At 36.8% G+C, this 72,089-nt stretch overlaps 1 non-coding gene across 1 annotated transcript; it reads right to left on the bottom strand.

The window, feature by feature from the left end:
* Positions 1-15,819: 15,819 nt before the first annotated feature.
* On the bottom strand, positions 15,820-15,981 carry LOC142461825 (U1 spliceosomal RNA). The gene has a single exon (XR_012787015.1). It is a non-coding gene; the product is annotated as a U1 spliceosomal RNA (small nuclear RNA).
* Between the last annotated feature and the right edge of the window lie 56,108 nt (positions 15,982-72,089).

The raw sequence follows: 72,089 nt of genomic DNA on the forward strand, positions 1-72,089 counted from the left end.
ATAAATTATTATTATTTTGTTGAACTCATTTAGCTTTTATTGGTATTTTGTCTCTGAAAGAAATATTCTAAAGAATATTTGAAAATATCGATGCATATATATGTAATACATTATATATAACATATAACTAGATGGATACACACATGTATTTGTCTATATCTTTATATCCTACTTAATGAACCACAAAACTCTTTACTATTATATTTAATGTCCCAATAATCACAGAATTTCCTTGTCATTATTTTAATTCATAGTCATATCTTTCATATTTAAAACTATTTTTAAACTGCATATATATCTCCAAATGTAGTCTTTTTTATTTTCATTATAGCAACTTTTTTTTTCTTGAAATAAGGACACTAACAAAATATAAGTACATCACAAAATTCTATTAGGTTTCTGAATTTGGTGTTGTAAATCACCTATTACAATGGGGTCTCTCTATAAATAAACAAAGGCAAAATAGTATATTTATAAATATTTTCCTATGATTTGGAACCAGAATAATGAAATGTGCTTTGAGGAGGGGAGCAGAGATAAACATTTTGGTAAATTTAAAATGGTGATAAAACATTAAATATTCCTGTGCTTCTTAGTACCTTTGTTGAGTTTACAAATAAAACTGGTTAAATAATTATGACTTTAAAGTTGTTTCAGTTTTTAGTATTTTCTACATTCATTTTCATTGAGGCCTTTCTCTAATTTGTTTTGACATCACTGTTGCCTTTTCCCCCTTGTTTTTGTGTCTGTATGACCTTCTGTACAGGTGACCCAGTAGACACAGCAGCTCCGCAGAAGTAAGCCTGGAGAGGTATGGAAATTGAGGTGCTAATTGCACAACCCTAATGTGATTGAGCTATTCAATTTATGATGTGTGAATTATATGACAATACACTATTAAAATTGTGATAACTTCAATGGAAAGTTAAAAAAAAGGTGGAAGAAAAATAAATAAATAAAGGGGGAAAAGGGGGAATAAAAAACCTAGAAGTAAATTGTTGAATGATTGAAATAGCATATCTAAAATAAATTTGAACTGATAAAAAGCAGATTATGAAATCAATTGGAAAGTCACACTCAAAGTCGACCACACATAAACAACAGCACTTAGAGAACACGTTCAGCCCTCGGCTATCTGACATCACGTGAATGCAAACACTGAAAATAAGAATTGGGGAATTAGACTTGGGAGTTGGGCCAAAATACATATGCAACGTGATCTTATCTTATCGTACTATTTTGTCTATTAAATTATCCTATGGAATATGTTGCTGTTAGGTGCCAGCAGGTTGGTTTTGACTCATGGTGACCAGGGGTCCAGCAGAACTGGACATGGCCCATTCCCGCCGTCCTCACAGTTGTTCTTTCGGTGCAGCCCTTCCAGCTCCCGTGTGGCTCCCTTGTGAGGACGCGCTTCTTTCTCACTGCCCCATCGGTTCCCCTGCATGCCATCATTTTTCACGGATTCGTCTCGTCTCTCCTTATAACATGTCAACAGACATAAGATGAAATCTCAATACATTTGCTTCTAAAGAGCATTCCTCTTTTGTTGCTGTAGACACTCTGTTTTGCTAAGTACGCCGCCTTTGTAGAGGTTGGTCTCTTCTGACCTCATGGTAACACTGAAGGGCAAAGTAAATCTGCTCTTCAGAGTTTCTGAGATGAACTTTTTACAGGAGTAGAAAGCTTTTAATACAGCAGTTCTCAACCTGTGAATCATGACCTCCTTGTGGGTAGAACTATCCTTTCATAGGGGTTACCCAATTCACAACAATAGCAAACTGACAGTTACGAAGTAGCAATGAAAATAATTTGATGGTTGTGGGGGGGGGTCACCACAACATAAGGAACTGTTAAAGGGTCACGGCATGAAGAAGGTGGAGAACCACAGCTTTAAGAAGCGCATCAGAAGACAGGCTTAACAGAAATGGTCATTGTTGTTGTTGTTGTTGGGTTCCATTGAGTCAGTTATGACCCATAGGGCGCCTCTGCACAGGAGAATGAAACACTGCCCGTTCCGGCACCATCCTTCCTGTGGTTCCTGTGCCTGAGCCTGGTGATGTAGTCACTGTGTCAGTCTATCTCACCGAGGGCCTGTCTCTTTTTTACTGCCCTTCCACTTTACTAAACAGGACGTCCTTCCCCAGGGACTGGTCTCTCCTGACAATATGTTAAAGCACATATGACAAGTCTTACCATCCTTGCCACTCAGGAGCCTCTGGGCATACTTCTTACAAGGCATATTGGTTGTACTTTCAGCAGTCCATGGGACTTTCAATATAATTCTCCAAGAACACAGTCCAAAGGCAGTGTTTCTTCTTCAGTCTCACTTCTTCTATATACAAGTTTTACATGCATATGAGGCCATGTAATATACCATGGCTTGGCTCATGTGCACCTGGATCCTCAAAGTAACATCCTTGTGTTTCTTTTCTTTTACTTTCTTTCTTTCTTTGACTTAAAAACATGAATTATTTTATTGGAGGATCTTACAGTTTTTTTATAATTTTATTGGAGGCTTGTACAACTCTTATCACAATCCATACATACATCCATTGTGTCAAGCACATTTATACATTTGTTGCCACCATATTCTCAAAACATTTGCTTTCAATTTGAGCCCTTGGTATCAGTTCCTCATTTTTCCCTTCCCTGTCTGGTCCCCACTACCTTATGAACCCATGATAATTTAAAAATTATTATTATTTTTTCAAATCTTACACTGTCCAACATCTCCCTTCACCCACTTTTCTGTTGTCCATCCCCCAGGGAGGAGGTTATATGTAGATCCTTGTAATCGGTTCCCCCTTTTTAAACCACCCTCCCTCCAACCTCCCACTATCGCTACTCTCAGCACTGGTCCTGAAGGGATCATCTGTCCGTGATTCCCTGTGTTTCCAGTTCCTATCTGTACCAGTGTACATCCTCTGGTCTAACCAGATTTGTGAGGTCGAATTGGGATCATGATAGTGGGAGTGGGGGTTAGAGAGGAAGCATTTAGAGACTAGGGGAAAGTTGTATGTTTCATCATTGCTACACTGCACCCTGACTGGCTCCTCTCCTCTTTGTGATCCTTCTGTAAGAGGATGTCCCATTGCCAACAGATTGGCTTTGGATCCTCAATCTGCACTTCCCCCCTATTCACAATGATCTGATTTTTTGTTCTTTTGTGCCTGATACTTGATCCCTTTGGCACCTGGTGATCACACAGGCTGTTGTGTTTCTTCCCTCTGGGCTTTGTTGCTTCTGAGCTAGATGGCTGCTTATTTACCTTTCTTCACCACATTTGCTTATGCATCTGCTTTGTCTTCAGGGATCCTGTCAGGAAGGTGAGCATGATGGAATGTCAGTTTAATAGAACAAAGTATGTTTGTATTGAGGGAGTACTTGAGTGGAGACTCAATGTCTATCTGCTACCTTAATACTAAACCTATGAATATATGCACATGAATCTCTAAAACAGTGGTTCTCAACCTTCCTAGTGCCACAACCCTTTAATACAATTCCTCAATTTGCAGTGACCCCCCCAAGCATAAAATTATTCTCCTTGTTACTTCATAATTATAATTTTACTACTGTTATGAACCAGGCGACCCCTGTGAAAGGGTCATTCAACCCCCAAAGGAGTTGCGACCCACATATTGAGAACCACTACTCTAAAATGTATTGAAGCATTTTTACCAAATGCAAATATTATAGAAGCATAAGTGGCGATGTTAGCTGTAAGCTAGCAGTCCTATTTGGTGTAATGGGCTTTTAAAAATGAATTATACCATTCTTATTTTGTAAATAGGTTCACAGTTCAAAAGCTTTACCATGATGTTAGTATAACACACTGAACAATGGACTCTAGCCTAAGATCACAAATGTATTTCTTCCAAGGCTATAAAATTATGGTTTACATACAAAGATGTATTTCTTCTATTAGCATTGGGCCTCCTAAAATTAGGGATCTATAAACTAACTCACAGAACCAGTGCTGTTGATTCTGACGCCTAAGGACTATGTAGGACAGGGTAAAAGTTTCCTCTAGGTTCCCACAGCTGTCAGACTGCCACATCTTTCTCTAGTTCTCTGGTGGATTTGAACTGCTGCTCATTTGGTTAATAGCCAAGCACTACAAACACTGAACCACAGGTGGATGTTAATTATGCCATACTGAAGGTAAGAACTTGAATAGTCTATTCAAGGAAATGATAGAAAATGTTGAGTGGAAGAAAGTGTCCATGTGAAGGAGAGAAATGAGAGAGGAACTTCATGAGACTTCAGTTGATGGGTCTCTAGGCTATAGTTAAAACAATAAGCAAAACCAAGGCCACTGCATACAGCAGATCTCGATTTGTAGGAATGCTTTCAGGATTTTCAAGACTGTGAATCTTTCTGGAGATGACAGCTTCATATCTCTCTCTCTCTCTCTCTCTTTCTCTCTCTCTCTCTCTTTCTCTCTCTCTCTCTGAACAACTAGAGTGTTTGAACTGAACACCTGAAGGTTACTGGCCCAATACTTAACCCACAGCACCACCAAGGCTCCTTCAGTACACAGATACTGCAATTAAGCACGTTCATAGCTGTAACACAACTGTACGCCATTTATTTATTTAGATAAAGTTCAAGAATCACTTGATCCTTTCAAACAACCCAACAATCCTAAACACCTAATCAAAAGAATGGTATCTGATAGTCAGTGAGGTTGTTAAGTAAAATGGTCCTTTCACAGTAAATCTACTTCACATTGATTAAAGCATATTAGGGATGTACAGAGATATTTATTGTTTTGTTTTTACATTTCCTTACATGATTCTTAATTAGAGAACAGATTAGTTTCATGAAATTTATTTAATAAATTTATGTCTATATAATATTTGTCCTTTTGCCATTGGCTAATTTCACCCAGCATAAAATTCTCCAGGTCCATCCAAGTCAGGAAGTGTGTCTAAGTGTCATCAGTGTTTTGTTAGTGATACATAGTATTTCTTTGGGTGTGTACCAGTTTCCTTATGAGTCTTCTGCTGATGGGCATTGAGGTCGGCTCCCTCTGCTTGCTACTGTGAACGGTGCTGCAGCAGATACCGGTGTGTCAGGCCTGTTTAGGTTTTCTCTCTTACCCCCTTTTGTATCCAGCAGAGGAATTGCTGGATCGTATAAAATGTCTATCCCAGTTATTTGAGGTAAAACCATATGGCATTCTACAGCGGCCATGCCTATTTGCAGCCGCTCTCTGGCATCTCTCTAGTAGTTATTATTTTGTTTGTTTTATACTTGGCTGTCATGGTTTGTCAGAGGTGGAATCTCATTATTTTGATTTCCATTTCCCAGGCTATTGATAAAGGGGGAAAAAGGAAAAAGATAAATGAGATAAAGAATTTCATAACAGGGAATAAAACTTAGAGATTACCAAGGATGTTAGGGCAGGGGGGAAAGAGAAATCAATAGCCTATTGAGTGAAATGAAACATAGTAGTCCCTAAAATCCATACAATCAAGACAAGGGGAATTACAGAACACTTCCTTGTGCTCATGAAAGACTTGTATGTGGAACAAGGGGCAGTTGTGTGAACAGAATGAGACTACTACATGGCTTAAAATCAGAAAAGGTGTTTGTCAGGGTTGTATCCACTCACCATATTCATTCAAGCTGTATGCATCAGTGAAGCTGAGTTATATAGAGAAGACTGTGACATCAGGATTGGAGGAAGGCTGATTAACAAGCTGCAGGATGCAGATAACAGAGCCTTATTTGCTGAAAGTGAGGAAGACTCAAAGCACTTGCTGAGGAAGATCAAGGAATGCAGCCTTCAGTATGGATTACAACTCAATGTAAAGAAGATTAAATCTGCACAATTGGACCAATGGGTTACATCATGATTTGTGGAGAAAAGTATGAAATTGTCAAGTATATTTCTTACTTGGATCCACTATCAATGCTCATGGAAGTAGCACTGAAAAGATATTGCAGTATGCAGATGTGCTGCTCAAGACCTCTTTTGGAGTGTTGAAAGCAAGGAGTTTTCTCTGAAGGCTGTGGTGCACCTGACCCAACCAGGGCAGTTTCAACTGCCTCAGAAACCCGTGAATGGTGGAGATTGACTAAGGAAGACCAAAGTATTGATGTTTTACAATTGCAGTGCTGAAAAAAAATATTGAAAGTACTGTGGACTCTCACATTGATAAATCTTTCTTTCTAGGAAGAAATCTGTTCAAGGTCTTTAGTGCCTCAGATGGCAAGATTTTGTCTTCGTTGTTGGTTAAATTATCAGGAGAGACCAGTATCTGGAGAGGAACATGATGCTTGGTAGTCAAGATTGGAACTAAAGAGCTACAGAGAAGAGGGTGCTTGAGCAGATGGATTTTCACAGATGCTGCAACCCTGGTCTCAAGCATAGGGACGATTGTCCACATGGAGCAGGAGCGGGCAGTGTTTTCCGCTGTACAGCAATGCACCATGGGAAGAAGAGAAATCAGGGAAAAGGTAGCCCTTGGGCTACAAACCTGAGGTCAGCAATTTGAAAACACTAAGGTGTCTGCTGGAGACAGATGGAGCTTTCTACTCCCATAAAGAGTGGTAGTCTCAGAAACTCCCACGACAGATCCATTCCTTCCTGGAGGTTCTATCGGAGTCAACAGCGACTTGATGTCAGTGATTCCCACCCCCCTCACCCTGTTGGGGGCTGGATTAGTAGTTTAACGTATGGAATACAAAACACTACTATGAAATAGTAACCCCGCCACCACCTAACTGACAATGACATTTTTTTCAAAAGTTAATGATAAATAACAAAAACATCACCAGTCTTGTGTACCTGGAGGAGAGCAGGACACGGAGCAATTTAGTAAAGTTCATTGAAAAGGTGAGTCCTCATAGCTGGAGGTGGAGAGGCTAGATAGGCTGTCCAACCAGGGTGTCAGATTACATTTGGTGCGTTTCCCATTAAGTGATATTGAGAAAATGGCTTAACCCTGCCTCAGTTTAGTTTTATCACCTGTGATATACGAGTAAAAGAGAACTGGATTTATGTGGTTTTTTGAGGGTTAAATAGAAAATAAACAGAGGCAAATTTTAAAAATATACTTTAACTGCCTAAGCAAGAAAACTGAGTATACAAACAGGCTGGAAGGCAAACTTAGAGGAAGCCCCCTTGTTTTTGTCCAATGGTGGGGGATGCAAAGATAATGACGATAGAGATAGAGACAGTAGAGGAAATGCCTAAGAATGCTCCCCCCACCAGATTTCATAAATAGCAATGCACTAATTAGCTCACAGAGACATCTTGAGGTAATTGTGGAAAAGCAAAAAGCTGCATGCACAGAGAATAACTATTACAGCTATGTCTGATATTCCCCCACCATGACTCTTTGTCTCCAGTGCACAGTTAGAATGAGTCAGCGGTTCAGGCAATAAAAGTTAAAGTGAAAAAGCAGGCATTAAAGGATAAATGGACTACGGGGAAACAAATATTATGGAATTGTTCTTTCCCACAAAACAACCAGTCTGTTGCAAATCAAGTCAGGTCAAGCTTCAAAATCAGTCCAGGTTTCAACTTTGTCTCACCTTTACCTCCTAGACGTTCCCATCTCCTTCAGATGGTTTAATAAAAGGGCCTCCAATCCAGTCTCTCTGCTGCTACTTTTACCCATTGCTCATTTATTTATTTTTCCTGGATCAGCACAATTTTCTTTTAATACCTATTAATTTCATTCAACCCAATCAAATCCAGTCTTTCCAAAGGTTTCCTCTCTTAGCTAAAAGTTTCCATAATGTGTGTTGAAAAGTTAGCAGGCTTGATCAGCTAGCTGCTTCCCTCCTCTGTGGTAGTTACATAATCTGGTGTCAATTTGAGAGGATTACAAGTGAAGGGGTGAGGTCTGGCCTGTCAGTCACTATATAACCAATAAGGCCTCTGTGTGTGCATGACCTTTCCTGAGAATTCTGGGAACTCCTGTGTTTTGTTCCTTGGAGGCTGGAGAAGTTTCTCTCTCTCAGCTGGCTCCCTATGAGACAACCCTGAGGAGAAGCCACAAGGACCTACCCTGATGCAGCCGTGGGAGTTGGAGGAGCCATGTGGAAACCCCTGCCAGCACTGAGATGCTTACAACACGAGTAGATCCAAAGACTTTCTACCCACTGACCTGTGGTCATCCTGCATTCGGCATCATTGCATGTGTTTCATGAATCTGAAGAGGACTTTATAGATTGGTATCAGACATATGGGCTAATATCAAAGTTATGGGCTAGGATTGGACTGGGCTGGGATGCTTTCTTAACTCACAATTACCATTTATATAAAACTCTGTCTTATACACATATGCATGTTTATGAATTTGTTTCTCTAGTCTACCTGGACTAACATACTCACCATTTGCAAGTTCTTACTCTTAGACCGCTTTTTCATGGATCATTAAATCTAATGTTTTATCAAAAATATGTTGTCTAGCCTTCAGAAAATTAATGAACCTTTGGACTTATAGGAATATATGTTTATAATCAGCATCCACTGAAAGTGTAGTACAGGCCTACTTATAATGAAAAAAATAGTTGAGCATGTCTGGTAGTTACATAATCTCCCATAAACTTGAAAAGGCCTGAAGTTTAGCCAGTCAATCAAGTTAGAGCCAATGAGGCTTTTGTGTGGTCATGACCTTCTCCTGAGGATCCTGAAACCTCCTGTCTTCTTCCCTGGAGGCAGGACACATGCGCTTGCTGTGAGACATTCTGGATGACAAGCCAAATGGAGTCACCCTGAGGGAGCCAGAGGCCTGGAGCAGGAGGAGCCATGTGGAGACCCATGCTAGCTCTGAGATGCTTCCACTGCCACTAGATCAATAAGACTTTATACCCAATGGCCTGTGGTCTTCCAGCATTTGACGTTACTGCATATGTAGTGTGGGTCTGAAGAGGAATTTATAGATTGTCAGTCATTTTGCCCAATATTGGACTTATGGACTTGATCTGGACTGGGCTGGGATGTTTTCATAATATACAATCACTCTTTGATATAAAGTTCTCTATTAAACACATATGAGTGTCTCTGGATTTGCTTGGATTCAGAATGGATTGAGAGTTTAATATCTCACTCACTTCTGGGCATTAAAACATTTATTTTGGGGTGGGTTGGGAAAAGTTTATTCATCTCTTGATCCAAAACAATGATCTTATGTACCATTGGGTAAATTTTTACTACCTGCTATAAAACAGCTAATTGTGTATTTTCTAATCAAATACACAAAGCTAGAATATTTAAAACGTGGCAAAGATATCTCACTAGATTTGGTACAGAATTCAAATATCCTGAAACACAAAACAGGGTGATTTTATTTATACTTACTTCTCAACTTTTATCATGTGCTGAGCAATACTGAGTCATTGGTCATTTTTCTAAGCAAGAAAGGTCTGCAGTTAAAGTTTACCAGTTAGCTGCATTGCAGGAGAAAAATTACCTCTCAGAAAGCCCAATAAACAGTTAAACTCTCTTCCATGGGGTCATTTTGAATTGAAATGGACTCAATGACTTTGATTGGGTATGAGCTCTCAAATAAGGCCCCACTTACAGGACCCGTTACTTCACACCTGTGCTTCCTTCCTTTCTGCTTTGTTTACCTCTTGGCTTGAGGAAATAAAATTTACCATTCAAAAGGTGTTAGGATATCTCTCGGTGAAATTTTCTTAATGGATTGATCCCCACTATCTTGAGTAACTGTTGAGACCAAGTTACCACTGTTCTGTACAATGCTTATGTGTAATATTTGATCCCATTATGTTAGGATTCACTCACTGAAACATCACTCTTCCATATAAGATTACAACTATCTGTTGACCAGGAATTGATTCTCATATCTGAGCTAGTTAATTCTGTGCTGGAATATAATAAGCAAGGAAATTACATCAGCTAGCTAAATCATTGATGAGTAAGACAACAACAAATAGCATAAAAATAAGCAATTTACTCATCAATCACAAAGAAACAATTGCTGGACTTCTTAGGAACTGCTTTAGAGTTTGGTGAAAGGTTTTCCTTGAAGTAAAATTAATATCAATATACGAAAAATGCATTTAGGAAGTTCTCATTCATGTCCACTGGCTTTTCTATGTGACTTTCTATGCATCGTATTATTTTGAAATTGTTGTATGACATTTTAATATTCACTTTACAAGCAAAGAAATGCGTCTTAAAATCCGTAAGTAATGTTTAAGTTTTAAATTCTCTGCATATAAAGAAACAGACAATAGGAAAATAATAATGAAACATGCCCACATGTTTGACTTTAAAATGCAGTCTTCTGAAAGTATTTGAAAATATTTATTAGGTACCACAGTAGTAGTTTCAAAAGGAGAAGCAAAGAGGCCAAAGGAGGATTTCCCACTTTGAAAATTTTAAAGCATTTATCATGCATTTTACTAGATCTCAGGTTTTATTTCATTCCACTCAATGAAATATTATCAGCAATATTAAAAAATGAGCAATTAAAGTATTTACATAATCTTTATATACTATAAGCTTTTAATTGTTTCAGTTTATGAAAGAAATATTTTAACCTTTTTATTAGCTGCTTTTTAATTTTAAAGGATGTATGCTCGATATGGATTTTTATATCACAAGTTAAAGCTTTCCTAGTAAAATATATCCGTTTTGACCTCTGTTTAAGCTTCCCATGAAGCTACCATTGTACCAGTCTGAACTATATTGATTTTTCAATTGAAGAGAACATCCATTCATAAGAAAGTTCATTTGTTAAAACTCTCCATTTGTAAGCCCATGTGTCTTGATTTAATATTATTTTCTTTCAAAAATGAAGTTTATAGTGCAGGTTTGAAGAATGAGTATAACCACAAATATAGCAGATGCTTCATAAAATTATCTTCTACTGCTTCTCTGTGACCTCTGTCAAGGCAATAACAGTCAAGTCCTCGTCAGCCTGAACAGCTGTGGACACTGCTGTTACAAAGCCATGACCTTTCCTCCCAAGGACAGTGCCCAGCCGAGAGGGAATGGTGATTTTCGCAAAGTCAATGTTATTAATGCCAACATAAATCAGAAAATACTGCCTCAAATCTCACAATTAGATGCTACAGTTCATAAAAAGTAAACTTCTCTTATAATAAATCAGATTGAGTTCTTTGTAGAGGTTTATGGAAATGATGATAATTGCATAAGGATTTTTACCTTCCTTAAAAATTCATTTACAATGAATGTGTAAATGGACATATGAGTTGCGTATCTCTTTCTAAATAAGTACACTAAAAAGACGTTTCCTTTGTCAGCTGAAATAGCTTTTCAGTTGCACTGCGCAGTGCGGTAGGACTAGACACTGCAGTTCTCTACTGTGTCCCAGTCCTGTCTGCAACGTATCCTGGCGGGTTCATTCACAAGGAGTGAGGAAAATGGAAATTTATTCCACAGAGCCAAGTGATTTTCACTAAAATAGAGTTTTCTCTATTGCCATTTTCTCACATTACCTACCGCTCTTCCCGTCCTCATTTCCTCCTCTATGATTGTGCAATTTCTCCTTTTTATTTTTGTTCACTGTCTGTCTATATGAAAACCGTGAAGGGTGCACTCCGAAGCTGAGATGCACAGGTACCACCCTGTAACCTGGGCGGTCAGAAGTCAACAGACAACATGGTTTGAGGGTTCCACCAGTTTTCTGCTGTTGATTCTGCTTCGTGTAAGTATTTCCTTCACAGCAGAAGATGTTATATTTCTTAACTGTAGAGGGGCAATAAGCTCTATTGTAAAATCCATTCACGCTTTAGAGGGACTGTGCTGGTGGAGTGCTTACCCGCTTTGGGCTGATACCTGCAAGGTCCCCAGTTGGAAGCCAGCAGCCCTGGCGCTGCAGGAGAAACAGGAGCCTTTCTGCTCCTGAACGAATGCAGGGTCACTCACTCCGTGGGGCAATTCCACCCTGTCCTAGGTTACTATGCGTGGTACCGACTCAATGGCAGTGACTTTATTATTTATTTTTTTGAGTGATTCTAAAGAAAAAAAATTTTTTCTATAAGCTTATAGAAGTTAGAAAATAAAGAAGCCAATATAGTCTTTAATATAATAATGGCATAGAGACTTATTTTTTCATTATCAGCAGATGGTAATATTTTTGCCTGTTAATTGAAATCAAGTTACATGCAGGCGGTCTTCATTGATTCAAGTAGGGAGTCCAATGGCGAGTGAAAAGTAAACTGCATGTGTATACCTATTTTTTAGCTAAGCTTTAAATTATAAGCTGATATTCTAAAATGTCATCTTAATAAAATGTAGCTATTTTATTTTAAAGCCTTCTGACATGATGCTTTAATTCCCAGTATTAACTATGATTATGAATTGGAATGCATGCCCCGAATTACCAGAACATCATCAGTTTGAACCCACCAGCTACTCTGTGCAGAACAGGAGGCTCCACTCCAGTAACTCTCACAGCCTCGACAGCTCCCAGGGCTGTTCCATTCTGTTCTACACGGACTCTATGGATGGGACTTACCCCATGGCACTGAGTTTGGTTTTGGTTTGGTTTGGCGCATTGTTATTAAGAAATTACCTGATTTGGGGTCCATATTTTTTCTGTATTTGGTGTTAGTATTGCTTTGTTTGTTTTTGGTTCTTTCAGAGTAGAGTGTATCTCAGAGTTGTGTCAATAGAGATTAACGGAGGTCACCCTCTTGAAGCTGTTATCGGCTTTTCCATTTCTCAGTAGATGAAACCCAGGATTGGTGAACCTACAGGTGCACCTAGTAGAAGAAAGAGTTCAGAGAGAGGGGATACAGTGGTGGCTGTAGCAAATGTACAATTCTGCTTGATGTGATTGAAATATTGAAAGATATGCTACCTATTAAATATCAATTAATAATAAAACAGAAAGAAATTACTTCAATGGCATATTTATGAAAGTTTTTTCATTTAAAATTTATTTCACATTTTGTATTTAATTAGGATTAAAGAGAGAAATAAAATTCATTTAAAATAATAAGCAATAATCTTAAAATCTTAAATGGAAAAATGGGAGACAATAGGAATACTTCATTTAAAGATACAAAATAATTAACCCTATTATTTGATTTGGAAGAAAATAAGAGATGACAGTCGTATTTTTTGTTATACAAAATAAAATATGACATTCTTGAGCGCTGTTAAATAACACATGACAAAATGTTCCAAATTATAAACAATTATTGTATATTACTATCCATGGCCTTTAAAAGCTTCCAAAATTTTCTCAGAAGGCAAATATTTAGAATAAATGTGTGGTGTATTGAACAATGTTGAAGTGAGTGAAGTTTGTAGCCATAAATTAAGTATGGTACAAGAGCAAGAGTTTAACTTCATCCTGAGATGAATTGGTGAGACTGTGGAGGACTTGGAGAAACCTGAGCTACACAGGACAAAGGAAATAGAAAATAAGATTCAGGGTTTAATCAAGTTGGTAATAAAGTAATGTATATATTTTCATACAAAGCTGGAACTTCCGATGGAAATGCCATAGCTGTAGAAGTGAACAACAAATAACCTCTATAACCCCACAAAGTGCCAGAATATTAAATGCAATTTAAGAAAGTAAGAGAACAACATTGCTGGGAATTGGGGGCATCATTTCAGACCATTGATGGGTTTGTGCTGATCAGTATTACCTAGGTAGTTGTTAAACACATAATATTACAATAGGATTTAGAGAAATACTGAACTATTAGCACTGCCAATTTTCTGGCAAAACCAAAGGGTCACTCTGAAAGAACCCAATTGCATTCAATACATGAAATAATTCCACATGAAATCTTGCTTGGAATGTTTGCAGCTAAGAGTATAAAAGAATAAATTTAAGAGTGTGAAAATTCATTGAGTGAGAGAGAAAATAAGGCTCAATCATTTATGTGACTGTATGAATCTCTATATCCTATCTACATGCTTAAGTAGAGACTAATCCCCATTTATAAAAAGAAGGCAAATTGTCATTCATATTGAAAAAGAGTATAACTTAGAAAGTATAACCTCTTGATGTAATGGTCATAAAAACTGCACCACACAACCTACTTCCAAATATCACAGTATATTTTAATCAGGACGGCAAATACGTTCTATTTGGAACTTAATGTTTGAAATGCTAAGTGATGAAGATTTATTTGTCATTTTTGTAATAAATGCCTAAAAGCAGTGGATCAAATATTTCCAAGGGGTCTACAGAAGTATAGCTGAGATGGTTAGAAAATAGTGAATACCAACAGGGATAAAAATGAGACATAACCAGTGGCCGACTGAAAGGTCCCCTCATAGAGGGGTTTAGGAGAGGAGATGGGTGAGTCAGGGTGCGAGGTAATACCGATGAAGAACACAGCTTTCCCCCAGATCCTGGATGCTTCCTCCCCTCAACTACCATGATCCAAATTCTACCTTGCAAGGCTGGATAGGGTAGAGGTTGTACGCTGGTACATATGAGGGCTGGGGGCACAGGGAATCCAGGGTGGATGATACCTTCAGGACCAAGGGTGTGAGGGGCGATGCTGGGAGAGTGGAGGGCGAGTGGGTTGGAAAGGGGGAACTGATTACAAGGATCCACATGTGACCTCCTTCCTGGGAGAGGGACGGCAGGGAAGGGGGGGAAGGGAGACTCCGGATAGGGCAAGATATGACAAAATAACAATGTATAAATTACCAAGGGCACATGAGGGAGGGGGGAGTGGGGAGGGAAGGAAAAAAAAGAGGACCTGATGCAAAGGGCTTAAGTGGAGAGCAAATGCTTTGAGAATGATTGGGGCAGGGAATGTGCGGATGTGCTTTATACAATTGAGGTATGTATATGTATGGATTGTGATAAAAGTTGTATGAGCCCCTAATAAAATGTAAAAGAAGAAAAAAAAGAAAATGATTAGAGCAAAGAATGTACAGATGTGCTTTATACAATTGATGTATGTATATGCATGGATTGTGATAAGAGTTGTATGAGTCCCTAATAAAATGTTTTTAAAAAAAGAGACATAACCAACGGAGGTAGCTGTGTTAGCCGGAGAGGACAGACAGCCACACGCACATTTGGCAAGTGGAGAAATGAGAAAATAATTTCTATCAAAAGAGAAAATGCTTTGAAAATGATGAGGGCAAAGAATGTACAGATGTGCTTTATACAACTGATGTATATAGGGATTGTGATAAGAGGTGTATGAGCCCCTAATAAAATGTAAAAAAAGAGAAGAAAGCTTCTTTACGTGGGACCTTGTTTTATAAACAAATACACTTTGAGGTTTCCAGGAAATTGCCTTTACAGTAGTTTCAACCCCTAATTTAAAATTCCACATAATGTGAGAAGCTACAATTTTCAAATTGCCAATAAACCTGGGCCAAAGTAAATCTCATGTGGCCACTGGACGAAGCAAATGCAGATTATCTGAAAATAAGTCCAGTCCTCATTCTGATTATAAAAACATCAAGAGATGGAAAACTCCATATTCCATATTTGGAATACATAATCCATAATTGATTATATATTTATGTATACAAAAGAGTAGGTACATGATTAAAATAAATAATTTGGGGGAAAATTTTGTCAAATGGATAAATATGATACAATCCCAAAATATGAGCAGGATTAAATAGGAAAAAGAGACATATACTATCAGAGAATGAAAGTACATGAAAATTCATAGGATTTTTAATATAAAATCGATACTAATTATTATCTCAATGAAACATAAGTAGCAAGTGATATGTTGGGAAAAGTTTAAAAACACTGAGATCTCTGCAAATAATGAATTGTTTTTAATATTCCCTGTTGAATAGCTATGTATTTATCACATTTGTGTATTATTTTGTCTATGTAAATATTTCTTTTTCTTTCAGATCAGGGGAGAGCATGACGCAGTCCCCCATTACCACCAATTATGCAGTGGAGTTTCCCACATTTGGGGATATCGCAGGGGCCAGCACATCTGGAGTGTAATGGAGGAGCCTTGCCCTGGGAAACCAGCTTTGTGATCATGGTATCTCCACTGCCAGGTAAGTATTCATGTTAATATTGCAAATATTTTTTCATTTATTCATCGCTTTAGAAATTGATTTACTTGTATAACTCTACCTAATTGATCATAAAAGTGTTCATTGTATATTGTGTGACTACAATGGTAGAGGACAGCTGATACCAAAACATATAAACTAAATCATTTTATATATATATATTCATTTGAAAACACACTCTAATATAGAAACTTATAGTATTTGCTTATATAATTTTGTCAATAATTTAATGGTAATTCATGGATTATTTTCAACTCAATTTAAATCATTTCACTGATATTGCTAAAACATATACCTTAGCCTATTTCTCTTTAAATGCTCTCTTCTCAATTTATGTTATCATAACTATTTTTATTTTTAAAGTAATGTTTTTTATTTATAACAGCCATCAGAAATGTTGTCTTTTCTCCCTTCTCTTCTTTCTCTTCACATCGTTTCCTAAAAATTGATATATTTCATTTGATTAACATTAATGATATAATTGACCAAACCAGATTATTTGGTTTCTGGTTATAAATATAAATTTAACTACTGGAAACTGAAAACAAGGCAATAAGAAATAATAACCACCAAATTGGTTACCCTTGAGCATTCTCAATATTCAGTAAAGATTACCCTTCATAAATCCATTGCTAATCTTTTCATTTAAAATTCTTATCCAGATAAAAAATACCATGTTGTTTTCACTGTTTCTCAAACTCTGTGTTCCATCTCACTTTTTAGTTTTTTGACTCAACATATTTAGGACCATGTGACAATACATTGATTTGCAGATCATGTAATTCTTTAAAGTTCAAGGTTCTTTGCTTTGTTGTTTGGTGCCAACGCTGTTGAGTCATTTTGGTGCATAGCAGCCTAAAGTGTCAGAATAGACTTGCCCCCTAAGGTTATTCTAGAGTGTAGACTGTGATCCTTATAGGATGACATTGCCAGGTCTCCCTTTAGTGGAGCTGCTATGAGTTCAAACCACTGATCTTTCAGTTATGAGCCCATGATTAAAACTAGAGCCACCAGCTTTCCACACATGCGGACATGAGAATTACTGAGCACTAAGCATTCCATTCTACTTTACTGTAATGAAGAATGTGACTGAGCAGTAAACATTACACAGCTATCTGTAACCACACTTACCCATCTTTGCCAAAAGTACCTGCCTTTTGTTCAGCGTGAGTGCTCAGACAAAGAATGGGAGTGAAGATTCAAAGTTCCTAGGTTCCGATCCACATTTTTAAAATTTATGGTCTAAATGATTTTTCCATACAAGTTGAAAATGCACAAAACTGAATTTATCTTGGATTTTCTCTACACTGATGGATTCTCTGTGTGACACAGTATGTTCCTAATTGTTAACCAATATACTCAGAGTTTTATTTAGTATTTTCACAGAATGTTTTATCTACCAAGGCAGTATATAAATAAGAACAAAACAAAACCAAAAAAACACCAACCTATTTCTGTTTAGTCAGTCCTAACTTATGGTGACTCCATATGCTACATCATACTACTGCTCTGGAGGGTTTACGTGGCTGTCATTTCTTTGAAAGCAGATCGCCAGATTTTTCTTTGTGGTACCAAAAGCTTAGGTCATAATGTCAAGGAATACAAAGGCTATCTTCATTTGCTCCCACCCTCTGTAGTAGTATTGGAATATTTATAATTATTGTGCCTATGTATTTAGGAAGATAAATACACACTAGAAACATAAATGCAATAATTCAATGTATGTTTAATTAGGCTTAATTGCTGCTTGATTAGGAACCCTGCTGGAGCATGGGGTAAATATTGGGTTGCTTTCCTGCACGGTGCTATTCAAACCCACCAGGATTTCTGCCAGAGGAAACACCGGTGATACGTGAGAAAGTTTTAAGAACGTAGTCCTGTTCTTTCATATGGGGTTTCTATGAGTTGAAATTGACTTGAAGGTACCATACAACCTAAACAATGGTCTGGTGAAAGCTGATGGTCTACTTTCTCTGTAGACTCATGTAGACATGAGATCAAACAACCTAATGGTAATATCTATTAAGAGATGATTTGTTTTTTAGCTAAATTGTGTTATGTTTTCTGACCTTTTATGCCCAAATATAGAGTGTAATTGATGCACCTTCTTCTTCTTATGGGTACTAAATAATCACTAAAATTGTGTACAAATATCTAATAAGCTATCAAAGTCCTGGTATAATGTTAGAGGGATTCAAGGTCCCGTCACCTTAGGGAATGACTAGCATGGTCCTTCTCTACTACAAGTGCAAGGATACACATCATTGTAATCATGGTTGTCTGCATTCAAAGCACTATTCCATATAGCAAAAAAAACCCAAAACCCCCAAAAAACAAACTACTATGACGTGTGTATCTATTAACCTGTAGAGAGGTTGTTTAAATTACTTTCTTTTGAAATTCTGTTTCTTCAAGGACTGTATTGTATCTTAATTGATAAAAATTTATCTTCTTCATTATTTGTTTTAGGGACATGTTTAAAAATTGAATCTAGAATTGCAGTACCTTGGAGACATAATGAATTTTCTATCACTCTTGAATCAATAGTAGATATCCAATATTATTTATTTCTCAAAGCAGTAAAGACCATTGTTCCCTTTGGCAAAAAAAATTGTAACAGTTAAACGTACTATATGCAATAAGTTTATTATGTTCATGATTTGAAAACATATGTGATAGGCAAAATACATAATGCAAATGTCATTAATATACTACATGTATGTCAATGATGATTAATGTCTACAGTTTAATGTTCACACGTTTTATCTTGTACATTCATTTTATTGTAAGCATGCTTTAATGTCTTTGTACTGTATAAAACAATTCAATATTTATGATATTTATCAAGTATATTTTATCCTGTTTGCACATTAAACTAATCACATTTAAGCATATGCCTAATACAATATATGAATTAGATAAAATGAACACAAGTGTGCTTGCATCAACGTCACACAATAATGTCAGTTTTCTCGATGTGATACAATGTGTCCTTATTTCTATTATGTGAGATGCTAAAAGTAGGCACTGTGCATTTAATCACTCTCACCACATTGTCATTTATGAGAAAAATTCATGAATGAGCATTGAGCATGTCAAAATTTAGGTCATTTTTAATGCATTATTTATTTCTCAGTTTAACTACATAATAGCAGTTTATTGATTTCTACCACATTGACTATCATAAGAAATCTAATAGAGTACAGCAAAAGCAAATGTAATAATCAGAAAATCCAATACTAAAGCACTTCTTGAGTTCAGTGTGCTGTGCTCTCAACCAATGTTTGATTTTGTCCTGTTGGGTCTGACATTGTATGAGAGATGCATGAGTATCTCACCAAAAGATGCATCAATATGCAGTAAACACTACAGCATTAATTCCATTGGTTTTTATTCTAAGAAAAGTCAATGTTTCTTTACAGAAAAGTTATTGTAACCAATAGACACATGACTAAATTAACAGAATAAGAATGACTCTCAAAAGAACAAAGACAAAAAGAAGTAAAATTATAGCAATATTCCTCAAGTTTTTTCAGAGGGAATCCAGGGTACTCTCAGAGCATTAACAAGTAATTCTTCTTTCTAATATCCCACTATCATAATAACTCAGCATTTCTGTTGGAAACAAATTGCAGAGAAAAGTCTTTTATTTTGCTTTTTTATAGCCAATTTATTGTCTTATTGGGGGTTAAGGCCATTCTGTTATCCCTGAAACTATTGCTAAATGTCAGCAAAACAACAGCACATGCTGTTTCATTGAGCACTTATGCCAACCAAGGTATCCCCACACGACAGGCTCCTTGTTGCTCTAATGTTAACAGCTGGGCTAGCATCTCACTTTTTCATTTATGCTACCCAAAATATTTGGGGGGTGGTTTTCTCTGTGAGCTATGCTATTATAAAACAGAAGGTTTGGAGAGAAGGGTAAGAGTTATGGAAACTAAATAGAGTTCGAGAATATGAAAATACACCCAGCATAGTAAAAAAAAAAAACAAGAACAAAAGAAAGAAAGAAAGACAAGAACAACAAGGAACAAGGCAATGGATTGATTCAATTTGAAGTATGTGACTAACCCAAAACTAATCCATCAAACCAATCCCAACTCATATCAACCAAAAAGGACTGGGAGATTCTGTCTGGTTTGTTCAGATAGAACTGCCCCCACCCCCCACCCCCGGGTTTCAAAGACTGTAACTCTCTCAGGGAGAAGAAAGCATGGTCTTTCTCTTATAGAGTGACAGCTGAGTTTGAACCTCCAGCTTTGTGATTACCAGCCCAACTGGTAACAATGATGATACCAGCACACCACCTAGAGTGGTGTCATGATATGGTTGAATCCAAGGCAAGAGAAAGAGAATGATTAAAAAGTTATAATTAGTACATATAGTGTATGTCAGGTACTATTTAAATCTCTTAGCACAGTTTTGGTCATGTTTAATGCTTTTAACTACTTCTTAAATAATCTATTTTCATTTTATTGCAGATTTCTGAAATATATATTAATTACTTAACTTTTCTAAATGCACACAGTTTTAGATGGTGAAATTGTGATTCAAAGTTAAATTTATCTAAGTTAAATTTATATGCTTTTTCAATGTCCCATAATATGACCTTTTTAAGTATAATAGCATTAACTAAACTAATACTTTTACTTTTACAAAGACCCATATATAAAGTACAAACCTCAAGGAACTGGATATGGCAATGAGAAAATAAAATAAATAAAAAATAAATAAGGTATTAAAGAAGAAACAATTTAGATATTTTGATCTACATGCACATTCCTATAATCCACTTCAAAGTTCTTAAGTTTTAAACTAATTTATTTGCTATCTTTCAAGAAATAATGTAGCTACAGATTCAGTTTCAGAGAGTTCAATAAACCTAATAATTAATTTGTGTCCAGGGTCCACCTGTTCTATACAACATGACTGCATATTGGACATTTGTAAATATGACATCTGTATTTTACACTTAGAAACCTCATGTTTCATTTGGCTCATTTTTGCCTTTCTGGGTCAGCGAGTTGGCATAAACGTTCACTCAATTCTTGTCTCCTTGTTCCCTTTTCAATTCCTGTTTAGGTAAATTGCACATTTAGCAGCAAACAGAGGAGAAAATATGATACTGAAGTGAAAGCTATTTCTAATGACATGATTTGCTCTCAGCCTCATTATTTTGTGAATGATAATGACAGCTAATTTAAACTTAATGCACAGGCAGTTTCTCTGAATATCCACACCAATAGCTTTAGAAAGTCAATGACGCCGAGTCAGATGATAGAATCTCTAGGACAATTTGGGATATGTTCAGCTCACTGAGCAAAACACCATTGGAAAGAAGCTGTATAATTACAAAGAGAAAAATAATTTAATACTTAAATAATGCACATATGCGTCAATATATTTTTTAATAATTTCAGTACTTGGATGTTTAAATATATATTTAAAAAGTTGTTCAGTGTTTTCTGACTCATGCAGTCCCACATACTTAGAGAATTTACCCTTGCTATGATATTTCATAAGTAGAATAATCTGCCTTTTATTGAAGGTGATACTGGGTATATTTGAACCTCTCTCTTGGAACTGGATGCTTAACATGTAAGCCATGCAGGTAGTCCTGTTTTAAGTATAGTAATATTTATTTCATAATCATTAAAAATACATATTATGTTTCTTTAAAAATAGTTTTCCAATATGGAATTGTCATCGGTATTCAGACAATGTTATGTATATTATTATTTTTGAACTTAATGACATTTTTTCATCCTGAATAGGTAATATATTATACTTGTTACTATTGTTATTCATGTCTTATTGCTCATCAATAACTTTCCACTATGGTTTAAGGTTCATTTGTCATAGCGCTACAATAAATGGCAATCAAGTTGATTTCTCATGGTCTCTCCCCATTCTACCCTTGGCAGGGAGAAGACGAAGTCATGCTATGCATGGAAGATCTTTGGAGATTCTCTTACAAGTAATTATTAAGGGAATTGAATGTTAGCTACCATTGCTGTAATTTATCAAGAAGTTCCACATGGTGGTGGTTGGACTTTGAGCCTATGCTCATGTGATCTCTCAATGAAGAACATTTTGTTCTGACAAACTGGCATTCTGTGATGCTCACCCTCACAGCGTAATTGCTGGAAACAAAATGTGTGCATAAGCTGATATGGTGAAGAAAGCTGAGAGTGGCCGACTATTAAAATATATCACATCTAGGGGCTTATAGGCTTGAAGTGAAACAAGCGGCCATCTAGCAGAGAAGCAATAAGCACACGTGGAAGAAGCATACCAGCTGGTGCCATCAGGAGGTGTTGTCTGGACCAGGAAACAGATACCAGAAAACTCATAACTAACAAACAAACAAACACATTGTTGAAAATGGGGCAGGGGCGAGGCAGAGACCCAAAGCCCATCTATAGACAATAGACATTCCCCCCCAGAGGGGTCATGGGGAAGGGATGCATCAACCAGGATGCAGTAAAGTATTGATGAAACACACTATATTCCTCTGATTCCTTGAGACTTCCTCACCCCCCACTACCATGAGCCCAATTCTGCCTTCCATGGCAGCCAATACCAGAGCATGTACTCAGGTACAGATAAAAGATAAGAGGTCACGACACACAGAACCCAGGAACAGGAATGGGAATAGAGATATCAGAAGGGTAAGGGGATGTTGGGGAGGGGAAGGGACGAAGGGGGGACAGATCACAATGAGCCACACAAAACCACACCCATCCCCCCTTCAGGGGGTGACACACAGCAGAAACCATAGGGAAGGGATACGGTGGTTGGTGTAAGATATGAAAATGATAATTTATAATTTATCAAGGGGTTACGAGGGTAGGGGGAGAGAACAAAAGAGGATGTGATACCAAGCGCTCGATAGAAAGTAAATGTCTAGAAAAGAATGATTGCAACATAAGTACAAATATGCTTGACATAATTAATTTATGGATTGTTATAAGAGATAAGAGCCCCCAATAAAATGATTTTAATTAAGAAAAAGAAAAAAACATAAATAAGGGGTTTATAAATATCCTAAAGAATAGTCACCAGAGGAATGAAGGTCTATAAAAGGAAACAGAGGAAGATGACCAGGAAGCAAAGCTATGGATAGAGTTACAGACAAAGCTGTGTACTTATGTAAATATATTAATTCATAAAAACAGGGGTATTGGCACATGTACATATATTTATACGGCAATATATTGAGGAAGTGGGTGCACTTTGGTCCCCTGTTCAAGCCCTTCCTCAATGCCAGAACACTTAATTCTAACAAATTGGAAAATTCTGTGATGCTCACTCTTCCAGAAGGATCGCTGAAAACAAAGAAGGTGCACAAGCAAATGTGAAGAAAGCTGATGGTGCCAAGCTATCAAAAAATATAGCATCTGAGGTCTTAAAGGCTTGAAGATAAACAAGTGGCCATCTAGCAGAGAAGCAATAAAGCACACATGAAAGAAGCACACCAGCCTATGTGATCATGAGCTGTTTATGGGATCAGGTTACAGGCATCAGAAGACTCAAAAATAAACAAAGAATCACATTGTTGAGAACAAAGGGGGTTGGAGTAGAGACCCAAAACCCATCTGTAGAAAATGGACCATCCCCTCACAGAAGGGTCCTGAGGAAGGCATGGGTCAATCAGGGTGCGGTATAGCACCGGGGAAACACAATATTCCTCTGGATCCTTGAGGCTTCCTCACCCACTGTTGTGGTATGACTTGGGGGTGCCAGCCCCCCACGGATTCAGTAAGCACAAGTGCATGGTTGAGATATAGAAACATTATATTAAAGTCATCAAGAGCATGAGAGATAAAAGAAATATTGCAATAATGGAGTCAGACACATTTCATGGTAGCATTGCTCATCTCAGGCCCGCTTGGTGGTCCAAGTGGAGAGAGGGGGGAGGGAAGGAGGGCAAGGAGAAAAGGGAGTGAGGATGGGAGAGCAGAGGAGGAGCTGAGAGAATGAGTGGGGAGAGACCAGCGAGAGAGAGAGATCTCTATCCCTAATCCAGGCATATATAACTTTTGGGGGCATGCAAGCCTAGTAATTACAGGTAAAGACATATGTCATAGGAAGGGGTGGAACTATAGGTTATACAATGAGAGGGGGTGGTCTAGGGACATACACGCAACAGGAAGAGGAAGGATTGGGGTATATATGTGACAAGATGGGCGGATCCTAGATTTAGGATGGCAGCTTTGACCTGTTCTCTGGATCTCCATAGGAACCATTATCAATAGGGTATAAACCCCACCTACAGGAGCCAGATAGATGACTGCAGGCCTGTCCATTGTCTTTAACAGCTGGGAGTGGGGCCCACTGCAGATTGGCAACTGATTGCCCTCAGGGAGGGTGCCTGTAAGCATCTGACATCCCCCCACACACTGTGGGACCGGCCAGTACATATACACAGGTACAGATAAGAGCTCATGACACACGGAATCCAGATCAGATAAACCCCTCAGGATCAGAAATGAGAGTAGTAATACCAGGAGGGTAGGGGAAGGTTAAGAAAGGAAGGGGGGCAACCTTGGGGGAAGGGACACAGAAGCAGTTTTAAGATATAAAAGTAATAGTAATTTATAATTTACTAAGAGGTCATGAGGGTGGGAAGTATGGGGAGAGGGTAAAAAGAGGAGTTGACACCAAGGGCTCAAATAGAAAGTGGAAGTTAAAAAAATAATGATGACATCATGTGTACAAATATGCTTGATACAATTGATGTTTGGATTGTTTTAGGAGCAGTGAGAGCCCCCAATAAAATAATCTTAAAAGACAAAAAGAATAGCCACCAGAAAGATGTGAATAATACAATGCCTGAAATTGTTCATAAATCAGTTTCAGTGAGGTTTTATTATGGCTGTTCCTCTTAAACTGCTCATTATCACACCTTGTCCATCCCAAGACAAATCTCTCTCAATACTGTACATCAGCCAGTTAGTTCCAATTATTGGTGACCCATGTGATATATACCAGTACACTTCATAAAGGTTTCAATGGATGATTTTTCAGAAGCTGATAAATGGGTATTTCTCTCAACAAGCCCCTCGGGATGTACATCTCTAACCTTTTAGTAAATCCCATATGGTTCCCCACCAGAAGGTCTACCATATAAGCTGCCAAGCACTAATTGAGAGCATAATTAAAGTATTTTGTAATGAAACATGAAGAATAATTGTGATTACTATAGACAGATGGATTCAGTATCTTACTTTTTTTCTGGAAAAAGAGATAACTGAAATGCTGGAAATAATGAACCTGCCTTTAAAGTTGGTAATGAACAAAGTGCTAAAGTAGAAAAATTTTTTTAAATATTTTTTTTTCTTGAAGCATCAGTGGGACGAGCACAGAATTGTAGGGAGTTGTTTTTGTATTAGGTGCAGTTGAGTCTGTCTCAATTCACAGAGACCCGATATACGACAGAATGAAACATCACCTGGTCCTAGCCTCACAATTGTTCTGTGATTGAGTCCACTGTGCAGCCCATGTATCAATCTACCTTGTCTAGGATCTTCTTCTTTGACATTGCCCTGCACTTTAGCAAGCATCATATCTCTCTTGATAACATGTCCAAAGCATGTGAGAGGAAGTCTCACCTCCCAGGCTCCTGGGGAGATTCTAGCTGTAGATTTCTTTTGTTATTTTGACAGTCCATACTCCTTCAAGTGCATCAGTTCTTCTTCCACAGTCTGATTCCAAGTCCAACTTTCCCATATGCACGAAGGGATTGCAAAGATGATGGCTTAAAAATATCAAGGCGATTGAAAATACTAGATAGAGGAAGCAACATATGCAAAGAGTGTAAGGCTACAGCAAACTTAAGGTATGCCAATGTGGATTAAGCACACCCGTGACTCATCGAATGGTATGAGTGGAATTTTCATTTTACCATTGAGAATCATTACAATAAATAACATTTGAAAGGATAAAGATGTAAAGAAGAAAAGTATAAGACAGATTTTAATTAGAAGAATCACATGATCAGTATTAAATTTTGAAGGATTGAATTTACTGCCAGGGATAAACACTGATTGGCTCTCAAAGTATGTTGCAGGGAGCCTGCTGGGTGCAGCAAAACAGCCTCAGTGTCAACTAAGAAAAGCAGAATATTTTAGTTCATCTCAAACCAATTGAATAAGTGCCGTCTTTTAAACATACCCTATGAAGCTAATTGTACATAACAATTTTTGAAGCATGACATTATTTTTCTTTGAATTTACTGATTTCAGGCCACGGTAGTATAAAGGATCCCAGGATCTCCTGCACAGCTCTCGTCCTGGGGTTTCTCTCAGCTTCCAGGCTCATCACACACGAGACATCTCACGTCTTCCTACTTCTTGGTTTCATCTTCACCTTGCTAGAACATGTTTTTAAATATTCACTCTCTCGAGAAGGGGGCAGTGGAACTAAGTCTTCTTTCACACTCTCCAAATGCAATAATCTTTATACTTCTGGATTAAAATATGTGTATGTCTTTCTTTTCCTTTTTATATTTGTATCTAGTTATGGAATTTTATTTTTTACGCAATTCTTTGCTTTTCATTTTCCTGTTTTTGTTTTTTATGAAGAAAAATAGACCTTTATGCCTCATTGTGGCTAAAATTTAACCCGATATCTGTCATTCATAGTGTGTCGTGTTGTTTGATAGTTGGGTATGGATAAAGTCACAGAACACTAAAAACAGACACAATTTCCCTGATATGATACAAAATTAAAACAAAAATAAGGTTCCCTTTAACTGACCATCATGAATCCGTGATGCCTCATAGAGACAACATGGAAGAGGTAGAACAACTCCTGAGTTTCAGAGACAGTAACTCTTTATGTGATTAGAAAATCACGTCTTTTTTCCAAGGTTACCCTAGAGCCCACAAAAATACTAAACATCCCCAAATTTGGCAAGTATCAGTAGTGGTGGTTGTGTTTTATTGTTAGGTTTTTGGTTTTGTTTACTTTTCTTGTCTTACCAAGTAAAGCATTATTCTTGCTAAAAATCTTGCCCACTATACATGAGATTTATTGAAATACTGGACCATAGGATGATCTATGCCTCCAATACTGAATATATAGAGGGACACTGAGTACAGATACTTTCCTAAACAATTCAATCATGGCTCAAATTCAATAATAGGTGCTTTTTTATATTCTCAGATGCCAGATCAGTATGAATTTGTTCTATTTCTCTACAATTACCAATAACCCCAACTTGTCTATCTAAAACAGTGTTAAAAGTTAAATTGGCATCTGCTTTTTGTAGGCATGTCATTTTACTCTACTTTTGGGTATGTGGTAACACCAAAGCCAGAAATATTCACTCTGGGATCACATATCACTTTCAAAGTCATGTTTGACTTATGGGTAGTATTAATGTGAACATTGAATATGTGAAATTCACTTCACAAATTGGACTACAATATTTCAGGGATATTGTCAGGAGAGACTGGTGTTGGACAAGGACATCGGGCTTGGTTAAATGAAGGAGCATCATAAAAGAGGAAGCTCTGAAGAGGTGGACTGACTCAATGGCTGTACCGATGGGCTCAAGCATGGGCACAATAATGAAGCTCAGACTGGACAATGCTTTCTTCTGTTGTGCACTGTGTAGTTATGGGTTGGAATTGTGGAACTGACTCCTTGGCACCTGACAACATCAAACATCAAACAAAATAAACTATTTTATGTCTTTAGCCAAAGTACATAAGAAAAAGTACTGTCGTTCTTGTCCAATTTCTACATGCATAGGAGGCATTTGAAAATGCCATGGTTTTTGGTCAGGTACACCTTAATTCTCAAAGTAAACTCTCTGCTTTTCCAACTTCTAAAGAGATCTTGTGCAACAAATATGTTCAATGACCTCCTGGTTGGCTCTTCCGTGAGCACTGCGTGCGGATTCCAACAAGACAGAATCCTTGACCACATCAATCTTCTTTCCATTTATCCTGATGTTGCTTGTGGTTTAGCCTCAGGATTTTGATCTTCTTTACTTTGAGTCATAAGCCATACTGAAGGCTACAATCTGCGATCTTCAATAATAAATGCTTCGTGTTCTTGTTTTCAGCAAATAAGCTTGGGTCATCTGCATATGTTGTAAATAACACTTCCTGTAATCCTGGTGCTAAGTTTTTCCCATATAATTCAGCTTCCCCTTTTTATGCTCAGCATAAAGATTGAAAACTTATTGTGAGAGGAAGCAACCCTAACACACACCCGATTTTCATGATTTTAAACCATGTACATAAAATCGCCTCTTCATTCATGTACAAATGTGTCAAGAACAATAAAATATTTTGCAATTCCCAGTCTTCTCACTGCTACCCATTGTTATGATCCAAACAATCAACTGTCTCAGGACAGTCAATAAAACACAAGTAAACATCTTTCTGGCATTTTCTGTTTTCAGCCAAGATCCATTTAACATCAGCAATAATAAGCCTTTTTACCAAAACTTCTCCTGAATCCAGTCTGAACCTCTGACATAATCTTGTCGATATCCAACTGCAGCCATTGTTGGGTGATGCAAGGTTTTATTTGCATGTGGTTTTAAGTAATCATATTAATTACATAATTTGAATATTTTGCTGGGTCACATTTCTTTAGAATGGCTAAAAATATGGATCTCTTCCAGACATTTGGCCCAGTATCTGTCTTCCAATTTCCTGCATAGATTTATTATATTGCAGTTGGTATCTAAGATAGTTAAGGTTTATTTGTGCCAACCTGGCCAATAAACACATGTGGGATTAATTGAAGCGCAGAGAGCTAGATGGCTTGGTGAGCCTTGCCTTTCTTGTTCTTGTGTCTCTTGCTTTCTGATGGTCGCATCAGGATGCAGCTGCCTTAGCCAGTTCCCTGCTTCAGCTGGCAAGGCTCACTTCCTGAAAGACATCCCTGAGGAGAAGCTACATGGACCTACCTCGATGCAGCCCTGGGCCTTGGAGCAGCTGTGCGGAGACCCCTGTCAGTGCTGAGATGCTTACACGTTCACTGACTCGGCTTTCCTCCTGCAGTTGGCATCGTTACGTGTATCTTGTGTGATGGAGGACTTTCTAGATTGATGTCAGACATATGGGCTACTGTCAGACTTGTAGGCTTGGGCAGCACTGGGTTGGGATGCTTTCTTAATGTACACTTACCCTTAATATAAAATACTCTCTTATACATATAAATTTCTGTGGATTTGTTTCCCTAGTTTACCCAGATAAACATTGCATTCTGGTCCCTAATCCGCTATGTCACCAGAGTCAGTCACCCTGATTCATAGGCACATGCTTTTCTTCATATTTCAGAAACTATGAAGCATGGGCCCTTTGCATTGTTGCATTAATCACCATCTATCCAGAAGAAACAGATCATTTGAAAAGAAATGTCTACAAAATTTAATCATTTTTTAAAATACTTATTTTCAAATTTCTAAATTACTACTGTAAAGATTAATTTTGGGATAATAAAATATTGCTCAATTTGGCAACTCTACACTTGAGAATACAAAATTGTGTAAACTATAAAAATTGCTTTTATTTTAATGAAAAATGTGTGTGTTTGTGTCTAAAGAAGCCCTATGTGCAGTTGATGAAATTGATTAAGTATTTATCTACTATCCAAGTGGTCTGAAATTTACACTCATCAGCTGCTTTGTAGGAAAAAGAAAAGGCAGCACATTTCCCTAATGAGTTGTTGCCTCTCCATCCAGTGGTTCAAGAATGTGTTGAAGTACAACAATTGTAAGCAAGGCACAGGACCAAGCATGGTTTACTCTGAGTACACAGGCTCACTGTGAGCTGGAATCCACTTGATGTCGCCCGCAAAAATAACAAACCCTGTCAACTGTTCTGCTGTGTCCAATGTCTCTATGAATCCCAATAAACTCCATGGCAGTCAGTTTGGGCACACACGTGCACGTGCACACACGCACACACATCACTCACTGCCGTTAGGTTGATTCCAACTTACGGTGACAATGTAGAGCAGGCTAGGACCGCCCTGTGTGTTTTCAAGACTAACTGTTTACAGAAGTAGAACACACAATCTTTCACCTGCAGAGACACCGGTGGATTCAAACTGCTGATCTTGCAGTGAGCTCAATGGATAATCATTATGCCACTAGGGTACCATACACATATATACATATATATTAGGAAATCTCTATGCATATACACATATATAAGCAGAGATACAGATGTATATACATTATATACATACAGATTTATATATTATCTATCTGTATATATGGAATTCAAATATTTCCTGGGAGAACATTATAGCACTTTGCTTCCATAAAGAAATTACAATCTTGGACTCTCAGTAGGGCAGTTTTACTCTGTACTATAAGTTCACTATGAGTCAGAATATACTTCATGGCAGTTAGTTTTTATATAAGCACACCCACACATATAAATGTTTAATGACTTTAAATTGGTAACACATATTTTATAACAATCTTAACACTAAGTGGGACAGGCAGAAATGAATGAAAATATTACCTTTTCTAACTGAATTAATTAATTACCATGACTTTCAAATGAGCTTTACACAAGGAATTTAGTTTTACATTTTTCTATGTAAGCCTATAGCATTTAAAATATTATTTCATGGAAATACATACTATTTAATTATTTTAACAGAAAGGTCATGTAATAGAAATAGACTATATGTTTTCCATTACATCAAACATACAGTATTATATATTCAATAGAAGTACAAAAACTATTAGCATCATAAGCTTAAGCAACTTGTAAAAGCTTATTTACATTTTCAAGGTAAAACGTACTGAACCATAGGGGTGAAAAATATATGTAAACTGAATGAATTTTTTTCATATTAAAATTATTTTATTGGAGGCTTGTACAACTCTTGTACGACCTTGTTGATCTTCCCCTTGTAGAAGGGTGATTTAAATTTTATTAACATTTGGAAGAATAAATACATGAATTGTGATACTCAATACTTGTGTTAAATATATAAAATAGTGATATATAATTCATTAAACATTATAAATACTAATATACATTTAAATATCACACATATATAAACAAATAAAATAATAAATAAGCAAATCCAAACCTAGTCTTTATATTAATCCATTTCAACTTTTATTTGTTTGTATATGTTGGTTTTACATATTTTATTTCTGGAAAGTTTCAAAAAGTGTATTAATTTTTATAGTATATTTTTTCTGATAATCGGTATGATACATATTCTTACGTTATCACATTTCATCTTTAGAATACATCTAGTACTTGTTTAAGATGTATAGATACTTCACCAAGATGTATAGATAACTCAAATACATAATTTGTCCAAAGTCACACTGCTGAGAAACTTCCAAAGTGAACTTCAAGGGCTCTTTCTACCAATTTCAAAAGCACAGTCTTTTTTTGTCTTCATTCAATCATTACTATTCTTGGTGTACTTTAGAACGGATATTAAAAAAGGGAGTATTTCAAATATAATAATCTTTGCTATCTTAATATAAGTACATTGAGTAAACTTATCTTTTTATTTAAACGTTGTTCTTACTATTAGAATTGGATACGGGAAATGACATGTCAGCTAGACTAAATTAAAATATTCCCTGTGAATAAGCAAATATTTTAGTTATATTTTTATAATCCAGGCCACACCAGCATTTGGAAAGGCATGAATATCAGATGGGGGTATAGCCACCCTCCCCGGATTCTTTGTTTCATTACCGAAGAGGCTGTACCAACCCCAAGCCCACTGAGATTGAGTGGATTAAGCTCATAGTGACCCTACGTAGGGGCTCTGTAAAGGTTCACAGGAGCAGACGGCCTCCTCTTTCTATTGCAGAGTGACTTGTGTGTTTGAACAGCCAGACTTGTGGTTTTCATCCATCACCTAAACCAAAGTCCCATCAGGGCACTTTCAAAGCAAATCAGCCCCCTTGATTTACTTTACTTACAACATTTAAATAATATTCCTGTCCACACTGTAAGTCCCTGTGCAAGTGTAGGTAACTAGGGAAACAAATCCAAAGAAACCCATGGATGTATAAGAGAGAGTTTTATATAAAGGGTAAGTGTACATTAAGAAAGCATCCCAACCCAGTGCTGTCCATGTTCATAACTCTAATATTAGCCTATATGTCTGACACCAATCTAGAAAATCCTCCTCCATATCACAAAAAACACTGTATGATGCCGAACTGCAGGAGGAAAGTCAAATCAGTGAACATTTAAGCATCTCAGCGCTGGCAGGGGTCTCCACTCGGTTGCTTCAACACCCAGGGCTGCATCGGGGTAGGTCCACGGGGCTTATCCTTGGAGATGTCTTGCAGGAAATGAGCCTTGCCAGCTAAAACATGGAACAGGCTAAGGCAGCTGCACCTTGGTCCCACCATCACAAAGCAAGAGACCTGAGAACTCAAACAGCGAGGCTCACTGAGCCATTTATCTCTCCATCCTTCAGTTAATCCCACAAGTGTTTATAGGCCAGGTTGGCACAATAAACTTTAACTATCTCAGCCCCCAATTGCTATTCACGCTAACACCATATACAATAAAAACTGCCATGTCTGATTCAAACAACGTATAAAAATTTTGTTCAACACAGTAGAAGGGGTGGATGATATTACATTCTAGAGTACTCATATAGCTTTCTTGGTGGCCCAATGCATCATCCGATGTCCCCTGATATGGAAGGATCAAGAGAAGATGGGGAGTGTACCTAGAGCCACAGCATCAAAATAATTGGTCCATATTCAGCCATTTCAAGATGTAGCATGTGATCAAGAACAAATGCTATGGAAGAATGAAGTCAAAGTTGCACTGAAGGCATGAGTGAAAAACAAGGTTCTAGGGATTGAGATATCAGCTGAAACATAAAAAAAAAAAACACTGCAGAGCTGAAAGCACTCTATTTTCTATGCGACCTCAACAACATCAACAACAACAAATCTGGAACACAGCTGACCTGACCAATTTGTAGGAAGAGACCATTTCTCAAGAAAGTTGACCTAACAGAATTTAAATAGAACAATATAATTAACATGGCATGTAAATAACATTTCCCGAAGATAAATCAAAACATTTGCTGCAGTACGTTGATGAGGAGTTACCAGTAATTCAAATTACAGTCAGCTGTTAATGCAGAGAATCATTGCTGATGTCAGATGGATCTTAGCCTACAGTGGATAATAACAGAAAGATGTTTAATCCTGTGTTATTGACTATGTAAAGAGATTTATTATAGGGATCATAACAAACTATGGGTAATTTTGCATAGAGTAGGAATTCCAGAGAGTTACCAGTGCAGTCATTTGAACGGCACAAGCTACACTGCGTGGTTTAACATTAGGCAAGTTGTGCCTCAGGGCTGCATTTTCACCAAATTTATTCAGGCTTATGCTAAACAAATAATCCAAGAAGCTGAAATTATGAAGAAAAATGCATCATCACAACTGAATCAAGACTTATTAAAATGTATTATATTCAGTTGTCACTACCCTGCTACAAGTGAAGAGGACTTGAAGCTTTTAGTGACAGACATTAAGTTGTACAGAACAGAAACCATCACACAATTACATAGCCACAACAAAGTCTCCCTAATAGAATAAACAACAGCATAATAAAGGAAGATAAGTTCAAGTTCTGATGGATTTCATTTTACTTGCATTCTATATGACTATCCACAGACAAAACAATCAATAAATCAGACTACTGATTGCAAATCTGCTGAAAACAAACAAACAAAACTCTTCAATGTGTTAAAAAGTGAAAATGCCACTCTGAGAAGCAGCGTTTGCCTTATTTTTCTCTTCTGCTACATATGCACCCAAACTCTGGAAAATGAATAATGGAGTTCTAATCTCCCTCTGTGTGGCCTGTTAGCTGCAGTTTATGCAAGGAGCCTAACTTGAATGCCACCATGTGGGCAATTAATGTACCAGCCTATGTCACAAGGCCACAGTGCCAGGTTCTGTGCCAAGACGCAGCCAGGAGCTGCGTTGTCAGTCAACAGTGTGGGTGTTCTGGCACTGCCACGGCCACGAAGAGTGAACACAATGCATGGTTTCATAGAAAGAGGACCACTCTAAGGTCTGCCTCTAGACCCCTCTCAAGTTCACCCTGGAAGTCTCTACCCTTAGCTGACTGCAAATTTTAATCTTTCTCTCTAATAAATAGGACTAAGGATAATAGGCCTTTAGTGACTCACATGTGTCTTTTTAGCAAAGTATTGAGCCCTGATGGTATAGTGGTTATGAACTCGGCTGCGATTCCCAAGGCTCGAGGTTGGAAACCACTCGCAGCTGTTTCAAGGGAGGAAAACGGGGGATAAAGAGGTAACGGATGACTTAATGAATTACGAGTTGGGTGGCTAACCACAAGCTCATCGTTTCAAAACCACCAGCTGCCCCATGGGAGGAAGGGGAAGTCTTACACTACCTCAAAGACTGACACCCTCAGAAACGCACAGCGACGGGTCTGACCTGTCCCATAAGTTTGCTATGAGTCATAATTGAGTCAAAGACAGTGAGTTTGAATTCATGAGTTTTATAGTTTTTTTGTGTGAAAACATAAAAAATGTACCTGTGGGAGAAAGATTAGCCTTTCTGCTCCTGTGGAATTCCAGTCTCAGACCCCATGCAGTTCTACTTAGTCCTGAAGTCATCATTATGTGACACAGTTCACTCTGTGGTGAAGTGTCAGGATCATGTTCTCTGGTTGACTATGGCATCATATTTGTAAATGGTCTGGTCAAATAATTTAATGATAATATTTACACGATAGACTAGAACACCATAACTAGATCTTATGGACTATTTTGCCAAAGCTACTTTTGCTCATTTATGAAGTGAAACACATCATATTATTCTTTAAAAATTATATTCCTTGAAACTTATATATTTTACATATTATGTAGCTTATTATTCCTATATGCAGAACAATTCCTGAATTTTTTCTTTAATAGTATTTTGTTACAAAACCAGAAGTATTCACAAAATACAGATAAAGAAGTAGAGATATAAGTAAACTCAGAAGAAAAAAATATTGTTTTAATGGAGTTATCATGAATTTCACCGTGATAATGTTTTGTATTTGTTTGTTTGCTTTGCATGCTAAGGAAAACATGATAAAACATTAGAAAATTAGTCCAGGTTGACTAGAGCAACAAATCTAGGGAAATTCATATGTGAATAAAAAAGAGCTTTACATACAAGAGTAGTTGAATATTGAGAAAACATCCCCGCCCAGTCCATATCAACTCATAAATCCAATATTAGCCCATATGTCTGATACCAATCTATAAAGTAAGTCTGAAGAGGTTCACACTCCCACAATACGTGCAATGACACTGAATGCAGGAAGAACACAGGCCAGCGGGTGGAAGGTTCTGAGGATACAGTGGCAGTGGAAGCAACTCGGCGCCGGCAGAGGTCTCCACACGGCACCTCTAGCTCCAGAGCTCTAGCATAGCTCCATGTGTCATATCAATGGAATTGTCTCTCAGGGAGTGGGCACAGTTCTCGCCTCCAGTGAGCTACTTATCTCCTTAGAGCCTTCAAACGAGGCCATCAAACAGCGACCTAACGGTCTAAACTCCATCCCTTCACTCTTAAGTCTCAATTTGATAATAGATTATGTAACTACCATACCTCCATAAAAGATGGAAAGTCTAAACCATGGTGGAAGAGAATTATTTCTGCATACAGATTTAGGTGAGATGTTTTTCTTTTCATCACTGATATAGCTAAACACAAGAATCAGAACAGGAGGAGAGATTATATCCATGCACACATATGTATATTTATGTATGTTTTTTGAGTATTGTGCATATTAAAAATATTATTCCTTCAATGAACACATTTATATTTTTTCAATGACTCATTGCATATTATTTTTAATTTTAAACATTTATTCATTGGTTAATGGGGTGATATTATCAACTTTCTATAAATAAAATATCAATATATATTACATACATTGAAGAACCTATATAATAAGTTCCTTGTATATATTAAAAACCTTATGTAATTTGAAATTAAGTGGGAAAAATAATTTTTATTAATACATGGAATGAAAAATTATTGAGGAAAATGAAAGAAATGAGAACAAATAACATATAAGTAAATGTGTGTTGTAACATTGCACATGATGTCGTGCAGAGATTAAAGCACAGTGGGCCACAGTGTGGGATCAGTTTGATAATGGCCCAGGCCTAGGCAGCGCGCCATTTGTTCTAAGGTCACTGTGGGTCAGAACAGACTCAACGGCACCTACCAACATAATCACTTTTTCCTTAGCATTTGTTCTCTTATTTTAAATGCCTAGACTGTTCAAAGTTTTATAATGTATGAACACATAGTTACAAAGACAATTTAGTTATTATGCCTATAAAATAATACAAATTGTAACACAATAAAAGCCATCATTATCATATAATTCTATTCTATTTTTGGGTTCCCACAAGAACTTTGATGGTTTAGTGAATATGTTGGACTGCAAACCATATAGTTTACTGTTTAAAACCATCAGCCTTTCATGAGAGAAACATTAGTCTTTCTGTTTTAGCACAGATGAATAGTCTCAGAAACAAACTGGTGCTTATTAATATTTAAAATTTAATTTATTAATTGTTTGGGAATTGTTTATCTAATTTTTAATATTCTAAATACCAAAGTTCAGTAAGACTAGATATCTATGTAAGTCACACAGCATAAAAGTTGTATCAGTAATAATTCTGCCACTAAAATTCTAGAAACCAGACCATTGATTATAATTTATTTGCACATGTGCAGTGGAAGGAATGAAGAAATATGCACAAACAATTAAATAAAGAAGGAATATCCCAATAGCCTTGACCTGTCTGTAAATAAGAAAAATATGGAGGAAGGTATGAATGCTCGAAGAAGCTCTTGTGGCATGATGGTTAAGTACCTGGCTGACCACCAAAGGCCAGCAGTTCAAGTACATCACAAGTTCCATGAGAGAAATACATTGGCATCAGCTTCTATAGAAACATGTAGCTTCAGAAGCACTATGCAGCAGTTCTACCCTGCCCTATACAGTCTCTGTGAGTATGAACTGATGCAATGATGCAGCGTTTGTTTTCAGAAAAATATGACAAAATATGTGTTAACAGGAATACCAGTAATAATTCATTATGGAATGAACCATGGTCCACATGTATGGTGGAATGGTGACCAGTGAGGCAGAGCATAGAATGGGCACACAATCACAGAGGGACTCTGTTCCTGTTCTAAGCATTTCAATTGTAACTGTGGAGTCTATGAGAGTGCATATTTACTCCTAACAGTACCTTTTAATAGCCCTACCAATCTGATGATAAGAATGTGGTGTGTGTGTGTGTGTGTGTGTGTGTGTGTGTGTGTGTGTCCTTTTCCCCAGTATTGAGCAGGCCTTTGAGTTTGGAATGGATGAGACACACATTTTTCCGTAAGACCAATAAATCATCCACAGACAAGAAGAAATACTACTGAAGAGCATTCGAATTAGGATTCCTGGCAAGCTAGCAAGAAGAGGCAATACCTACCTGTCAAAAAATATCAGTAAGGCCAAAAATCTGTCACTTGATGGATAGACTCATAAGGACAAATCTCCGAAGGGATAACAGAGATCAAAAGATCAGTTTATGAAGAGAGAAATAAAGTAGCAGATTGCAAGAATGATTAGCCAGATGTCTGCCCTTCAAAGTGTTTGTCCAAGTGTGGGCAACAGGTAATTTCTTATCTCACAATAAGTTAATGTGCCCTAACATTATATAAAAGGAAGAACTCATTTGTGTGTGAGTAAATACACAAAAATCAGGTTCTACATTTCCTGATTACGGTCATTTATGTCCGAATAAGCAGAGAATGCACTGACTTTAGCAGTAGGATATGATGGGCGGTTTGTTCATATCCCTCCACTTTCAAAGATTCTTTATTTCCACCAAACCCACTGGCATTGGCAACTCACTGGCATTGAGTTGATTCTGACACATAGCTTCTCTACAGATAGAATACAACTTCTCCCCTGGTGTCTGAGGCTAAAAATCTTTACTAGAGCAAAAAGTTTCACCTTTTGCCTGTCGAGTTCAAACTATTGTCCTTGACGTTAGCAGCCCGTTACGTAATCAACTACAGTAGAACCCGAGCCGCAACATGAACCCGTTCTAGAAGGAGCATCGAGATGTGAAACACTCAAGTTCCAAATTAATTTTTCATATGAAATAACTGAAAATGGATGAGTCCTTTCTCAACCACTGTTTTCACCCCAAGCTTCCCTTTTAATACAAAACAATACACAGAAACCCCAAAGTAAGCAAATTCAGAGATAAATAATATAATTTACATAAGAAACACAACATTAAAAAGTTTTAAACAACTACAGTGTGACCCTTACCTTGAGCCGGATGAGGATCTGGATCTGCGGACGCGGACGCGGACGTGGACAGGAGGGATATGGAGAGAGTCATTTTTTGGAAGGGGAATCCCCTTCCATAAAATCAACGGGTAGCAGCTTCTCGGGAGTTTTCCCTTCTTTGCCTTTTGTCACTAGGACCTGGCTGGCTCTCTCTTTAAAAAACAAACAAACAAAAAAAAACAACCTATCTAATATGGTCAGCTGTTGGCGTTTTCTTAACTGTTTTCTAAAAGGGTTTACTAAATATCACCAACAATATAGATAACCTGCTTAACCAGTTCCTTATCATGATGATTCTTTTCAAAAATTTATTTCTTAGGACCCATGTTTTATCTAAAAGCAATACAAAAAGCCACAAAAACTAAGAAAAGTATAGCAAACCGCTTGGAACACAGCTGCAAAAGGTTTAAGCAATGCATACAAACAGCGCCAACTACAGCTGAGTGACCGAAACACAAACTGCTTTTGTTTACAAGAATCAGGTGCGTCAGGTCGGATTCCAGTGCTTTGTTCCAGCTCTGAGGCAAAATGTCCTCAACATTTCACGTCACGGTCCTATTTTGTGGAGTGCGGAGGCGGTCGAGTGCCGGGTCTAGTGCACCCTTTCAGGGCACCTTGCTTCCACCTGCCCTAAAGCTACCGAACCCACTGACATCAAGTGGATTCCGACTCACAGCAGACGTATATAGGACGCTAAGGCTACAAATCTTAAAGAAGCAAATGGCTTCAGATTTCTTCCCTGGAAGCCTGGTGGGTTTGAACGGCCAATTTTGTTGCCAATACAATGCCTACCTTACCATGTCACTCGGGCTCATTTGCTTCCTCCTAAAACCCCATGAATTTCCTTTTTCATGGTGTTAATTTTGATCACAGCCCTACATCAAGATCCAAATCTTATCTTCAAACAGCTGAAGCTCACAAATTGAAGACAATGTAGGTGCAGGACAACACAGGCATAAACCAATGAACACAGGCCATTTATTTGAAGATGCTGGACTGCTTCAGGATGGACGTAGAATCCAATCTAGCCCAGTCAACGGAGTCAGAAGACAATTGCTCAATGGCTGGGCAACGTTTCTTTTCCACTCAGTGGGCTGAAGGAGAAAATGCTAATGGCTGGTGCTAGCAGTCTTTCTCTGAACACGGGAAGAATCCAAATTCATCATGTTAAAATTCTTCTTTTATTCAATCTCCAGCTTTCACAAGCATCTGAGACAATGTGAAATATCAGGAGGTGGGCAGGCACACCTTAGTCTTCATGGTAACATCCTTCACGGACCACTGCCAGAGAATCAGGCTGGATTCAGAAAAGGACTTGAGCAAGACATACATTTGGATGTCTGATGGATCTTGGATCAGTGCAGAGAATAACAGAGGGATGTTGACTTGTCTTTTATTGGCGATGCAAGGGAATTCTACCAGTTGATAACAAAATTTAGTCAATCTTGAGAAGGATGGGGATTCCAGATAATCTATTGTGATCATCTGGGACCTACGGATGAAGGAAGAGGTAGTCGTGTGCACAGAACAAGGAAATAATGCCTGGTTTAAAACCAAGTAAGCTGTGTATCAGGCTTGTCACCGCTCACAATATTTATTCAATCTCTGTAATGAGCAAATAATCTGAGAAGATGTGTTACATGTAGAAAATTAGGCATCAGATTGGAGGAAGGCTTATTAAGAATGTGACACAATCTTGCTTGCTTCACGTGAAGAGAGCGTGAAGAATCTGCTGATGAAGATCACGGATCACAGCCTTCCAAATGGATTACAATTCTTTTTTTATACGAAAGCACTTAAAACAAGTGTTAAGTTATTTTAAAACCAAATTATTGATTAATCAGATTCACGTGCATTAATGTTTCAAGATATACACTTGTCATGGTTTTGTTTCTGCTGTTTACCTTCAGATCTGTTCTGACTCATAAAGGCGCTAAAGCACAGCCAGAGCTCAGGTGTTTTGAAGCATGGATCTTTGCTTTAGCAACTGAAATGTTAACTATTGAAACGTGTGATCTCTTTCAATTGAACCACTCATGATTTTAAATTTAGGATTTTTATTTTATTTTACACACATATTTTGAAATTAATGATTTTCATGTGTAAGGAATTTAATGGGAACGGGATCATTTCATTACAATAACGAATTCTATATAAAAATGTATTAAATATTTAGATTCACTGAAAAATTTATGAACATTGTTTGAATCACATTTAGTAAAACTTAAGTGTCCTATATTACTTTCTTCACATTTATCAAATGACATCTATAAATATATTGGTTTTTCCATATCAAATCAAACTAAGCTCTGTTATTGAGCCAACATGGACTTGCAGGGACAAGCAAAACTGCCCCTGTGAGATTCTCAGACAGTTTAGTTCAAAGCAAAATGAAATCATCACCGTATCTGATGTGGTCAAGAAAAACATATTTTAGCAATTTAGGGGGGTATTATTTCGCTATTCATGTATATGATGTAGAAGAGACTTTAAAATATTGTGGAAAAATCAATTATGAAAGATGTATTGTCTTGATTCAAAACAAAACAAAGAAAACCCTCAACGAAGATTTCTAGCTTTTTTCTCACTAATAAAGTTTTCACTTTTCTTAAAATTTCTTCCTAATAAGCCCCCTAGAAACTGTGATATCCTGCTGATAAAAAAAAAAATCTATCAAATTAACCCTTAGAACTTCCCAAAATATAGTTGCCATAACCTTCTGAGCTGATTGGTGTGGTTTGAATTTAAATGGCCCAGAGGACCCCATTCGGAGCTCCAGTTTTGATTGGACATTTATGTTCCTAGAAGGCAACCTAAGACAAATTTGTTCCTGAGAGACGAGACAAGCTCATGCTGATAAAGTTGTCTGCAGCTATCTGCTGTTTGCAGACTTGTTTAAAATTGAGTCGCTTTACTTTCTATGCAAAGGTGGTGATTAGCTGTTGCATCTCTCTAAACCACCATGCACTGTCTATTGCGATTGCATCATATCTGTAGATCACTTTAGGTGGTAATGGTATTTTCACAATGCTAACGCCTTTTATCCATGAATATGGCATAATCCTCCATTTAGGTAGGTTTCTCGGTTTCTTGTAAGGTGTAGGTTTCTTTGTATTTTTGGCTATGTTTATTGCTTGTATAGTTCTGGCTATGTTTATTCCTGCGTACTTCAGCTTTAGGTGGCTTTTGTAAATGGTTTTCCTAACTGATTTTTCTGAGTTCTCTTCATCAGCATGGAGAAAACTGGATTATTGTATGTAGCATGCAATTTCAAGAATGTTGTTCTTTGTTTAATCTGTCAACAAATATAGTTTGGATACTTTTGGCAAATAAACCTGTAATTCAGATACTAGCCATAATCACAAATCTGTCTCTTATTTGAAAGTTAGAATCAATAGTAAACAAAGAAATAACTAAACAAATATAAATATCTTCTAATAGACAAAATGCAAATAATCAAAACTGGAGGGTAAGCTAAACAATCAAAGAAGAGTAAATTATATATGGAAAGGATAAATGGCATTTCAAATTATTATCTGATAATTGTAAAAATATCTGGTTCTGTCCTCTTCTCTAATGCACAGTCATCTTGGTATATGGCTGTTTGTCCCTTTCAGGAAAGCTGGCAGGGAGATTTGCAGTTCAAATTTTGTGTTGTATGATTGTATCTAACATTTGTCTTTTCCTACTAGGCAAATGAAAAATCTATTTCAAATCTTGAGGGTTGCCTTGAGGAGTTAAAAAATTGTATTACTGTATATCTTTGTGAATATAAGAAATAAAATTTAGTTCCATACAAAAATACAAATATTTTACTTCTTTGTAAGTAGGTATAAAATTTCATAAATTAGCTCACTACAAAAATATTAATAGTTGATATAGGCAAGAGTAACATGTGATAAGCTATTTACTCATATATATTGTTTTAAAAAGTGACACTGTTATTACCTATTACCAATGTGCTTGTTACTAAATAATAAAATTGGATAAAATGAATACTACTTTTTGTAAATACTTCTAAATCGGTCATAATTCTATCCCCAGATAGACTAAATAGTGTCTATGATTCACGTGCTATCCTCAAAGAACTGCTTGGTTTTAAAACTCAGTATCTCTGGCTGAATATTTATTTCCATCACCAGCCAAACCCTTTGAAAAGTATTGGAGGAGAAAATAACTTGGCAGGAGTTATGAAAAATAATAATAGGAAGTCTATCATGTGACCTAAACAAAATTACATATTGAATGCAAAATACATACTATAGACTATATGTGCAGTTCAATCATAGCATGAAAGAATAAGGGATAGTGCTTATGATTGGTTCCATCTATTCTGGTCTTCTGTCAGTTCATGGCTGACAAGCTGAAATAATTGGACAATGTGTCTGTTGGCTTAAAACAGGGTGTTGTGTTTTATATGATTCTGAGCTTGTCCTGTTTTCCAACTGAACTTTTGAATGATTTCAGAAAAAAATAATGGTCTTCTAGTTTCTAAAAATTGTAAAAGTCAATTAATTTTTCTTGTGACAAATTGTCAAAAAAATAAACTGCCTCCTTTTCACATAACATTGAGTTTGGGAATTGCTTCTGATCTGATAAAAATAACATAGCAGTGAATGTTATTTAAGCCTCTTTATAGTGACATGTGTGCTTTTATTTTATTTTTTACGAATGTGACTGCATGCAATGGGATGACTTTTTCAGATAATTACTTATTATTGATGAACAACATAATTATTCTTTGAGCAAACGCATGTATAATTTAGCAGGGCTTATGTTCCCACAGCTGCTGCTACTGCAATACATACATGGAGTTTAGTTGCTCTTTTAATATTTCTTTGTTGTGCCCACAGCTAAGGACATCCATTTTCTCTGCTTCTATCCCTTTTCCTTCAGAGCATTACACACTCCAGTTTGGCACACAATGACAATCTATCCATTTGTCAGAAGATCAGGTAAATGATTAAGTCATTTTTTGTGTGCGAAAATTGACAGATTGCAGTTATATATATTTTAACAATCTTAGCTAAATGGAAATTAGAAGCTACTCTCTGTTTTAAAAATATGTATTCTATATATTGCTTTGTGCCCCTCCCCTCACCACATACATACTTTCTCATACTAGAAAGACAGAAAATGAAGGAAAGGATAATAAAAATAAAGAAAGAAAAGCAAAAGAGGAGCCTTTGAAGAAATAACATCAATAGCCAGCGTAGTAATATATGAAATATAAAGTTGGAGGGAGTTAAATAAAATATGGCATTAAATAGGTTTTTTGAAAGCTATCATTAGGATCAGTACCTGTTGAGTCCAATGATTTTTGTATATTTAATTTTGCTTTATGTGTGTGGAGTGGTATGTGTAATAGAGAATTAATATTTAATTTTAAAACTATTTTGAATAAAAAATAAAATACTATTTTCATATTCTTCTACATGAAATAAGATTTATCTTTGGAAACCCATATTTTATATGAAGATTTTATTTATTTGTATTATTTATTCACATGTTATGCGTCTTAGTTTTCCTAATGCTATTTAACATGCACAAGCCCAGTGGTGAAGGAAGCTGTGTGTCCGTCTGCTAGCCCGTAAGTGGACAGTTGTACCAGCCGTCTGAGAGAGAAGGATGTGCCATTCTGCTATATAATCACTTACAGCCGTGGAAGTCTTATGAAACAGTTCAACCATGGGGCACTTTGAACTCCACGACTGCATGTGTCCTAGGATCAACTGTACACCTAGGCTCTCTCTGTGCCTTTACTTGTTTTAAACCTTATTTTATAGCTCACATGTGAAGGACTACAAAACACCTTATACTGATCCTGTCACGTTAAAATAACAAAGACAACTTATTCCCAGTTGGAAGTATAACCTCAGGCAGAGATAAGGATTTTAACATATTTGGGATATAAACCAGCATATAATGCCACCTTTTGTCCCACCCACTCTGAAAATTTCTTACCTATGCCAAATGGAAAGAGCTTGTATTTCATCACGTCCTTATAAAATCAACTCCAATTCCAAGATCTAATTTCTGGATCATTTAAATCAAATATGACTGAGGCTTTAGGTGTATTACATATTGGAGTAAAATTCACCTTCCTGTGTGAACCTCTGAAATCATGATTACAAATTAATCTCTTTCCAAAGTACAATGGTGAAACACATAGAAAATAGACATCACATTATAAATGGGATAACTAAATATTTTTAAATGGAGGTAAAATAGGCACCAAATAAATCTAAAAACTTGTAGAACAAATTACAATAGAATTAAAAACATCTTTTTTTTTTCTTTTTTGATTGAAACCACTCAGGCAATGGCCCTACTTTTCAGTCTCTGCGTTTTGCTCTTGCCCTCTGGATTCTAAGTGGGAGCTCCTTGGCTTCAGTCCCACCTTCTAAGCCTTCCTGGACGACAACTGTGCTCCCTTGGCTTTATGCGGTCTCTTTCTCTTTTTGAATGGTGACCTTGATGTTCAGAAAGCAAGCTGATAACATGGTTTTCTTCTCTGGTCTGGTGTGCTGCTTCCATGTGGACTTAGCTGACACCAGACTTAGATGACTTCTTGCTTTAAGGCAAGCCATTAAGATCTCCGATGTTATTCTTCCTGATAGCCAGACACATCTTTTTTCTTCACCAGCATGGGCTACAACACCCACACCTTCGATGATCACACGATGAGAGCAAGTCAAAGGCAAGGCGCATCACAAGAACCAGGTGTCCTTAGATTAGGGCTACAATTAAATTTGAGCTCAAAATTCATTACTCTGTCCATGGTTTCTATATATCCCTGATCTACTTTATTGAAAAGAAACCTTTTGCTATTTTTAATGGTAAGCCATCGCATCTAAAAATAAATTAGCTTTAAAAGTCTTATATAATTTATTTAACACAAAGATGGGATCAGCAATGTGTTATAAGTTATATAATGCACTACATTCAATCACAGTCTAGTAATTGTATTTACATGTTTACACCTAGATTAATTGATATTTATTATTCTAAACTTGGAAACTTCTTATAAAATTCTCTAAAACTTATGTTTTTAAAATTTAATTTTAAGAAGATGCCTAACATTCAACTAATGTGATAATATGGCCAATCTAGAGGCCTTTATATATAATTAAGCGAGTTGTAAGTGTGATCATCCAAAGTCTATACTTTATGTTCCCATGATCCATATTATATGTTGAATATACATTATACTACTTCCTCCCTCATCATATGTATATATTTATATATCACCTTACTAAAGTTTTAAGCATTACAATTAACATATAGAGAGGAATACACACGTAGAAAATTTTGAACTACAAAGGATTGTATATTCACATGCAATGGAACTACCATACAACATCGAGCTGTCTAAACCTATAGCCTCGACTCCTTTTTACAGATAGAAGGTATCCTGCTTAAGCATATCTTTTGATTCTTTAGCATCATAGACCTTAAAAATCATTATCAAATCATTTATCAGAAAAACAAAACCAAGCCAAAAACCCCTCTCCTTTAAATCGTGAAAAGCACATTTATTCATTTCTGATCAGTGAAAAATGTTTGCTCCTAAAATTGCTGTATGACGTATTTACATTTTTTATTCATCACAATCTAATAAAGCATAATTCAGATTATTGTTGCACTAATCAATTGAAATCCTGCTTTATTTATTTCTTTAAATGGAATTATGTTAAGATACATACATTAACTCAACAGGCATTATTTGTTAACCAAATATTGCTGTGTTTTTTCCATGAATTTCACTGAGGTTTCTTAACAAGTTCTAGCACTAAAATGCAGAACACAGATTTTCCATTAAAAAGGGACATTTGTGCTTTGCACAGGATCCCATTTTTTGTATTTATTGCCATAATAATTTGCTTGCTTCTGTTTGTATATGAGTGCATGTAGCTGTAAGTATTGCCCATATTTGTCCTTTGTATTAATGAAGTAGTCTTTTATTGCATTTGTAAATTACAAAAGGAATGGAAAGTAGAACTTTTTTTTTAATCTAGCTATTGTGCTGAGAAACATTTAGGAAAATATAGTGTAACATTAAAACTAGTCGACATCAGTTATAAATCCAATCATTAGCAGGCACAGAGCTGTTCTTGCAGGAATGGCTAAACAACTTGCTTCAACAAATGCTCCCTTTAGATTTTCTTTTAATATTGTTTTCTAAACTAATCTTTGGTTATGTAAGGGTGGAGTTAATTAAGCAAGTGCTACTTTGAAAAGAAAGCATGTAAAAGACAATAAAATATATCCGACAGTGCTGATAAGACTGGGGTTACTTTCCTTCATGTAGTGTAGTCACAAAGTATAAAAAATTCCTGCAACAGACTCTCTGCTTGCAATGTTTGACCCCACTTCAGATCATCATGGCAAGTGCTGGTTTGATATGGTCTTGCTTTTGAATTGGATATTGAGTATCATCATTTAAAAATAGAAATTATCATCTGCAATCGACGTGTGGAAAAACTCAAAATGATCTAACATGTTCCTCTCATCTTCATTGTCGAGTATAACACAGTAAGTAATTGGAGAAAACAGAAACGATTAGGGTACAGGAGATAAGATTAACTTAACACCCACAAAGTAATATTGATATTCTAATGTTCATTATAGTCTTAATTTTTTGGACACAGATTAGTTCTATAATATGACACAAATATAAATACAGACGCAATTTGATGTAAAATGTACCATCAGTGTGGTATTTTCTTTATTTCAAGTAATAAAGTTATTTCATAGTTGAATAACACTGATTTGATTTCCTAATAATAAAAAGAGAAAATAACATTAAAGGAGGAAGGGGTTTCATCAAAAAGTTTGTGTGTACAGATTACACATTTTGTTATGAATTTATGAATAATTATAGAATCTTAATATCATGCAAATATGAAGCAGACATAGAAGTGATTCTCATTATCCTCTGAGGCCTATGCACACCTACTTCAGTCACAGGAATTGACTTTACCTTTGTTTGGAATTCCCAGAAGCCCTTTCTCTGCTACTCATCATTGAGGAGTTTAAGTTGGGGTGCATCTCCCTCACTATTGACGGCAAGCTCGCTGTTATTTGGTCTAATGGATTATAGAAAATGACACGTGCCTCTTGAAAACGGGATGTTTTCAAAATCATCTGGCCCAACAATTTTGTTTCTTTTACCTCCAAACAAACCGTTTCATAACTAAATTCATAACTATGTCATTCCATAATTAGAATAATCGTTTCAAATTGAGCCGTGTCTTTAACTAAATTCTGGAATCACGATGGCAAGGACAAGAGAGACGATTGATGGAGACGTGAGCAAGCAGTTGAATGTTGATGTCATGAAATGCCTAGAATTTAAGGATAACTGTAACAGAATAAGACGATACATTGAGGCAAAGCCGTTGATCACATGTTTGCATGATGTGACATTGCCACGCGCCTATAAAATCTCTAAGAAGTTACTCAAAATTATCAGCATCGCTCAGATACTTGCTTAAACGAAGTTTGTACATTGGCAGTGGTCGTCACCAAAGCGTGTGGTACATATACACACATGAGAAAAATTCGAAAGAAAGGATAATAAAAAGAATAAGATTAAAAAGCACCGCACACTCATATACCCGAAACTAATAAAATCACACTCTTAGGAGCCTGTTCCTACAAAGGGAACATTTTCAGAATCAAAACTGCGAGGAAACCTAGAAGAAAATGAATAATTGTTGCTTGGTAATGAAGAGGCAAGGAGGAGGCTGTGGCATCGAGGTTTATGCACTGAGCTACTAAGCACAGGTGATAGAGCAAACCCACCAGCCTCCTTGGGAGAAAAGTGAGACTCGGGAAGCCGGACACGCGTCCTACCCTGTTCTAGGGTCATTAAGAGTCAGAGCCGACTGCGTGGCAATAAGTTTGCGTTTGTTTGTTTGTTTGAAAAAGTTAGGAGAAATGAATGAGAACCTTTTGCTAAAGAAAAACGAGACAAAGAAAAGTAGAGTTAAAAACTCTGATTTGGGTTCAGTGTAGGCTGAAAGTGGGATAAATTTAGATGATGGAATGGTTTATAATATAAAAAGAAGTGAATTTGCATTACTTCTTCTTACTTGTGAAGCTTCCAGTGATATTTAATGGAAACACCTTTGAAAGCCTAGCTGCATAAATATATTCTGTAAGTGCTTAGGATAAAAATACTGAAAATGAATCATGATGTTTTCAATGATGTGAATCCTTATTATCAACATGTATGTATGTGTGTACATGTAACAAATTTTCAGACTAGGGCTGATTTAAATGAAAATCTCCAATAGAATAAGTAGGGATAACTGATATATTGCAGTCTTTTTAAACAGCCAATGCCCATAGAGAAAATTGTAGATTTCTATCATCTTGGTAATTTCCTTTTTAAAAATTGCTTCCCCATTGATATATTTCATCTATATTACATTTATGCATATTACCCATGTTCCAGTCTTAGATATTTATATTAAATCTAGGTATTTGGTTTTCTGGACTTTACTGGGCCTACCAGTTATATAGTTCTTAATCAAGTAATTTATTCATTTTCTGATTCACTACTATAAATTATTTTCAGTCCTTCTTCATCTATGACTGAATGTATGATGAAGAACTAGCATGAATGAATACAGCAGCATAGCAGGTAGATGCCAGGCAAATTTCACTGTACTGTGGAACTTTAAAGGCTTAAATAAAGTGTATAGATCTATAGTTGGATTTGTTAACGGGGTCTGGAAAAAGAGCATATTTTACAAACTTGGGATATACAAAAGTCAATACCTGGGAACAATTTGAAGATGTTTTCAGACACAGAATAATCGTAGAAACGAGTTTATTGGGGAAGAATTTGTCATAATATAGTCCTATTGAATAATGCCAGCCACTTTAAATGTAGATAGATGATCATAAGTGAGAGGAGTTTGGAATCTATTGTTACTTCTAGGTTATTTGCTTGGTGTTTTGAAAAATCACTAACTTTTATCTTTCCCTTTTTTCTTGCTCTTTTATCTTTCCATTGTTTTCAAGATTTCACACAAATTCCCTAATTCTCCTTGTATGCATACCCTTCGTTAGCTATTGGTTAGAATGGTGTTTTTGTGGAACATTAAGCAACCATTAAAATATCTTCTGGAAACATGAGTGATTATAAGTTTCTACTAGTAGTCAACTGCCAAGACAGTTAATATACTTTGTGAAAATTGCCTATGGTTAGATATTATACAAGCCAAAATGCAAGCAAGCACTATTTAAAGTGTCTCATAGATCACTGAACTTTAATAAATGAGATGTAGGATACTAAATTATTTACTTGATAGAGGAAATAGAGTTATAATTTATATAAAATTAAATTTTTAGTACTATCATAAGTCATGGTTAACTGTTTGCAATTAAAAACATAAGAATTATAAATTGGGAGGGCATTTTGCACTGAGTGAAATTAACCTCAAAAGTATAAATATTACATAAGAATTCTATTATAAAAGTAAATAAAATGTCCCCATGAACAAACAGAAGATTTCAATGGTTACCAAGGGTAGAAGGGAAAGGGAGGGAAGGGCAGTCACAGACCAGGTGTTAACGTGGGAGAAGAGAAAGACAATATCCAACAGGTGGGGGGAGATGGGCAAAAGTGGCGGAAACAAGTCAAGACCTTAGGAGGTTTAATAAGTTATTAAATGGAGCTGATCACCTGCATTTTACCTATTTCACAAAGTTAAAAACAATGTCAGATGTTCACATTGATTTGCTTTGAGCCAAAATGGGATGGATGGCAATGTCTAGTGATTATTGTGGAACTAGGGCGTGACTCATCATGACAGAGCAAGGCTATGTGCAAGTTATTTTCTTAATACATCATGGTAATATTTACCTGATTCAGTACAATTATATTTTTCTAAATATACATTCAATAAGATTTTTAAAATTAGTTTTGTGCTCCATTAGTTGATTCTGAATCTTAGTGACTCTGTCTGTCTGAATGGAACTACCCGATGGGCTTCCCTAGATGGTCAGACTCAGAAAGGCTGATGGCCAGGTCTCTTCTCCTGCTTCCAGCTTTTCGGGTTCCAGCCATTGGCCTCTTGGTTAGAAATCAAGCTCGTCACCATTGTACCACCAGAGTGACTTTCAGATTTATCCAACAGCACCATATAGCAGACCATGTTTGAATATATAAACAATGATCTCCATGTTGCTATATTTTTTAAGGGAGAGCACGATGTCAGCACTGTCAGATAATCATTGAACTTCGAATCTCAGAGTCAGCAGTTCAAACGCACCAGTCACTCTGCTGCAAAAACGAGGACACTTGTTTGTTCCTGTAAAGATTTACAAAGCATTGTAACCCTACACAGGGTCCCTATGAGTCTATATAGACCTGATGTCAGTGAGTTTGATTTTAACTATGGAATAAAAAAATCAAGTGAAAACTGAGGTAAGATTTTAGTCCACACCTTTGTGTGCATTATTTTTTCTCCTCATGTGCAGAAGCCTTCCACCTGGGACTTTCGGATACTATTCAAAGGAAACGCTACAGCAAATAAAGAAACTGCCTTTTGAAAAAAAAAAACGGAACAATTTACATGAGCAATTCACTTTGAGTGAATAGACAAATTTCAAAGTCAATACACAGCTCATTAGTGCCCCTTTAAGGCTGAGATTGCTCACTGAAAATGTTAGTTTCACAAAGTTGTTGTTGAATACGCACAGGAAGCTCATGCAATCAAAGGAACATGCAGCCAAGAGAATACGCATCGCTGAGCACGCACGAAGGGATGGTAAGGCCACCTTCTTTCTCCTTAGCTCCTCCTTCTTGCTGCGCTCTTTATTATTGTGGTGACTGCGTGTATTACGAATATTTAGTAATTATGCTTTTCTCTGCATCCTCTACAAAAATAACAATAATGTAAGATTTTGAATGGATATGTAAATTCCATAGGACTTTTTACAGGTGAAGTGTTTACAACAGGACAGATGTTGACTAGATCATGAAAATATTAACGTCTTAAGTATTTGAAGATCAGTGTGTATGTTGAGGCTGTCATGAAGGTAGGGAAAGCTAATTTGAATACATCGATGACAGTTGTGTTGAACAGCTAAGATTCTGTAGAGAAAGATTACATTCAATTAAAAGATGATAATGAGCTTTGAGTTTCCTTAGCTATACAATTCAATTTCCTGATTCAAATTTTTTCTTTTCTGAAAATTTTGTAATAATTACCATCTGCCTCTATAGCTCAAACTTCTTGAGAAAGTATTTATCTCCTCCAATTGTTTTCGAAAAAGCAGAATAATTATAAAACTCCCTCTGCACTTGTGCATGTCAACAAAGTGTTGAAGTTGACAAGCTCAGTGTCTTATTTTAATGGGACATGCCTAAATCCCTACCATCTACTTCTGTGTCTTTAACGTTCATATCCTTGTCTGAATGGTATTTCAGATCGTATCCCAGCACAAAGTAGAACTGAATCCTGATGACCCTGTCAGGTAAGCGTTAGCAGACTAGAGATCAGCTGTTCAAACGCATGATCTACTCTATAGGAGAAAAAAATGAAGGTGTCCATTCTAGCAGATATTTACAGGTCAGGAAATCTCTATTGGGTCTATCTGAGTCAGAATCCACTAAATGGAAATATTTTATTAGTTTTGTTTGTTTGCTTGTTTGTCTGTGGAGCTTAGATAATTTTAACATCTTTCTGAGAATTTCCACAAACACATATCTGACACAGACAAAAGAAGAAAGAAAATATCACATTAATGTATTATTCTTTTTAAATCTAGAGATAAGAATCCAGGACTGCTGAGTGACAGAAGATACTTTATTTTAATTTCAAAGTTGGCTTTTCAATGCCAATGTTAAAAATCAAATTTAAGGAGGCAGGAAGAATAAAAAGAAATGTGATTGGCCATGAGATGATTGATTGGAATGGAAACCACTTAGAATCCACTGAAATATTTTCTCTTATTACATCTGTGCTAACGCATCTTCCATTGTGATTCAACCAGGGAGTAGGAGCTAGTTAACTACCCACCTTCACATCCAGGTATTGTTTCAAAACCCAGACAATGCAATGAGTCATGCCGAAACCAAACAATGGGCCAAATCTGGAGACCCATGGCTAAGACACAAAATACACAAAAGCAAAGTTCAATTTCAAAGCTCATTACACAATGTGAGCCAAATTCACTCTGACTTTGGTTTATTTTATGCTCCAACATTGAAAAGGCAGATAGTACATGTGACTCTATGGAACGTTACTATCAGAGTGATCCTCATCCTCTATCAACCTGTTCATGTGCGCATGTGTAGGTATGGAGTTAGATTCTCTATCAACCTGTTCATGTGCGCATGTGTAGGTATGGAGTCCAACCTGCCAATCACATCACAGCCTGATGGTGCCTTCAGGAAGGTGGAGGAAAAGTGTGAACTCTGGGCTGCAGAGGGGCGTGGAGCTTGAAAGGGGGAGTGATGCAATGTAAACCAGCCAATAGCAGAGGTTCACTGGAAAGTAAGTCAATGGTAGGAGGTCCACCAGTAGCAGAATTTCAAATCCAGCTCATCATTCTACAACTGAGGAGCCTGTAGTTCTCCACACCAAAGTCCCTTTCAATAAACATACTCATTCACGGCCATTGAGTCAAAGGTGACTGATAGTGAACTGAACTGTGCTAGCTCATTTCAAACCTTTTCTTTGACTCTGGGAAAGTGGTTCTCAACTTTTCTAATGCAGTTCCTCATTCATTTTCGTTACTACTTCATCAATGTAATGTTGCTACTGTTATGAATCAGGAGACCCCTGTGAAAGGGACATACACCAAAGGGGTCGCGACCCACAGGTTGAGAAAAGCTGCTCTGTAAAGAATGTCAATCCTCCTCTGAATTCTTCTTGTAAGTGGTATAAAAATGGAAAGAGGTGAAACTCAAACTTTCAGTCACTTCCCAGTAAGCATAGTGGATTGATTACACATTGGGCTGCTGATTGCAAGGTCAGCAGTTCAAAACCACCTCAGAGAAAGGTAAGACTTTCCGCTCTCCTAAACATTACAGCCTCAAAAACACAAATGGCAGTTGTAGTCTCCCCACCTCAATGGCAGTGAGTTGGTGGGTCCTCAAAATCTTTGCTGTACAAAATGAGACCTGCCTATACTAACTGAGCAAGGAATTCACTGCACAAAAGGGGAGCTCCTCCTTTTGATAGCAGGATAAACCTGTCACAACTAGGGATTCAATCTGATGAAGCCTTTAGATTTCTAGGTCATGTGCAGAAGCAAATGTTTTAAGACTTTCAGTGGTTTCACATACCCAAAGTTCACATCCCCACATCATCTCCCAAGTGGAGCTGAGTAATTCTTTCAAATGGCCGTTCACCTCCGTGTAAATATCACGATCATCAGAGCCTTGAAAACCTTATTCCAAATCACAGTGCATTCGAGCTAAAATGACAACATTTATACTGCCTAACTTCAAAAGGACAGGGAGGTGTAATCACTTCTATGTTAGGCAGAAATCGTGTTCCCACTTCGAATGACTAACACTGTTCTTTTTCATCCATTTCTAAGTAGGTTTTCTGTTAAGAGTCTAACCTTACTCTTCTAACTTGGAATATGGTGCCTTTCCCAAATGGGTCTGACTAATGATATTATTGAAACATAGATGGCTCGCTCAGAACTGCTGTGAACGTTTGACTAGTTCTGTCTAGGAAGCACTCTAGATCTGAATACAGACTTGTAATTAGAAATGTTTCATAAAGTCCACGCATTGCTTTAAGAAAAGGGGTGAGTATATCTCTGTTTTGCTTCTCATCATACTATTATTTTAGATGTATGAATTTTTAGAACTATGTGGTAAGAAAACTAATAAGAAAAAGTACAAACTCTAATGGATGTAAGAACTTTTTATTTTCCAACATCTTTTTTTGTTTCATCAGTGTGGATATGATATGGGGTCCAGGCAAATGATTGTACTCATCCACCCTTTTCTTCCACACTCACAGAATTTCACTCCTTTATAAGCATCCCTGGTGGCAGAGGGGGTTATGTGTTGGGCTGAGAACCACAAGGTCAGCAGTTGGAACCTCTCCGTTTCTCCACAGGAGGAAAGTGAGGCTTTCTGTTCCCATGGAGAATGACAATCTCAGAAACCCACCGAAGCAATTCTACACTGTCCAAAGTGCCATTGTGAGTCCGAATCAACTCAATGGAAGTTAGTTTGAATTTTTTAAGGTTTTCCATAAAATCCAAACAACACTACTACCTTGCCTTCTCTGAACTGATTGATATTATTTTCAGGGAAAGAAGTCCTTTATTTTGTCTGAAATTTCCAGGTTTTACAGATAGAGTACAGGTCATGATCATGATAATTAACTGCTCTATAAAAATATTATTTTTCTTTTATTTATGTTTTTATGTAACTTACATCAACCAATATACTATGTTGTGCTAGTCTGGATATTTTAGAGAAACAAATCCACAGAAACCCATATGTATAAATGAGAGTTTTATATAAAGGGTAAGTGTACATCAAGAAGACGTCCCAACCCAGTGCTGCCCACGACTACAAGTCAACACTATCCCATATGTAAGACACCAATCCACAAAGTCCACTTTCATCTCCAAAAACACACATAATGACGCCGACTGCAGGAGGAAAGCCAAATCAGTGAGTGTATAAGCATCTCAGCACTGGCAGGGGTCTCCACATGGCTGCTTCAGCACCCAGGGCTGCATCAGGGTAGGTCCACGCAGCTTCTCCTTGGGGATGTCTCACAAGAAGTGGGCCTTGCCAGTTGAAGCAGGGAACTGGCTAAGGCAGCTGCACCCTCGTCCAACTATCAGAAAGCAAGAGACCTGAGAACTCAAAAGGTGAGGCTCACCAAGCCATTTATCCCTCCACCCTTCAATTAACCCCACATATGTTTATCAGCCAGATTGGAACAATAAACATTAACTGTCTCACATGTTAAAAGGAACATAGGGCTTTCAGATGAATCTAGGGAGTCATCAAAAATGTCAGAGGAAAGGTAATATGTAAAACACCACGATAAAGACTACTGTGAAATAATTCTGCAAATTAGAGAAAGAAGGGAATTTACCTCCAAAAGTCAAAGAAAGAGCATAGTTTTGAGATGCATATTTGCTTCAAGAAATTAAAAAATTAATATATTGTTGAGAACCACAGATTTTCATCCTCAATAAATTTCCAAAATAAAAATTTTAAACATGAAATATACTGTGTGTGAGTGTCTGTATGACAAATAAATGAATTAGGAAGTAGATCTCTAGGCCTTTCTTTCATGGCATTTCTTGGGGAACTCTGTCACCTGGATGTAGCAAACATCTTTAACTATTTGCACTACCTAGAGACTTGTCACCTACTGCTAGAAGATAATATTGATGAGCAGGAGCTCTGTAATTAAAGACTATATTCTCTCTGTACAAAAAAATATCTAAAGTCTGGTCACGGTTCAGTCACTTATTTAATATGACTCTTTAAACCATGATCTGTAACTTCCACCAAATGACTTTTCCTGACGGGTCTGGGCAAGCAAAAGATGGGGAAGACGAGAATAAGTTTCAGTTGTGAGTGATTATTACCAGGGTTCACTATGATTCTATAAACTTGGAACTGTACTGTGGGGATTAGTTCATTTTTTTCTTATCAGAAGCTGGAGTGAGGATCCTACTACCATCAAGAGAGAAGAACCAGAAATGGGCAATACCTTTCAGACCCTGAGACCCAGGAGACAGAGGCCTGTGTCAGCAGAGCAGGGACAAAGGTGTGGCAGCAGAAGACCCAGCGTGGTGGACTTCGGGCACATGGAGCAAATAAAGTGGGGGTGCTTTTCCAGGATGGAGGAACGCTTGCAGAGAGGGAGGGCAAAAAATTCAGGGAAAACAAAACCAAAAAAGTCACTACTATTGGGGGCTCATACAACTCTTATCACAATCCATAAAACTGTCCATTGTGTCAAGCACATTTGTACATTTGTTGCCATCATCATTTTCAAAACATTTTCTTTCTGCTTGAGCCCCTGGTACTAGCACCTCATTTTCCCCTTCCTCCCTGTTTCCCCCTCCCTCACGAACCCTTGATAATTTATAAATTATTGTAATTTTGTCTTATCTTACACTGCTCAGTGTCTCCCTTTACCCACTTTTCTGTTGTCTGTCCCCCAGAAAGGGGGTTATATGTAGATCATTGTGATCACTTCTCCCTTTCTCTCCCACCTTTCCCTTATCCTTCTGGTATCACTACGCTCATTATTGGTCCTGAGAGGTTTATCTGTCCTAGATTCCCAGTGTTTCCAGCTCTTATCTGTACCATTGTACATCCTCTGGTCCAGCCGGATTTGTGAGGTAGAATTGGGATCATGATGGTGGAGGTGAGGAAGCATTAAAAAAAACTAGAGGAAAGTTGTATGTTTCATCGTTGCTATACTGCACCCCTACTGGTTCATCTCCTCCCTGAGACCCTTCTGTAAGGGGATGTCCAGTTGTCTACAGATGGGCTTTGGGTCTCCACTCTGTACTCCCTCTCATTCACAATGATGTGATTTTTTTTTTTTTTGGTTACTTGATGGTTGATACCTGATCCTTTAAACATCTCATGATCACACAGACTGGTGTGTTTCTTCCATGTTGCTTCTCAGTTATATGGCTGCTTGTTTATTTTCAAGTCTTTAATATCATAGACATGATATCTTTTGATAGCTGGGAACCACCAGCTTTCTTCACCATATTTGCTTATGCAGCTGCTTGGTCTTCTTTAAGGGAAAGCCTCATCTTTTTACAGCGTAGTGGCTGGTGGTTTTGAACTGCTTCAGGTCACAGCCAAATGAGTAATCACTATGTCACAGGGCCCCTTAAAGCACTTAATAAGGGAAGCTTAACCTGCACAGTTAGAATACTGTATATTCAACTGAGGTTTATGGCAGATTAGGATTCCCTTCGGGCATTTTATCCACAGTGTTTAAAGTGCTTTGTATTATTGCCGGGGCAGGGAATCAGACAGGCCAACAAGCTTGGAGTCAGAGAGAAGCCTGCCTATAGGCTTGGCAGGGAAGTGACTATTCTGACCAGAGAAGTATCTCCTTAATATAGTTGGTCCTGATTTGTAATCAGTTAACTTCCCAAAGGAAGTCCTTATTCCCAAGAAAGGTTTATGAGTTCTATGGATGACTGGACCCATTTAAGAAGAAGAGAGTACAGTCAGAGGGGTGGTTAAGGTCCAAACTGGTAAGGAAGTTTGAAGGATGGAGGCACGTTCAACTTCTTGAGCTTCATAGAAATTGATCTTGGGCTACTGAAGATGCTGAGTCTCCTTCTAACCCCTTGGAGAGTCTGAGGAGATTAGAGACTGCCGCCAGGCCCTTTCTGCTTCATTGTCAGCATCTGGTTTATACTCAATAAGTGGGTGAATATAAATGTGAGTACCAAGGACTGCTTCTTCTCTATTAGAGTAAAAATATAAGTCATAGGATTAATGCTCAATTATGGATATCTTACTTCTCGTTTCCTAAAATGACAGGTTTCTGAATATTCTTGGTAAGGATGGCATTAAAAAAGAATTATTATCAAATCTTCTTCCAGACTTTACTATGGAACCAGGCAGATTGTTTAGTTGCTAGAGGAAAGTATGGATGCTAGGATTTATACTCCAAAAATAAAAATGAGTTATGATTTCTCTTTTGTTTTAATGCTACCTATCCTTGTTTCTCCCTCTACTAGTATGAATAATTGAGAATCAGAAAAATGTTTAATCATTTTGCTCATACTTTGCTGTATGGTTACAATTGAGAAATTGTATGATTCCCATATAATGAATGTAGTTAATTCAGGAGCTCCGCATTAACTATATTCTAGAAATCAAATAAAATTAGTGTTTATTAGGAAGAGAGCTTTAAATAATAGCCACATTTTACATTTTCTTATTTGGAAAACCATACCTTTTCTCTAATATAAACACTAAATTATAATTATTTTGAGTAATTTGTTTCTTGACTTAAGAGATAAATAAGGCATGCGTACAATATTATGACACAAAATTAGCATCTTAAAAATAATTTTATACTATAGAATAACTATAATAATCATAATATTTTGGTTGAATGTGAGAAGAGTGTATTTTATTGCATGGATTTTCCAATATTGGTTTTTAATATATTTTTGTCTGTTGTAGAAAATATAAACTTTTGTTTTCTTAATGTGACCATAGAGAAAGATATTACTCATTCACTCTGTTGGAAGCAGAACATAGACATCAGTCATTGGGAACAGTGCTTCTGCCTCCCAGTGTTCCTTTATTTATTTACTTCTAACTTGACTACTTAAGACAATATCAAATAGTCATAGTCATAGTCATAGACCAAAACAAACCAACCTCACTGCCATTGAATCAATCAGACCCCTAATGACCCTATGGGACAGGCTCATACTGCCCTAGTGATTCTCAGGGCTGTATCCGTTATGAGAGTAGAGAGCCCCGTCTTTCTCCCATGGGACTACCTGGTGCTTTCTAATGGCTCTCCTTGTGGTTAGCAGCTTGCTGTGCACCCACTACGCCACCAGTGCCCCTCAGTCACAGGCCATAAGGAACACTCCATGCTTAAGGGATAAGTAAGGGTTCCTTTGGAAGAACCCAGCAATTTAATATCATCTTTTCATATTAAATCACATTGTGAGAAACTGTTAACATATTTCATTGATAAGGATTATTGCACATTAATATCTGTAAATGGAGACATAGAGTTTTGAATATTTGTAGCACGGACATGCCGGAAGAATTACTTGGTTTCTACACACATATAATGCCTCAAGTTTACCTCAGAGATCCTCTTTCATGGGACACAGCTTTTTTTATTTTGTAGGTTTTTTGTTCATATATGCATGCTATTCATCTGATGCTTAACGACATGGATAATGGTTGATTGGAACAGCATATTGGAGTGTTAAGTAGTAGCAGATCCATGACAGGCTACTCTAAAGGAAAATTAAACTACACTTACTTTTCCATGTAATTTAATAGTACAGCTAGGGAGCTCATAGTTAACAAGGTTTCATTTTTATATATTTATAATTTAGCTACTTTATATATCACCTCCTAGAATAACTCTATTATTTTCACTTGTGAATCCAAGATTGAGAATACATCGTTTACAGCTTCACACATAACTTGCACACTAAAGAAGGTAATTCTGCCATTGGATTTGAACAGCTGCTTTGTGCTTAACGTGAAAAGAGAATATGTGCCTTTCATTTGAAATTAAATATCACATTTTCCCCTAAATGCATTGCCTTTCTAATGCTATTTTCTATAGTAAATAAAGAAAAAGCAAATAAATTAATGGCAAATTAAGATGCTTTCTAACCCACTATGATATGTCATACTGGAAATCTATATTATTTCTACACCTGAAAATGATAATGCATATTATTTTTATACTTGAGGAATACCAATGCATTTATAAACACAAAAGGCCCATTATTTACAGATTGAACTAAGGCTAATTGGTTTAATTCCTGTATGAGATAACATAATACAAATGGACTTTTAAACATTTATAAAATCTTTCTTCTATAAAATTACAAGTTATATTGCACACACCTTTATTTTATTGACAGTATAGAAGTCAAATAAGATAATTACTAGCGAATCTCATTGGATTTTACAATTGGAAGGAAGCTATCTTAATGTAAACAGGCAAGAATTAGAAGTAGTGGGTAGTGCAGATGTTAAATCTTTCTAAAAAAATTACTGGGGGCCGTCATTGTGCATCACATAAGTTAAAAGAAGAAGAAAGAAAATTCAAAAGGAGAAACAAAAAATGACATTTGAGACATAATTCAATGTACTTTACTTAGAATATTTGTGTCCCATCATCTGAGTAATCTTCTTCATAATCACAAACAACAAAAAATAATAATTTATGTTATGCATTGTATTATGTGATTTTATCCCACTAGTATCTTGTCCTTCAGGCTTAAATATACTATTTGCCAATCAAATTCATCCTCTAGTCATCCTATATGCATTCAAAAAATAGATCTTGGGGAGTATTTAGTGTAATTTTGCATATAGTATTTTACACAGAATTGATAATGAATGTTTAAAAGATATGAAGTAAAAGAAAAAGAAATGACATAGGAACTAGTGAAGTTTTTCTATGAATGGTTCCATTTTGAACCATTGAGAGGATGGCACAGGACAGGCCAGTGTTTGTTTGTTCTATTGAGTAATAGGTCGCTATGAGTCAAGTATGCTTGAGATGTACTGATGATCTCAAGCATTTAGAATGTCTTCAAAACATGCCTATATAAAAGAACCTTTAAGTAAAGTTTATTATTATATGACAGTGCAAAGAACTGAAAATCATCTATGGGGGACTTCACAGATTAGTGTTCCATTAGTTTTATCCTAATTATTGTTAAAGTACAGTAAATGCAAAGTCAGGAAACTCACAGATGGTGCTTAGGGGAAGGTGGGAAAATTCTAATAAGGAATATTAAATAATGGAAGATGTCAAGGGAATAAAATGTCAGAAAAATCCTATTATATAGTATGAAATACAGCATCAGATTTTTTTATTTGAGCGATACAATAATAGAAATGTAGGAACAGTGGGATGTATTCAGTGGAGCGCATAAGAAAAGTTGAGAAGAAGAATGATTCTTCATGAAGTGGCTCACATTGGATTTGCTGAGTGATTCGCAGTGGGTTTTCGGAGTGATGAAGAGGAGTATCAGGCTAAAATAGCTGCAGACCATAACAGAAGAGGGGTTTTTAATACATGTGAATTCACTGTAACAAAGATCTCCCTAAGTGTTTGTGGGAGGCGAGACACATCTAAACTAGAAAGGGAGACCTTGAAATGGAATTAGCTTTGTCTCTGTTGTACAGCTAGTATATCACCCACTTTATGCAAAATGTGGCTGGATTTCTATAGGAAGAACTTAGCACAATGAAATTCCCCATTTACAACAAATAAAGAATAATTTTGAAATAGTTTGTGGATGTTTACTGTTAGAACTTTGAATCTCTACTCCATCATTTTTTACTGTTGTGGTTCGGTGCCGTCAAGTTGACTCTGGCGTCTAGGGACTCTGGGTTAAAAACCCTGCGGACTCCTGCACTGGAGTGGGTACATCTGATGCTTTGCACCTCCTTAAACTATTAAAAAGCAAGGAGGGTACTTTGAGGACTAAGGTGTTCCCACCCATGTCCTAGCATTTTCAATCCCCACATCTGCATGTGAAAGTTGGCCTTGAATGAGTAAGACCTAAGAAGAATCTCTGCATTTGAATTCGGGTGCTCCAGAAGAATATTTGACGTACCATGGACCGCCAAAAGAACAAACACAGCTCTTTAGGAAGAATTACAGCCAGGATGCTCCTTAAAGGGAAGGCTGGTGAGTGAGACTAGGTCTCCTGTACCGCGGACATGACGTCAAGAGACTGGTCCTTGGAGAAGGACATCAGGCTTGGTAAAGAAGAGGGGCAGAGTAAAGAGGAAGACGTTCAACAAATTGCATTCTGACCGTAGCTGTGAAATAGGCTCAACCACTGGGAGGCTGGCACAGGACAAGGCAGTGTCTGTTCTATCGAGTCATAGGCTCGCTATGAGTCAGGTATGTTTGAGATACACTGATGACCTTATGCTTTTTTGGTTTTCAAATTCCAGGTCTTTGTACAGTTCAGTATAAAACTTCACTATCTTCTTAAGCTACCCCTTGAGATATCTGTTTAGCTGCTTTGCTTCACCATTCCTTCCAGTAACTATTTTGTGTCCTAGACAATGCTTCAGTGTCTGTCGGGCATCATATTTGCATTTTCTTTCTGTTTTTGTTTAATGGCCTTTTGCTTTTTTTGTGATATTCTTATTGTCATCAGGTTGATGGTCATTACTGTTCAGTGCATCAAATCGCTTACACCAGGTAGGATATATCCAATAAATAGTAAAGCATCTTGGTTGTATATTTGATCAATTTCAGACTAAGCTTGATCAACTTAAAAAGTTACAGGAATTCTTCAGTCTTTTTCATCACTAGGCTTAGTGGTTGTTCCATGAACTTGAATAATAATTGTATTACATGATGTTCCATGTAGTTGTGTAGATATAATCCTATCACAACTAGCATTGTTCTTTATTATTTTTCTTTGCTTTTATTTTTATATATTTATATATTTTAGTATTGTTCTTCCAGATAGATCTTTAAAGGTTCTTTTGGATGATGATTGTGATACTGCTTGAATTTTTCATTCCTAAAGTAGTAATTTATATTATTGTTCGATGAAAAATGGTCAATAGCAGTCCATTTCTGCTTGACATATCCATCTTTATGCATGCCATCATATTATGACAACTCAAAAATTCCTAGATCCCTACTTTGCACATTCCAAGTTCTGTTCATAAGGGGTATCTGCAGCCATTTCTTCTCATTTTGACTTGTGTATCATTAGCATAAAGATCACACACCTTTGTTCCACCCATGCCATTGAGAGTAAGTGTATTTTAAGGAGTATCTTTATAGTAAATTCCCACCTGAGTGGCTTAGTTTCCAACACTAGGTCACCCAATATCCTGCTCCTGTTCAAAGTCTTTCACTGACTAATCCCTCAGAAATGGACCACTGGTCTATTTTTAGCTTGGACTATGCTGAAACCTTTCTCTCTTAGGTGATCAGGTTGCCATTTCATAGACCAGTGGCATAGCTGATCTGATGACACCTAAAATAACAATGCCAAAAAATATATAACTCGCAAACATTGATTTAGTTTATCTTCTAGATTGTAAATACATAAGTTATTTTCTTCTGAAGTTAATATTATTAAGACGTAGGTCTAGTATTTATATTTTAGCTAGTATTTCCATTGTATCATACATGCTTATTCTTCAACATGAAGCAATTTCCTCATAGCTCTGTTTTGTATTTTTTCGTGAGACAAGATGTGCATAGAGAGAAGGAAAATTAAAATGATTCAAAAATTGGTTATTGCAATGCATTTTGTGGACTATTAAATTTTTGTAGTCCATGTCTTACATATGTATTCAGCACAGATCATTTATGGTCACATCACTTGGATTTTCATGATGAAGATTTCTTTTTGAATATTCTAAATATATTATAGGAATTGAAGACAGAACTGATAGTTCAACCAAGTGTGTTAGTCTGGGTTGACTAGAGAAGCAAATCCATAGACACTCATATGTGTGTCTGAGAGAGAACTGTATCTCAAAGAGTAATTATATATTAAGGAAACAGCTCAGCCCAGTCCAGATCAAGTTCATAATTTCAATATTAGCCCATATAACCAATACCAGTCTATATTCCTCTTCAGACTCATACTACACATGCAATGACACCAAATGAAAGAAGATCACAAGTCAGAGGGTGGAAAGTCTTGTGGATCCAATGCCAGTGGCTGCATCTCAAGAGCTCTGGTGCCATCAGTGTGGTTCCATGTGGCTTGTCAACAGGAAGGTGAAACAGTGTGTGTGTGTGTCCCCCTCCATGGAGGAAGACCGCATATCCCAGAATCATCAGGAGAAGGCTATGCCCTCACACAGGCATCATTGGTTGTGACCTGAATGATAGGTTAGACTCCACCCTTTTGCTCTAGTTGACAGATTAAGTAATTGACACACCAAGCAACCTTGATAATTCTTATCAACAGAATACTTGGGAAACTGAATTAAACCAAAATATGATATAAATTTATATCTTTCATGGATTCATTCAAAGATTCTTGGTTTCATTTTGTCAAAATAAAATTTTGTAAATCTTAAATACATAATTCTTGTGCAAATACATATTAAGTAACCACTAAAGTTTTGTAAGTCAGTAAAGGAACTGCAGGATAATGAGTCAAATTCAAAAGACAATGTAAAAGAAATTCTAAAGCAGATATAAATTCAGTTACTGGCCTCTGGAACAAAAGCACCATAACGTTGTGGTCTGAAAATTCTTCTCGCTCTCATTTTTTTTTTAGTACTCACTAATTTACAACCTTTCAAATTTCCAAGCACCTAAATGAAACAAAATCCCACGTCATGAGTGAGTCTATAGAGCTTCCCAGTGAGGTACCTAAAGTCGGAGTCTTCAATGCAAGCAAACCGTCAAATCTTCAAAACTTAGACTTTTGGCTCACAGTGTTGGACCCAGCCAGTTGTGTTATCAGTGTTCCTTGCAAAGTGTTCGTGGTTGTCAGTTGTTCTCTAGTTGGTTCAAACTCCTAGTGATCCTGTGTGTGTATGTTTGGGCCCATTGGTGCAGCCGCTGTGTCAATCCATCTTGTCCAGGGTTCCGTCTTCCACTGCCCCTCCAGTTTCCCCAGTATGATGTCCTCATCTAGGGACGTGTTTCTCCTGATCAAATGTCCCAAACGCTTGGGAAGTCTTGCCATCCTTGCTCTCAAAGGGTATTCTGTCTGTGTTTCTTCCAAGACAGATCAGTTTGTTCTTTTTAGCGACCACAGTACTTCACATCTTTTTGCCAGTACTACATTTCATCGTCATCAATTCTTCCTCAATCTTTCTAATTCAATGTCCACTGAGTCACTAGAATCTGAAATGGTAACTAGCATGTCAGCAGTTTATATCCGTGAGCTGTCAGGTGATACTTAGCTGGACATATATGGCCCATATAATATTGTAAGAACTTCTTGCCAATGTCAGGCCTAAATGATGAATGCTTATGTGTGTTTGTGTGTATGTGTATAGTATGTGCTTTTTAATGCATTTAGAAAAGTATAGTATCAAAATTTGGGGAATAAAATTATTCTTGAGAAACTTGATTCCAAGACCAAAACTGACAGTGAAAATGTTTTTGTTAAATGCTTGCATCTAACCAAAATAAAAGTAATGCATCTGATATGAACTTGGGTTATTTACTAAAAAGCATGTGCTTTATTAGCACTCTCTGACTATTCATTCATAGAGAAATGAATCTAATGGTTAACAGTCAAGTATGAAACAAAATTCTCTGATACCTGAACTGGGAGAGTTTACTATGGATAAATTTATATTTAAAATTTAAACTAGCATCAAGTAAAATCTTTTTAATGACAGGAGCAAAAGTAATGCACTTTATGTCAATAACACTTTTATATGTGTTTGTTTTCCCTTAAGAATTTTTTGGTGGTTACTGAAAAATAATCTGAGCTAAGGTCATTATTCTAGCCACCACATAAGATTGGGTATCATGAACTTATTACAACCTTTTGATTGAAACTACACTAACCTCATGTATGTACTATTATTTTTAATTTCAATAAATACCCCGTAGTCTTGATTATCTAGAATATAAAACAAACAGTACAATTTTGAATAATTGATCTCTTTATGGACCCCAAAATATTAAAACTAAAAAATTTCTTTTGTTAATATTCTCTATGTGATATAAGTGTTTATGTTCAACTATTACCCAATAAGTTGGTGGTTTGAACAAATATCACGGGATAATTGGAGAGTAATATTTTTCTGGAGATGAGGATCTGTTAGAATTACAGTCAAGATAACACTATAAAGGTGTTCTCTGTAAAACTAAGTAGCTCTAAACCACAATTGACTAGATGGTAGGTAAGAATAGAAAAATGAGTAGTTTATTGATGTTAAGTGTCAGGACTTTTAGAGAGACACAGCAGTAGAGGAACAAACATGTTGGTCATTAGAGCTAATGTATATCAAGTAGGATAGTCCCTACACACAATAATCTGGTCATTGAAACTCACAACAACATTTGTGTGTATTGTAGTTTTACTTTTGTGTGTATGTGGTGGGTGGGGGTAAGGTAGTGTTGTGAGTTAAGAACACCATTCTAAAGTAGTAGAGGTAGGATTTAAATTCAGGCTGGTTCTACCAAGTAATTCCCAAAGTGGACTATTCATGTTACTTTTTGTGGTGCAGTAAATTACTTAACCTGCTCCCCTAGTTACAGTCTTTGTAACTCCCATCAAATTCTAAGTATAATGGCACAATTGTGAAATGGGTGACAATGCTATTATTTGCAATACAGCTACATAGTTTCTATCTTCATAGCAACACGCAAGTGCCCACAGTGTTACAAAGTGTCAGCAGCGTGGGGAACTGACAGACTAGTAGGCCATAATATGCTAGGAGCCAAAGCAGAATGGATGCATTTGAATGATGGAGCTGGAGAGGACCCTCAAAGTGCCCCAGAGTGCCAAATGAACAACCAAACCTGTCTTGAAAGGAGTACAGCTGGAATGCTTCTCGGGACCAACAAGAGGGAGTCTTTCCTCATGAACTTTGGTCTTCGTATTAAGAGAAACTAGTCCCTTCAGAAGGAAATGATGCTCAGTGAAGCAGAAGGCAGCGAAAAAGATGAGATTGATAGACACGGTGGGCACAGCAATGGACGCCAACATCACACCATTTGCAAACAGGGCACTGGACTGGCAGTGCGTTCTTCTGTTGTACACTGGGTTTCTATGACTTAGAATTCATGGGACAGTACCTAACAATAACAGTAAGACTACAAAGTAAGATGTGGCAACCTGAGTTAACAGCTCCCAAATAGCCGTTGTGACTAAGCAGTCATTCCCCGTATGTTCATGGGCCCACCTCACGGATACCCTTCAACCACAAATGACCTACTGCAGCCTGGAAGCATTGTGAGTGTCTCTGGTTCCTTTTCCTTTACCTGTGTTACAGGAATTTCAGGTGTGTTACAGTATAGTGAGGATGGTTTCAGTGAGTCTTGGTAACCCTCACCCGCTGGCCCAGTTCACTGTCAGAACAACACCCCTGCCACACCTTAGTCGAAATCATGCTGTCCATCCCTAGACAAAGCAATGCCATTCTTCTCAGTCCACAAGGCCAGAATATAATAAAATCGTATTTCTCAGATTGGCACCAGGTGAATTTTTTGGTCTGTAGACACTTATTTATAAGGGGGTGGGGGAGTCTATCAAGGGGCTCTCTTACCCATATATTAGGCTCCTATGTCATGAATCATACTATCTTCTATAGAATACACTTAGGTTAACAGATAATTATAACCCAATGGCAAACTTAGAATAGAGACAAACATTTATTCCTGGTAACGAGGCACAGAAAATGGGCAAACGAGCAGCTAACACTAATGGGAAACTCACATTGCTTCATAGTAGACGTGCACAACCTAATACATTTTACACTGGTAACACGTTAAATGGCAAACGTGGTGCTACAGATATATTTACAATCACCATCATTAACAAGGAAAACATAGCGGCAGATCAAAGACGAGCTGCATTAGGTAAATCTGTGGCACAAGACCTCTCAGAGTGTGGAGAGCAAGGATGTCGCTTTGAGGACTAAGATGCGTCTAACCCAAGCCATGGTATTCTCCATTGCATCATGTGCATGTGAAAGTTGGACAAAAGTAAGACCTTAGAAGAATAGATGCACTTGAATTGTTATGCTGGGGAAGAATATTGAAAGTACCATCGATTGCTAAACAGACAAACTATCTGTCTGTGAAGAAATACGGCCAGAGTGCTCCTTAAAGGCAAGGATGACAGAATTTCATAGTTCATACTTTGGACATATTGTCAGTAGAGACTAGTCCCTGGAAAAATATGTCATATTTGGTAAAGTGCAGGGGAAGGGCAAAAATGGCTCTCCACAAGATGGATTGACACAGTGGCTGCATCGCAGGGCTCAGACACAGGAACAATTGGGAGGCTGGCTCAGAATTGTGTTGTGTTTTCTTTTGTTGTGCTTAGAGTCGCCTTGGGTAGAAACCAAATCAATGACACCTAACAGCAGGTCACGTCAGTGGCAGTGGGAGTATATGTGTGTTAGTCAACAATCAAAATAAATAATTTGAGAATAAAATAAAATAATGTTTAATGGATTTTGTAAAGTTGCATTGCATTTAATGTTTACAAAAATAAGCCATACCAGTTTATTTTATGGTTTGAATCTCTTTTCCTCTGTAACGTTAATAGTCTTCATTTTTATTTTTCTAAACTACTGGATTTAATTCTATGAATTCAATATTCCCTATTATATAATTTAGTGTAGCAATTTATAGTTTCAATATATTGTCTTTTCAGTAGGCAGATATTTTTTCGATTAGATTCTAAAATGTAGATATTTCAATTAAATTTATGATGATTATTGTGATTTTGAAAAGTAATATGGTATACTATAACTATAGATTGTCATTATAAAATGAAGTTATCCACAGTTATAAACCTTATTGTACTTTATATCCCAGGGAAAGTATTTCATATTTTTATCTCACATAGCATTACTCACTTTTATTTGAAGTAATTTTATAAAATTTATTTAGAGAAATATGAACTATTTAAAAATACAAATCTGGCATATATTTAATTGAACTTTAACTATTCATTGAGTCAGGCAATATAATACATTTTAATGAGATGCTGTTTTACTTCACAATTGAGACTGATATATTCTATTCAGTCTTTTTATTGCATATAAGTATCTTTATTCCATCTTCTTTTTTACATTTTTTCTGGATTTAGAATTCTGAATCAAGTTTTCTTATTTTTTCTTTAGGTAAGCTAATGTATTTATATTACCTTCTTGTCTGCATTTTCTTAAGAGAAATAAGCGAGGGCCATATAAATGTAGTCAATCATATTTTACTTGTTTTCCTCTTCATTGTTTCTGGAATTTGATTATGATTATGATATGCATTAAACTGTTTTTTCAAGATATTTGTTTTTTTATTTTGCAATTAAGCTACATGTGAATTTTATTTATCTTTTAGAGTATTCATTTTTTTCAGATCAAACCTTGGCTGAACTTTTAAGAGAAGTTTACAGAAACCTTGTGGCTTAATGGTTATGTACTAAGTGGTAATGGAAAGTGCATGGCTCTAATCCAACTCATGGCTCTATAACACAAAGATCTCACAATCTGCTTTCATAAGGATCAAAACTTAAAACTCAGTGAGAGCAGGTCAACTTTGTCACATGGGTCTCTGAGTTAAAAATAATAATAATTTCGATGTTACCTCAAAATAACCATACTAATGAAGTTGAATTAAGTTCTCCCAGTATGACACAAGTGAAATATAAGAGTTCTACAAGCATGATGGGATCCTTCTGCATTATTTATTGCCATCTCTAAGGCCTGGTGGCATTGCAGATAAGGAGTCAGACTGTTAAAATCAGTTCAGTTGTTCAACCCACTGATTAGTCTAGCAGAGAAAGGTAAGGTTGAATGCTCTCATACAGCGTTACAGTCTCAGAAACTATGAAGGTGTTCATAGTCACTCAAAATCATCCTAAAACTATGTACATATTCATATGACTCAAAACCACTTTGAAAGCAGTGGGTTGGTGGGTTTATTTCCATAATTTAGAGTTCAATGATATCTCAGTGTTATGATTAATCAGAACTGTATTATCTCTGTGTCCTTTCTGAACTCTGCATGATGTTACATTAACAACTCTACAGTAAATTCCCTTTTCACTTAATGGCATGGTTAGGTTCCAAAAATCAGTGTTATATTAAAATGGAAGTTGACCACATCATATCACAAAACACAAGATGCCTATAACACTGCATAACTGACAAAACACTGAAAATCATGGTCCAGTAAGTTTACAGATAATCTTAACCCTCTTGGTCAACGTTATTCTAGCCAGCACCCATTAGTTCCAGAAGGTCCTGTTAATACTAAAAAAGGTGACCTAGTAAACTTTTTAATATTGCCATAAATGTAAAATGTCAGATACTGAGGAGAGTGTGTAAATCTTACATTCATCTTGATGAACATTTTCCTAACGTACAGCTCACTGTACAATCCCTGCTCAAAATCCCTCTTCAGGAATCAGTGTTCAAATTTGGATAGCTCCTTCTTGCCCTCGCTCCATAATTCAGGAATCTTTACCCTAAATTCCATTGACTTTGGAATCCCTTATCTTAAAAGCAATTTATGGAAAACTCATTTGTTGACTCGGCCTCCATTAATCCCTTTTAGTTGCCTTTCCTCCTGATTTTTGACGCGGTCATTTGTTTATCTTGTTATAAGATTCTCAGCATTATAATATTCACTTAGCTATTCGGGCCCTACCATATGTAGTTTCCTGTCATATCTAGTTTCCCGTGGCAGGAAATCATTACTATATTACAAATGAGTCACTACATGGCTTGCTCTTTGCAGTTATGTGCCACATGTTGCCCCTACGTACAACAGCAAGACACCGTTCTCGCAATGACTGTGAGGCTTGAGTCCATGTTTGAAGGCGTGGTGCGATTATATTTTGAATGCCTTACAACCCGAGGGGCTCTGCTAGCACTATTAGACAATGGGCCAGTACTGGGCATAGGGTGTCAAGGGCTAGTCCCTCAAAGGTAGATTGCCACTTACCCCTTTCTAACCTGCTCTTAGTAAGATATTGCTTTTGAAACCTATTCACCAGGGGTGACTTAGCTGGCTTTTGAAATCCCAGTGGTATGGCATCCAATATTACAACATACACAAGCCAACAAGTGCCTCAGATTGAGTGGAGAATGGTAATGTGTCATATAGGTGTTCATCTTTACAGAGATCCACTTTCTTAGACTAAGACACTAGAAATGGTTAACTTGATCAGCAGTAGGAATTTATCAAGTACTCATGCAGTTTCCCACCATGCTGCTACATATAAATTACAATTTGTTCCTACCCTTCCCCGAGGATAGTCAATTGCGTGGTCCTGCGTTGAGTCAGGTTTTGTTCTCAGTCCTAGAAACTAGAAGAACAAAATGCTTTTTGTTTCCTGATCATTCTTTGTGGTTCTCATTCCTCTTACTGTACCTGATACACAATCCAAATACCTACAGCCTCCCTTTACATTGAATGTAAATCAACCTCATCCCTGATCTTTTTCTTTAATGTATCAAGATCATCAATCCCTACACTGGGGATGCTGCTTTGCACTGCGGTCCAGAAACGGCCAAGAAAGATGATTATAGGGTTCAGGTCATGTCCTTTTTGTGATTGAATTTAAATCTAATTTCTTGCCCAATGACTTAAAACAGTTGTATTCTTTCTTGATTATTCTTGTCCTCATTGATTTACAGGAAGAGAGCAAGCATTGTATTAGTTTCTCTAATATGTGCCCAATGGATTTTAATCTATTAGCTTGTTGTGCAACTGATACCACAATCACTTTCACTACATTTTTATCACTCAAGTAGAAACCTTGTTTACGTTCAAATTCACTAACTCTTCCTCTCAACTCCTTCAGCACTAGGCAACCTGAAACGTATTTTCTATATGCGTTGATTGGATTTTTCTAGTCATTTCATATAAATGGACGCATATGATACATGGCCTCTTTTTGTGACTGACTTCTTTCACTTAACATATTTAAAGGTATATCCATATTTTATATAGAAGTATATATTCTTATATAAGCCCCCAAAATGTTTTATTGTATGGGTAAACAACGTTTTACTCATTTTTCAATTTATGTCTATTTCCTTTCAAGATATTTGAATGAATGCATTTCTACTGTACAAAATCTACCTGTTCCTTTTATTGGTAGCAATAAAATTCTATGATAGCCCACAGAAATTATATATTTTTAGGTTTCATAATGAAGCCTATAAACTATTTTAGTAAGGTCCTCTCCATCGCATATATGGGATTCTAGATTCATTTTTTTAGAGATAAAATATCAAGACCATTTTTCAGTATCCTTGGTTCAGATACCAAGGTCTT

The sequence above is a fragment of the Tenrec ecaudatus genome, chromosome 11, assembly GCF_050624435.1.
Source record: "Tenrec ecaudatus isolate mTenEca1 chromosome 11, mTenEca1.hap1, whole genome shotgun sequence".
Taxonomy (NCBI): Eukaryota; Metazoa; Chordata; class Mammalia; order Afrosoricida; family Tenrecidae; genus Tenrec; species Tenrec ecaudatus.